The sequence below is a fragment of the Onychostoma macrolepis genome, chromosome 06 (genome assembly GCF_012432095.1).
Source record: "Onychostoma macrolepis isolate SWU-2019 chromosome 06, ASM1243209v1, whole genome shotgun sequence".
Classification (NCBI taxonomy): domain Eukaryota; kingdom Metazoa; phylum Chordata; class Actinopteri; order Cypriniformes; family Cyprinidae; genus Onychostoma; species Onychostoma macrolepis.
In genome coordinates, this window is record NC_081160.1 from 29,576,574 (window position 1) to 29,648,662 (window position 72,089).

A 72,089-nucleotide genomic window follows, 5' to 3' on the forward strand; every position below is an offset into this window, starting at 1 on the left:
ATGGGATCAATCAACTGATTCAGGACCCCTGTGTCCGGATGCACTTCAAACACTTAATGTTTGTGCGATGACGAACCTGGCCTTGGTTGAGCAGTTAAACGCATTTGGTGTGTATATTGGTGAGTCATCTATGGTCTGGGAAACATTAAGCTGATTTCATGTTCCAAAACATTCGGAGTGAAAACTAATCAAGCCCATCTTCTCTTCCTGATTTGTTTTTGGGCCCTTAAAGGTCATTGGGAGCTACAAAGCTGTCCATCATCAGCAGATCTGTCAGTCCTATGATGCTGATTGTTCCAGATAAATCAAAGGTTGCTTGCAATCCACCCTTAAATGAAGAAAATCTCCAATACACTAGCTTGGCAATGTTTAATGCTGTAGTTTAACTGGGCCTCTAAATTGGTGTGCACATATGCTACAATCCTACCTAATCCTGCTTCACAACTGTGCCTTTCTGCAGGAAACTAAGCCATCAACAGCTTCAGAGGAGCTCTGGGAAAACTAACCTTATCCACTGATCCCGTATATGTTCCCATAAGAGTGTACATATTTCTGGGAAATACGCAGGTGAATGAGTCTTAAATTTCAGATCCTCTTGGCTTTTTAATCAACATTCTTGAAATGCTGGTTTAACTCGTTTACATTAATTAATGCATTGGGCATTATTAACTAACAATGAACAACTTTTTCCCCCTGCAGCATAGGTTAATGGAAACTTATAAATATGCTATTGTTTGTTATTGAATGCTAAAAATGGTTTAGCACACTATGTTCAAAAGTCTCTTTTGCTTACTAAAGCTGCATTTATTTCAGACAGTAAACAGTAAAAACATTAGTATTGGGAAATATTTGAAATATCATAATTTAAAACAAATGTTTTCTTTTAATATATTATAAAAATGTAATTTATTCCTCTGATGCAAAGCTGAATTTTCAGCATCATTACTCCAGTCTTCAGTGTCACATGATCCTTTAGAAATCATTCTAATATGCAGATTTGCTGATCCATTTCTTGTTATTATCAATGCAAACAGTTGTGCTGCTGACAATTTTAATGGAAAAATAATTTTCTTTAAAATTCAAATTAGGCTGTTGATTCCTTAAAGGGATAGTTCATCCAAAAATGAAAATTCTGTCATGATTTACTCACCCTTGTAAAAACCCTTGTTTCTGGTCCCTATGGAAAGTCAATAGAAGTCAATGGCTACCAGCGACTCTTTGGTTATCATTCTTCAGAATATCTTATTTTGTTGTCAACAGAAGAAAGGCAATTATACAGGTTTAGAACAACTTGAGGGTGAGTAAATGATGACAGTTTGTGTGTGTGTGTGTACTTTCTCTCAGTTTCACGGATGCAATTCTATGTTTCACCAGCAGGGGTCCCTGTAACCCGCTTAACTGCTGTTGTGAGTGAAGGATGCATGCAGAGCAATCGCAGCGAAATCAAATATGGGCTGAATACATTCAAATAAAGCTTTTGTAAAGACCAATTCTAAGCATTAAATTAAACATACATTGCCAAATTTTTCTGAACTACCTCAAGACATTTTTCTTTGAAGAAAGAGCAGTTTTCACTTACAACGAGACATATGATGATAATGATATAAAGATAATGCAAACAGGACGATTCAGTATAAATATTTTTGACGCAAATGCGAGATAAAACAAGCCAAGACAGGATGTCGAGGACAAATTCACTTTCCATAAGGAAACAGTGCCACCTCTGTTCAAGCGGGTATAAATGTCATAGCATAGCCTACATAAGAGACTCTTAAACCATTTAGATTTTTATGGCATCGCGAGCACCAAGTTAATCTATAACGTGTTTCTCATTCTGGCTGTCATGAATTCAGCTCAACAAACTGACTGTGACATATAGGTTTAAGACTTAAACAAGCCAGAGCAGCACAGTCAGTTTGAGCCCCACCTCGACAGAGTTTGCAGCTTTCAGCACAGATTAAACAGTGCCTGTGGCATATTATCTAAAGTAAACTACCAACTGCTATATATCTCTCTGGATGAATCACACAAAAACACATCCGGCTCATATTTAGAAAAGACACATGAAATGGAACAATTTTAACATATAAAATGGAAGTATTTTTTTGTTTATATATATATATTAACAACGTTGTCACAATACAACAAGAAGAAAAAAATAAATATTATATAAAAATAATTAAAAAATATTTTATTTTGATTTTAAGATCATAAAGATTTTTTATTTCATTTTATTATTATATATAATATTGTATTGTATTTTTAATCAACAAATTGAAGGCAGCACAATAATGTTTCCATTATAAATATATTATGATTAGTAATTGTTTATAGTATTTTTATATAATAGATAACCATTTAAATTATGTCACATTACAACAAAATAAAGAAATAAAAAAGGATTATTTCAATATAATTTAATTATTTAAATATGATAGCATTAGGTAAACAGAATATCTCTCCCTCTCTATTATTAATTGACTTTTCTTCTGATTTTGGGTTGAAATATGAGGATATTGCACTTTATTAGACTAAGGACAGTTAAGTAACCACCCAAATATCACTGTGTATTATTCAAATGATACAAAAGCGTTGGAACATGACAGAACATTTATTCTCAGAACAAATGAATCATCTTGGCACATATGAAGCATAAATGAATGAACACTCTCATGTACTGTGAGACTGTACCAGTTCTCGCTCTACAGTTTGCTGACAAGAGTGCATTAGCACCAGAGGCTGATTAGCTCTCTCTCTTTCTCTCTCTCAGACAGCGGCCCACTGTTCAAACACTCAGATATCTGGCACGCTTTCAGCCAACAGGCTCAGCCACATACTTCAGCCAAAAACACCTTAAAATGTCATCAACTCGGTCTATATCCCATCACATTTTTGAATAAGACTGCAAAAAAAAAAAAAAAAAAATTCTTTATCCCAGTAACACTTCAGAGACACTCGGACATCTTTTGGAGTGCACAGACTGTAACCAGACATGTTAGGGAATTGGAAAAACACTGGCAGGCTTTGACTCACCCTGTCTCCTGTGGCTTTGATGTTTGTCAAAGAGGAGCCTTGGGGAAAAGGCCTTTGTTATTGATGCTAGTCAATACTGGGAGGGAGCATCAAAAAAAAAAAAAGAAGTTTATATGCACTACCAGTCAAGAGTTATGAAGCACCTACTTAATCATTACTATTAATATTATATTTATAAATTAATGTAAGCATTGAGACCAAAAGGGTTTAAAGACCATACAAAACATGCATTTTGATTTTAATTTAAGCCACTGTTAGAGTCAAATGTGTCCAAACCTTGACTGGGATAACTAAACTAAACTAAACTAAACTAAAATAAGATAAAGCTAAATGCAGTATAAAATATTATAATGTGATGTAAAAATGAAACCAATCCTTCCTTTTACCTTTAAACTACTGGCAGCAACATTCAGTCAACTTATTGAAAATACCAGTGTCAGTCATTTATTGAGCATGTCAAACTTTGCATTTGAAACCTTTGTGTGGTTAAAGGTAGTAAGGAAATCATTCACCCTAAAATAGAGTAAAACTATTTGTTGTGACCCATTGAAAAACAATGTTCTGAGTAAGAAAGGGAGGAGATCTGGCAAAGAAAGCAAATAACAAAACACCTCTCAACACTCTATCGACATGGCTTGGTATGATGCAGTGATGGATTTACACAACAAAAACATAAACCAGTCAGAAGACTGAAACCAGTCCATCTTCACTCATAAAGTGTCTTTGCTGTATTCATACAGGATGTGTACGAATCAAAGCCGAAACTGCCTGGAACACAGTCCTCAAGTCATAGAAAAGGATGTTAAAAAGATATTAAAATGGACACCATTTACTTTAATTAATGTTACAGGTATTGTTGCAGATTTTAAATAAGTTACATGATCTTTTATCAAAGTTCTCTGCTTCTAAAATGATTCTTCTGACACAGGCTCTGCTAAAAGAGAAGACAATGTTAACCAATAAACAGCTATTTAGACATTATTTCAAACTTATGTTAATGGTAATATGGACTTTCTGAAAGCTTTCCAATAGTTTACAGTAATTATAATAAAAAAATAAAGGTTAATTAGCAGAGACTACTAGAATTGAAACAGAATTGGCTCAACCAATGGCGCAAGTTTGGGGGCGAAACTGTCAGTTTGTCTAACCAATGAAACAGATAGTTTTGAGCAAAGTTTTAATTAGTGTTATTTTTTTATAATTTTTTTAAAATTCCAAACTGACCCTTCGCAAAGACCCGACAAGTCATGGCACTCTCACGCCACACGTCATGTTCTCACACAGTGAAAAATACAGAGGAAACTAACAACTCACCGACAGACAAGACAGAGCAGGTTACTTTAGGTATGAAAGTCTCAGCTTTAACATTTTGTCATTTAGTAAGAAATTAAAAAAAAAAAAAGTTTTGTGACTCTTTAATCAATGTGATGTGACAGATCGCTGTAGTGCCTCAGTTAAAGCAACACGTGAACCGATCATCTCTTCCTCTTTACTAGTTATAGTGCTAAATAAACATGAATGAACATAAGAAGACGTGCAAAGACGTCAATACACACCATTTTTCAAGTTCAAGTCCACTGATGTTAATCTACTCTCCTGTCTGGTTTGTTTGTCGGACAAAAATGGCAGATTCTGTGTTATGATTTGTCAGATCGCCTGTCAATCAAACTCCCGGCGAAGGGTCGCTCTTAAAAATTAAAGTTCCAAAGAGGATTTTCAAAATTAAACCATAGAAGAACCATTTTGAGTTCCCTGAGGAAACTTTCGATGAGCAGTTCTAAAAACAATCAGTGTAAAGAACATTTTAATAATCTGAAGAAGCTTTTTCCATTATAAAGAACCATTTGTGGAGTGGAAAGATTCCATGAATGTTAAAAGTTCTTCATGGAGCCTTAAATGCCAATAAAGAACCCGTATTTGTAAGAGTGAACGGGTCAGGAAATGACACACTACAGCTTTAATGCTGCTTAACACTAATACAGGTCATGGCAATAATAGCAAGTAACAAAAGTGTTTAAAAAAGCATCACCACTGGGATGCGTCGAGTTGCTCTCAAGGGTGAACTTGATCTTCGGCCTCCACGTTCTGATGACCATTTCAGTTCCCAACAGGCAGAGACTTATGTAAACATGGCCTGATTCCTAGGAAAAAATATTCATCCTCATGCAGACTCACTATGATCCAATCCATTACTGCAATGGATAAAAATCGGTTTACGTAAATTACTTTATGCAACATGTTTTGCTTCCATAACCTACTGTTTTTCAGAAATAGGCTATTTAACAGTGGGGAAAAAAATATTGTTGGGGTGAGACCTGAGGGAAAACGCAAATAAACCCATCCAATAAATACATTTTAAAACATTAACCATTTTATGTGTGGTTAGCAAAAAATGTTTGAAATGGTTTTTGATTTTGATTAAAGATTATGAAGATCATGTTTTTCTTTGGAATAACACGCACCAATGATTTGCACTCAATAAAAGCAGGAACATAGATTTGAAAGTGAATAGGGCCGGGTTCCTGGGAAACTACAAGTTCTCTCACATAAAAAGCTGTGAAAAGCTTTTCATAACAGGAACATTTTCACAAGGAAATATTCCAAATGCAAACCAACTCAACAGAGAATAACACAATGAAGAGCATTTAGCGATCATTTTATGTGGTTCAATCCTATTTCATTTCACCCCATGATTGACAACACGCAGCTCAGGAGTCCTCTCAGGTAAGTTAGCGGTTAGAGGTTTGCTGTAACGCTACATGAGCACTCTCATCTCCGTCTCTTTGACTTTGAGAATGGTTAATGATGTGGGCCCAAGCTGAAACAAGACCATGAGGGTAAAGTTACTCTCTCCGGCACAGTAACAGACAACAAAGCAGGTCAGCAGTTTGAAGCATGCAAATCTAGTCCATCCTGCAAACTTCTGTACGAAACAAAGACACTTTTAGACACTGCTTCCTACTGCAAAAACACATAAACAGCAGCCTAAAAAAGTATTTACACTTAAACCTAATAATACAATTATGTTTTGTGTCCAAATGCTTTCTACTAAAAACAAAAACCCTTGCATTTGGAGCCAACAAGCTAAATGAGTCCACAAACCCTTCATAGTTTCACCAAAAGAAGCACTTTGAAAACACACTTCTCAAGAAACACATAACTTCCTGATAAACTTGACAGCTTTCAGTTTCTGTAGCAATGAGAACCTATAATTGTCTAAATCCCTCATTCCAGCATGAAATGACTTGTAATTTGGCCTAATGGTTTACAGTGACAGAGGAAGATGATCTGCAGCAGCTGCATTCATATAGCCTGATGGCAGGTGAAGATTACATTCACGCCGGTCACGATGAGAACGTGGATTGTAAACGTGAAGCGTTTCTGTAGACGATCATGCAGAAAACTGCACTACTGTATTCAGTACGTGTTAACTGAGAATGTGGACGTTCTGGTCAGGCAAGGTTTTTCACGTACGTGGCGTTGACAGGCGACTGTCCTCAGATACTTTGAAACTTCTGCTTGTCAAACTACACTGTAAAAAATGATTTACTGGCCACTTTAGTTTGGGGAACAATTTTCACTATGACTTTTCCCTCAATAAACTCTTAATTTGCTGCTTATTAACAGTTACTTAAGTTTAGGTATAAGGTCTAAAATATTGTCATGCAGAATAAGGCATTAATATGTGCTTAATAATCACTAATAAACAGCCAATAAGCTAGTATATGCGTGCTAATAAGCAACATGTTCATAGTGAGAACTGGTCTCCAACTTAAAGTGTTTCAGATTTTTTAAAAACTGTAAATAAAATAGATTATTAGAATACAATGTAAAAGAAAATATGAGTTTTAAAATAAATAGCTTTATTATTTAAAAAAAAAAAAAAAAAAACAGTTTTCTATCTTAAAATTTCACATTTAATTCAATGTGTTTGTGAAATTTACTAAAAAAATTTAAGTGAATTTTTTTTTCAGTTTACAAGAAAACATTAAGTACACTGTAAAATAGTAAATTAGTTACATATACTGTTGTTTAATTTTAGATTTAAATATATTTAAAATGAAACTAAATAAAAAAAATTATAGTAAAGCAACTCTTGAAAAACGAGTTACCTAAGATATTCAAATACTAACATAAAGAGTAAACTACATTAAATCTATATTTAGGGGCCGTTTTCTTTTAGAAAAACACCAGGTTTCATCAGTTTTCTGCCATAAAATGAATAAGGGTGTCAGGTAGGGTGATAGCATCACACTTAAACATATATTTACATTAAATGCAACTAATAAAACATTTACGTACACTACTTGATTTTGCAACAAATCGCACCAGTAAAATGAAGTTTGGAAACACTACTGAGTAATGGCATTGAAATAATAATTCACTAAAGAAAACCAAACAATTTACTGAAATGAATCAGGCCTCCATGTTATGTCACGTTATTTGCCATGACTGAATAGTTAGTAATGTTACTACTTTTAGTCAGTAACACCCCCAAATCTGATTTGGCCTATATGAATCTCAAAACATTTTACATTTTAAAATATGTTTGTTACTACGCTTACAAAATCTGGCTTGAAAAACAGAAACATAAACTTTATTGATTTATGGTAGTCTTTGGTAACACTGTTGGAAAAGTTCAAAAACATGTTGTAAAAGTTGTAAAACATGACATGTAAAGATCTGCAATTGTAAAAGTATGTTACACATCTAAAACTCCCAAAACAGTAATGCTAATAGATCACATTTTATAATGTTTGATTTTCATATGTACATACAAAAGCAAACAACAAATAAAAAAAAGCAAGTCACCGGAAGGCAAAAGCGCACTACCAAGAAGGCGAGCAAAAATAATAAATGTTTAGAATGAATAACTATTGTAGGCACTAACTGGGTTACTAGTGAAGCACCTAGTATGCTCAAGGCCTTTCAAGAGGTGTTCAGCAGGTGGATCGGCAGTTATTGGCTTGTGTAACAGAGGTTAGCAATTTACCTGTAATCTGTAATCGTGATCAAACATTTTAAAAAACTGAACTGTAAAAGGATCTGCTCCTACATAGCAGATATTTATGTTGACGTGGATATGAAAGGTAAAACCTGATCTCGGATCAGCACTTTTACTTTATAGCTGCTGTACCTTTACTCTAGTCTACATCTCTGGCTTCTCAGCCACTTTATGAAGGTATTTGGTGAACGAAGTTGATTCTGAATCAGTCCTACAAGAAAACTTCAACATCCGAAGAGTGCATCTTCTTTTCAAGCTCACACATATTCACAGTATCTCCTAAAAGCTTCTAGATTAAGAATGCAGTAGAGACTATCTATAGATCTGTAGTCAAGTCAAGTCAAACATGCATGCATAAAAAGACAACAAATCCATCAAATGCTAATTAGCATTCAATGTAGGCTGTCGCAAACACTTCTACACACAAATTCGCTTCATTAGCACTGGCAAATAACAAAAGGTGGAAAAGCTTACCTGTTTAATAAAAATAATAAAGATAAATCCTTGCAATTATCTACTATTGCATCAGTCCACTGTGAGATCTAGGCCTCACTGAATTAATACAGTACTTTATAGTTAAGCAGCTAATTGCAATGTCACCCAAAGTGCATTTTAGAGTCTCTAAATGCATGTCTTCAGTGACACGAGAATCACATTTTAGTACAAACACATGAGAACGTTTGGAAGACTATACGCGTAACCTCCTCAATCATGCTATCCAAGGGTAATACTCAGTGGCAGACAGAGCGGCTACATTTAAATCAACACCATCTGCTTTGCCAGCTAAAGTGGCGGATAGAAAAAAACAAACATCAAAAGTACAAAAATGCCCCATGAAGGAATGGTTTGTATTTACACACTACTGAAAGTATTATGTACTGGTACGAAGTACTAACACTGCCTTCAAACCATGTAAGAATGATCATATTTACAACAGCCACAACAATGTCGTAATCACCAGTGGAGGAACTTGGGATTTCTTTAAGCACAGACTTTCTGAATTTAGAGCCATGCAAATTTTAAAAAATATAATTATATGTCTTGGTTTTGGAAAATGTTGTTTTGAAAAATTTAAGTAAAAGCTGATTTTGAAAATATTTTATGTACTGTATGTTATGTTAGGTGACTTGTCCAAACAAATATAATATTTAATAAAATAAAATAAAAAAATATATATATTTTTAAATCCAATAAATGTATTTGTTTTATACCCCAACAGATCTGCGAAACCAAACTACCTTTCTAATTTTCTTTGGAAAAAGAAAATACTGATAATTAACATTAACACAATATTATATATAAAAATGCTTTATATAGGTGGGTATATTATGAAAAACATAAATGTATAATTAATACATGTTTTAAATGTAAATAAATAATTAATTTACTCTTTATGCTGTTGCACTAGCACTATTGCTTCTCGTTTTAAAAAAAACGTATCTCAAAACAAAATCACTTGACCACATCATATCGTAAATATGATCTTCCCAGAAGAACTTGCAGGCAGCATTAGTACTAAGCATTTCGTTTTTATTACAAAGACAAAAGCACAAAAAACACACCTCGCCTCTCAACCTTGGTTGATTTTTTTGTCTTGTGTAGAAAAAAAGAGCAACAATCGCACTCCGAGAAAACTGTCATCCCTTTGCACAGTCACAATAACAGCTATGTACAAGAGTCGAATGCTCAGTCCGGTCCAGCATTACCGAGGTATGTTGTTCTTTAGCTCAAAGCGACTGTATACCTGTTTGGATTGGTTTAACTTGTTGTACTGGTTGACAAGGTCCAATTTGCTGTGACCCAACGTCATGCGTTTCTCGTCCCGCCGATGTATCCCTTTCCCCGGGCCCATCCTGTCCGCTGACATGGGTTCTGGTGGAGGAGGACCTTGCTTACTCTCTGGTTCGTTCTGAGAGAGATCTGGCCCGCCAAACGGAGAGGAATGAGTAGGAACCTTCTGGAACAAATGGGAGTCCTTCTCTTTTGAGCTGAACAAATCAGTGAACTTACTAATGAACGGGGCGGGAAGTCGATATTTGGAGGTGATCTTGTTGTCGGCTGGAGACTGTTGAGTTGGTGATGGAGGTTTTGGAGAACTGTAGAGACCTAAAGGCTGGAGTTTGGAAGCCTGTCCAGGAATGTTTGAGCGTAGGTAATCCGTCGCTCCTATTTTGGACCATTCCACACCAGCGGTTTGACCTAAGGAAGTGCGCTCGACCGCCTGACTCCCACTTGGAGAACCTCTTCCGATGTGGGGTCCTGAGGGCTTCTGAAGCACTGGACTCGTGACGCCCTTCCTGTCAGGAGGCTTTTGAGAGTTTTCGGGGTTCTTCTTGTCAACCGTGACTTTAACTTTAATAGGTTTCATGCCTGGAGGAGCTGCTTTGATGCTGGAAACGCTGTCACTGGATTGGCTACTGGAGTGCTCCGAATACACTCGCTCACTGCTGCCATAGTCTGGAAGAAAGTTCAAGCCCAAGTTTGGTACCGGCATGTGGTAAGAGTAACCGGCCAGCCCTTCTTCATCTGGATTGAAGAAACGGTCTATTATTTGGGAATCTGCGTACATGCAACGGAATTCACGATCAAAGCAGTCCGTAACGCGGCCGGAGAAGTGCATTAGCATGTTGCTGTGAACCATGCCTGAAAGCCATGTAAAACTAGAGGGAAGAAGAGAGAGAAAATGTCATTTTTGAAGCATAACCTAAAATACTTCATGGAAAATTGCATAATTTACAAAAAGAAAAGATTCTGAAAAATATCCCATCTATAAAAAAAAAAAAAAGGAATCATTCATGAAATATGAGCAGAACAAGTTTTTGTATAATCGATCATAAAACATTGCATTGTTGCACAGAAATTTATTCTGTTTTATTTCATTTTGAAGCATAACCTAAAGTTTTTCTTGGATTTGACATGAAACAGACTATAAAATTTCACATCGATACAAATGGATTCTTTCGTGAAACATGAGCAGAACAAGTTTCTGAAAACCATCTTGCATAAACCGTTGCATAGAAATTCATTCTGCTCAGGTTTCATAAATGAGGTTTAAAGATTCTGTCCTGCCAGTTTTATGGATGGTTCAGGTGACTTATGCTAACAAGTGTTTGACTAAGTTCAAGCTAACCATCTGTTTATGGCATTACTCAAATGTCTTGCATAACATTGAAGTAAAAGAGCATGTGATAAGCTTTACATTAGATCATCACGGTCTTTTCCGGTTTTAACCCTATATAGTCTACAGTGATATATTTGATATATAAATTTCTAGGGCTTGTAAATGAACATCATGATCAAAACATACACCATCTACTACATGCCTTCTGTTGCCTGATTGATACGGAGTTCATACTTTTTTAGCAAGTAAAAAGCTTTTTAGTACCATTACAAAAATTTCTGCCTTTAGGTTGTGGTCTTTTCCCTGTGAAATCTAATGATTTTTTTTTTTTCTCTCTCAAAGTAATACATTTTATATTGTTTGATTTACTTGATTATCCATACATAATTTTTAGAAAACCATGCTAAAACATGAGTATCATCAGGCTGTTGAGGAAAGTTTATTTGTTCATCTCTCAATCATCATTGTATTGCATTGCATTAAATGTTTTGAAAGTACAGAGCATTAAATATCATCTTACCAAGACATATTATTGAGAGATATATTTGTATGGATTTTATGCAAGTAGTCTGCTACACTGTTATAAAGATCTCACTGATTTGCATTACAAGCTGAATTTTATCTTATTTTTTGGTCATATGAATATCAGCAACAGCAAGAAATTGTATAGTTTGGGCCTCTAAATAAAACTGTGTTTTTTCCTCTTCAAATATGAAATACATGTTCTTCTAATATCATAAATGAGCCATAAAAGCCTGATGTATCAAATATGATACTCAACAATAAAACACATATGCAAACTTCACCCCCCCGTTTCGTTTAAAAAAAATAGAACTATTATTTCATATGTCAGGTTTAGCAGGGTTAAAAGAGCACAAAACACAGAATACTGTATCCCAGCATGCATCAATATCAGTTAATCATTTCCTTCCTGGTGAAAAATTCTAATCTTAAATTGTTAGTAATACGCTTGAAATCAATTTCCCTTTGAACTGTATGGACTTCTAGTCAAACAAAACTCCCTGTTGTCTATTATGTGGGCAAAGCCTTTAACACATGAGTGTGGCCTCACCCACTATCCACACTACTGCGTGATAACACCCATGAATTTATTCACGGGCCGCTATCAGTCGCACTAACCCTGAATTAACAAGACAACTCCTTCACAAACTCATTCCTCCTAATCACTCCTAATAATCATTAACTGAGGAGCAGCTTAGCCCGCAAGACTGAGATCGTTTGTTGGGTCTTCAGTAGCATAATTGTTAAAAATCAACACAGTGCCTGCATAATTCATCAGTTTAACTAAAAAACTCCATCAAATTAGCCACTGAGGCTTGAAAGCTGCCAGCCACGACGGCGCTGAGGCTAATGCTAATGCTCAGGCAACACTGTCTCTGAGAAATGCGGAATCATCATGTTTTCATTGCTAAGCTGCTCAAGTCTACAGATGTCTGCTGGAGCGCATGAGGTTCATGTCCCGTCATCTTCCTGCCAAAACGCTGCCATGCGCTAAAATGATTTACATAATACAGAGTGATATGAGTGGCATGAGATAAGCCTGGACTGATGGGTATTTCAACATGAATAATTTAAAGCAACTGAATTCCTCCTGTCAAAAAATGTGTGTTGCTTCTAGCGTAGTTGGCTTTGAAAAACCTGCTGTGACATGCTACACAAACATACTGGTTAGCAGGTACAGCATGTCTGGGTTAATATTGTTAACTAAAACTTCTAAAAACTGTTTAATTGAAATAAAGCTGAAATGAAATAAAAATATTAGATAAAAAAACTTGTTAAAATGAGTTCTTAGCAAATAGCTGAAATGTGTTTAAGGTTGAAGCACTCAATTTTTTTACAGGTGTTTTTCCTGCATTTTGTTTTAGGGTTAACGGAAATGTCAGTGAAAGTACTGGATAATGTCCAGGCAGGAAATTACCAGTATTTTATAACAGTGTAGAATTACTTAAACTGGAAAATGGAAATAAATAAACCATTAAAACTGAACTTAATCTAAAACTGAAATTGAAGTAAATTAAACCTAAATATATTAAAAAACCTAACTAATAAAAAGCACAAATATATAAAAAAACGAAAAGTATATAAATAAAATAAAAATAAATAAAACACTGGTCTGGCACTTTCATGTACTAACCTATCGGTTTATAAAGTTTTTTGCTGTTGAATTGTATACCTTTTATCAAATCAATGGTGCAGCCCTTTAGAGATTTAACTTTGTAACCAGTCAACAATTTCAACACTGTGGTAAAACTTGGTCATCTTAAGCAAAATGATTCTTAAAGCACCATCATTTACAAGATCTCATTAAATTACTAAGATTCACAGTAGTAAACATACCTCCAGTAATTATGCTATTCTGGTAAAAAAAAAAATTATGATTATATAACAGGATTTTTCAAACTAAATTACACAATGCATAATCAACATGATTAACATACCTATATGATCCAGCTACGACTTCCTCACAGTCAATGATCATGAATTTTTCTTGAACCTGACCTGTGAATTTTTTCCCACTTTTGGTGCAATACGTGTCTCCACACACACTTCTTATCCGCATATTCTGAAACAAAGCAGCATTAAATAAATGGTAATTAATCATTTGGTTAAAAACACAAAGAGTACATTTTGAATGCAATTAGAATCAGAGTTCTGGACTGGTACACAAATATTAATATTAGCAACAGAATAAAAAGCTATTTTGTTTTGACAAAAATGCTTTTGAAATGTGTGCTCATTCATCTTGACATTTGATGTAAATGACCTAACAGACTTATTTAAGGAAACTTACGTAAGACTTATGTTTTGCTGTTGACTGACAGATGTATTCATATACAAATCTGAGAACACCCATCTTATTGAACACTTTCTTAAGACTCATTATGTGCAAGGATAAGAACTCGTGAGCTGGACCACACCATTTTTATGAAAGCGTCAGCGTCTGACTTACACTCAAGTGTGAATTCTGGACGTCCAGTTCTGAGCACATGTTCAAAAAATAGCTGATATTCTTCTCGTCCAGCAGAATATACACTGGAACCCGGCGCTTGCTGGAGGCCTCCATTAGGTCACAGAACAAGTCGACGTCTGTAAAAACATCCATGACTACAGCGATAACCTGTGGTGTAAAAAAAAAAAAAAAAGGTGTTAGGGCATGCATTCAAATAAACCACAAACTGTAAACATTCTTCAATAATTACTTTATTGCTTTCAGGCGATCATTGCATGATAATTATCAAGCAATTTAGATGCTTGTAATGTGTAATGTATTTTTTATGCAATTTCAAATTCTCCAAGAGTGATCTCACCTAAAATTTGTGACAGCAAAACATTTGGACATTTAAGTCACACTTATAAAATGTCTGAATGCAACTGTAATAAAAAAACGGTTCACTTTTATATTTTTGCAATGGCTTTCCATTACCCACTTAACTTCTGATTTTAAGTGAATTTATGATGTGCATTTGAACAGCACTGTTTTAAAACAAGCTTTATTTTGTTAAAAGTTTCATTTTTGTTTTGATATTTGTATTTCAAAAACGTTTACACAGATTTGTGTGTGGCAGAATTCATTTTTAGGAGTCTGATTATTTCCTAAGCACAATTTGTGGTGCATAAAGGTTATAGTTTAACAAAAGCACTTAAAAAGAACCTGTCTGAAAGATGTTGAAAATGTATCTTGTTTACGTGTGACGTCACATACATAGCAGCCGCAGAAAGTTTCATGGAAAACATATTTGTAAACCACAAGGAAACAGCATTAGCCAAATGTTTTGCACATTTTTCTACAGTACGAGTGTTGTTCTTACCTTCTTGGCTTTACCAATAAGAGATCGAATGAGATCTTTGACATTTTGCGACTTGTCCCTCTGGAAGTGGATCTGCGCTTCTGTGGGTCCAAATCGGTTGGAAACCTCTGGCCAGCCCAGCTCCAACAGTGGCGGCTCGTCGTCGGACATCATGGGGAAATAAGTCCCTGAAGTGAGCTCGGACACCGTGTCCCCCTCCTCTATGTCCACTCCATTAGTACTGCTATCCTCAACGCCACTTTTGGCCACATTCTCGGTGATATAGCGTATTTCCAGCGAGGAAAGAAAGTTCACTTCTCTTTCGTCCTGCAAGACCTTTTTGTACTCCTTCTCTCCGTGCTCCAGGAGCGCGTCGGTGGCGAGCCGAGCGGTTTCGTTGTGGCTGAACTCGAGCGTTGTTGCTCCTTGTCTCCAGGGGTTCTTCACCTCCTCCAGCCTGCTGGCGAGCTTTCCGAGCGCTTTACGCGCGGGGTTCGGCGTCGGACGCAAAGCCTCCGAACTGATCATTTTCACGACTGACGTTTGTCCAAGTAATCGGAGTTTTACAAAAGCTCAAACAAGCATTCGGTTATTAAAGCAGGTGTATTCCAAAGCTGACCTTGTTTTGTGTCATGGTAGTTGGAGTGCGTTATTCCCAGAGGCCTCTTCGAGTATTGTTGTGAGCTGCTGAGAAACTCGACGCTGCGCTCCACCTGCGCGCTCACCTGCCCTGTTCATCCAGCTGCTCCGCCTCCTCTCTGGCGTCATGTGGAAAGAAACCTATGGCAGGCCAGGTTTACATATACTTCGCAAACCAAAAATATAATTCATTATCAACGGGCATCTATTTATGAAATACATATGAACACTAATATTTTTTATATTATTATATTTAAAAGTACCAATTATTATACATATTAGTATAAATAAAATAAAAGCTAAAACAAATAAACACAGCACAAAACAAGGATTAAATAAATATTATTAATAATGTTTATTTATGAAATATATAAGATATGAACACTAATGTTATTAACATTATTATAAATAAAATAAGATAAAACAAATGAACAGCACAAAACAAAACAAGAAAATAATTGATTATTATTATTATTATTAACAACAACAATAATGATCATTATGAATATTATTCTAAATAAAAATAAATAAATCAAAGGAAAATAGCTAGAATAGAATTAAATAATATTATTAATGTGCTTGTATAATTAGTAACAAACAAAACAAAACAAAACAAAAACATTACAATTAAAAAATATATATATAATTAAATAAATATTAGTATTGTTGTTTATTTAATTGTCAAATACACAACAATATCATTATTATTATTATTAATAACAAAAACAATCATTATTATTATGCATATTATTATAACTAAAAATAAGATAAAACAAATGAAAACAGCACAAAACAGAATAGAATTAAATAAATATTAGTAATGCTTATTTTTGAATAGTGAACAGATACACATTAATAATAATATTGACACATATTGTTAGTCTTATATAAAATAATGATCAATCAAAAATAAAATACACACATTCGAAGATAAACATACAAATATCAGAAGCCCATTTTAGGGATTAAACAAGATAAATTGGATACTTTTTAATAAATGTTAACTTGGCTTGCCACACAAAACCAAGCAGAGGAAGCTGTGCTTCAAACAATTGTGTCAACAGACAAACAATCTAGTGTACTGAATTTGGCGCCCATCACACTGTGGAATGCATATTGATATTAAGACACAAAGATAAATTCAAATTACAGTAGATCTTATTACTGCACAACCTTTATCAATAACTTGGCCAAAGTCAAGAAAAAGTACCTTGGAAAATGTAGATAATAAGTAATAATACTTTTGATTGCTTGATGAGTATCTGACGTTTGAGTCATTTTGTTGTAGTTCTTTAATCTGGACAACAGTAACTGGAGTTTAGGGCAAAAACGACATCATGTGATCTCTCGATATGGCGGTTCTGCTTTTGTGAAGCATGTCTGCCTTATTTGAATGGTAAATATAGAGGATGTCACTTGTTCGATTCATTTACATGAATGATGCGTGGAGATGATCACGGAGCGAAAAACGACACAGTAAGCAGACGTACTGGAAGGGCTGGTCTACTTGCTGTGCAACAGTTTTAGAGCAAACACTTCACAGAACTGTGTTGTTTTATACTTCTCAACTCTCTTCTAAATGACACCATTGTTGTTGTTTTTTATTTCAGTCTCTATTGTCCAGCAGTGAGATATTTTTGGGTCTTCCTGTCTTTCTAAGGTAGCAACCACCCTGAGGCTCGGCCGGCTGTGTGAATCATAATTTTTCCATGACATACAGTAAAAGGGAAACAGACGCAAGCCAGCAGTCAAACAGCATTTTCTTTGTTCAAAGTACTGAATGGATATTTTAAACTCTCAGCTGAAGCTGTTATAGTTGCAGAGAACATGCACACAAATTTACAGCTTTTCCACAGCTTTATAGCCTATATCTCAGATGTCTGATGCAATCAGCAAATTTAATTGGGGACTAAAGGTGTATAACACAAAAAGCAACTCCTGATTAATCTGCGGTTGACCTGAAGACATCACTTTTGATTGCTACTGTCATCATCCAGACGTGAATTGTACCTTTTTGGGTACAATTCACTTGTACAATTCAATTGTCCATGGAGCAGTACCCTTAAAAGCATATATTTGTTACCTCTTACATTTTTTTTACCCCTAATAGGTACATATTAGTACCTTAAGGGTACGTATTACTACTCTAAGGTACTAATATGTGCCTATTAGGGGTAAAAAGGTACAAATATGTCCTTTTAAGGGTACTGCTCCAGGGACAAGATGTTGTACCCAAAAAGGTACAATTTTGAACCCTTATTTTTCTGTGTGTGTGTAAGGCACAATCTTATGCTTGGCGTGAGTCACAGGGAGCTCTGAATAATGGCTTTACTGTTTGGTGACAGTACACTGGATTATCTGTCCATGCTTTGATGATGAAGGGCAAAATTTGAATTTTGTTCATGAATAAAACAAGAGAAGAGTTCAGGCAGAGAAATATTGCCCTTTTGTGAGTTGAACAATTGGATTCAAAAGCATGGGACCACTAGTGAGCTTTTCTAATGTAATACAAAATGTTTCATTAAATTATATTTGAGTGACACTTTAATTCAGCAGGGAAACATTAAACTGACCCAAAGCGACAGATCTTTAAAATATTACAAAATAGTTATATTTCAAATAAATGCTGTTCTTTTGAACTTTATATTAATCAAAGAATTCTGAAAATAATATATATCAGTGTCCTCATAAATACGAAACAGCACAACCATTTAAAACACTGATAATAATATGAAATGTTTCTTCAAATCAGCAAATTAGAATGATTTCTGGAGGATCTTGTGACACTGAAGACTGGAGTAATGATGCTGAAAATGCAGCTTTGCACCACAGGAATAAATTACATTTTATAATATATTTAAACAGCTAACAGGTATTTTAAATTGTTATAAAGTTTTACAATATTTCAGTTTTTAATGTATTTTTGATCAAATAAATGCAGCGTTGGTGAGCATAAGCTACAGAAACATTCAAAATCTTACCAACCCCATATATATTTTGTTTATAATGTTGTTTTTAATCACATAATTATAAATGGTTGAAATCCACTGATTGCACTTATACAAACCTTTCTTGGTTTGGCCTGCAGGTCCAGGAACCAGATCCTGTTTAGTTTGTGGTCTTCAATGGAATGTATCTGTAAAACTCAATATGCCAACAAGGCAAGTTACTCAGAAAGTCAACAGCATACCAACATATGACAGCAAATCACACTGGTTATATATTGACATCATTATTGGCATGACTACGTCCTGCTAGCACTAATCAGTATCAATTTATTTATAGCTGTACCAGTTAACAACCATCATTTACAACACTTGTAACACTTCTTCAAGAAATGAACGCGTTATATGTTAATATGAGCAGCAATAACTGCATCATCTCTTGAGAACTGACAAAGCCGGTTTGTCCAGATACTCATGCCTATTTCACATGATAAAGCCTCCAACTGTGTCAACAGGGAAATTGATCCATCTCCAGAGAGTTTTCATTACATTCCACAGAAGTCTGCAGTCAACTATATCAGCTTAAACCTACAATTTGATCATCAAGCATTACTAATACTGCTCATATTTAGGGTTAGGTTTGTTTTAAACCCTAGAAACCACCCAGAACCCCTTAGCAACCACATAGCAACACCCTAACAACCGCCCAGAACATTGCATTGTGGTGTAATGTTTCACAGGCAAACATCAATTTTTCTTCACATAACATGTACAAAACTTTGACATTTAAAGCAACTGTATGCAGTGTTGTGTATTTTTGCGACTTTGGAGCCCTCTACATTATGTGAGTACAATTCACCATCTTAAAAATATAACTCGAAATACACATCTATGTGTCCGAAATCTTACAGTCTGAATAGGCACTATTTGAACTTACTTTGCGACCTTTAAAAAGCTATGCTGTAGGCTATATAGTATGAATATGGATTATATGAATGAAATTCGGACGTAGGCTACTACATCCGGCATGTTGTTACCGTCACGTGACCTACCAGCATCAGTTGTCTCCTTCAGTGCTTTCCTCCTAGCATTTCGGCATACTGTTGTGTTTTTCGCATACTTACATGAAGGAATTTTATTTTTGGATGCTGCCATAAAGCAATCCGCCTTTTTCGCAGAATTTCACCATATTTTTTTGCCATATTAGAAGTCAGTTCGTTTCAAAATGGTTTCAAAATTAGATACAGTCGTTTCAATTAGCATAGTGAAGACAGTGGAACAAAAATAAAATGAATTAATTAATCTGATATTAAAAAAGTTTTTTTTTTTCATTTTACTTGGTTCACCTTCTATCCACCTTTTTCTTCAACGTGGAAGTAAGCCTATGGGCGAGACTTCCGGTTCATTAGCCGCTATACGAAAATAACGAGAAGAATAACAACGAGCAGTAAACGGTAAAACTGTTTGCACTACAAACCAGTGTGTTCATAATTAAGATAATACATTCAAATAATATGGTAAGATACACCAATTTTCAATATCAAGCAGCTAAAAAAATACTGCTAAAAATAGCTGGATGCAAATGAGACCAGAAGCCAGACCCATAAAATTTACAAATGGCCACACCATTTTTACAGCAAGAAAAAGGTGGATGTATATTTACATTATAAACATATTTTAACAAATATTGTTTATATTGGTTATATAACACAATTACATTCAATCTGCTGGTGATATTCTTTTTGTTACAGGTCTGCTAAATTTGATTTAATCCATTATGAAAGGTAAAATTAGTGATTACGCTTGTCATGTTGATGTTGAAATCTCAACTGTAAGGCTGTAATGTCATAAGGCAGTAAACTGCCCTGAGCAAGAGCAAGTACAAGCCTCACTTGTTTCAGCAGGATCACGGCCTCAGGTCTGAGAGGAGACGCACCTTGCTAAAAAAAAAAAAAAAATAAATTCTCAATATTTACCCAATATTTTAAAGTAAACTAAGCTAGAAATTCCTCATGACAATTTATAATTCTGCTGCTAGATTGTAACTCATGTTAACTATTAGTAAGCTGCTCATGTCTGCCACTTACCATGTGAGACCTTTGTTTCAGAGAAGTAACCATTCATTACTTCAAGAGCTGTGAGTGATCCACCATTAAGCAGATTCAAAGGTCCTTCATGAGGTCAGCTGGGAAAGGTCATCACAGGAAGAGTGTCACTGAAGCGCGTCGTCCTGCGACTGTTGACTGTGAGTGCTTTATCTCGGCAGATAACCTTCAAAGACACCCCGGCCAAAAACAGAAGTCTTGCTCAACCACAGAAAGAACCTTCATTATCAGGTGAACAAATGAAAGCAAAAATACAGGCAGACTGTTGAAAGAGGGACACAACTGTAAGATACTGTGGTATATCTTTCTCTTCCACACTTTGAAAATCATCACACATGCAGAGGCCACAAAAGCATTTGGAAATGACTTAAAAAGCCACGCTTAAAAAAAGTGTAAATCTCATTGCATTTCAAATCAAGTGGCATTTGAAAGAAAAAACACAAATATAAAACATTTTGTTGGGTTTTTTGAGTTATAAAATAATACTGTTCAAAATTCAAATGAAAAGCAATTATATTCAAAATATTTCTTTAAAAATATTTTAACAATATTTTGCTACAAAAAGATGTAGGGGCTTGACAAATCTGTGATTAAATTAATCTTCAAATTGTTTCTTTAATCAGCCAATCATTTATTAACATCTGGCACGCTCAGCTATCAAGCTACAGGCTCAATAAAAGGTGACAATAATGTAGCAATGAAAGTTTCGTAACCCTAAACTGCTACTTGTCAGGAAAGGACCTTGTTACAGGAAAAGCTAAATGCTATAATGAAAATAACTCATGTTATCTAACACCGTAATATTCGTCATTTTTAAATGACGCTTAAGCGGCTAAATACTTAGAGCCACAGTATTAGCATCACTATTCAATACATTTTCTGATTTGTGATTCTCATTAAATACATCACTAATATACAAGAAAACTTTAATGCAATCACACTTGAGCAAAAAAACACTTACAAACACCTAAATATAGTAAAAATATGGTCTCAAATGCCAGATTTTGCTCTAACTTGACTCAAGCTAACAGTCTTGTAAGCAGTGTTGGGTAAGTTACTCAAAGAATGTAATATATTACTCATTACTAGTTACTCCTTTCAAAAGTAATATTGTTACTTTACTTATTACTTTCTGGCAACAGTAATTAGTTACACTACTAGTTACATTACTTTTTCTTCACGCCCCGCAGAAGTTGTAACTGTGTATCTTCCAGATAAAATTTTTCTAGAATGTTACAAACAACATATTTCTGCCTCATCATTTGACCAAAATACACATTGTATCGCAGTCAGAAGTGATTTCAAACACTCAATAGCGATTGATAGTGACATTCAAGTAGAAGTGTTGTATTCATCTCATTAATTGTCATGTGTAGATTGAAGTAATTTTTCCGTTACCCATATGTGATTAAATTTCGTTATGTATTTTATCAAATCGCATGAGTTTGTAAGAAACTGTTTAATTTTCCAAAAAATTATTTTGAATTATATTAATATAATGTACCACATGCTGATCAGAGGGATGTCATGCCAGAGTAAAGTAAAGCCACAACTTACACAACAGATCTTTTTTCCTGACAAAATCAATATAATGCAATATTTATATCTGCTGAATGTAAGCTTTTCCATATTCCAAACTTGCCTGCTGCACCGGGGACATCACATGCATGTGCGAGTCGTGAAAATTATGAAAATAAATCTAGGAATTATTTGATTGTTAGATTTTAAATCAGCGGGGTTGAGGCATCAAAAGTAACTAAGTAACTAAAGCCTGGAATACACTACGCGATTTTTGCCCTGATTTCCCCCCGATTTTACAGTCTGAACAAGTTGACTCTAGTTGAGGAAAGTCGGAGCCAGTCTGCAGATTACAGCTGACAGATTCCACAGAAAATCGCGTGGTGTATGATGGTCACAGACTCCATCCAGTCGGAGGATATCAAACATGTTTGATATTTTCAGCCGATTTTAGAACACCTGTGTTTTCATTTGTCATGCGTCTCCTAGCAACAAGGCCCACGTTTCTGCTTGAGTTCGTTGTGATCGGAACAACTTTAAAGTCTGGTAGTGTATGATCTTCAGTCGCGTAGTGTATGATGCCCAGTTTCCCTTTGTCACTATTTACAAAGTCGGTATGTGTATGATGCCTAGTGTTTTAAAAATCTGTTCAGATTTTAAAAGTCGTGTAGTGTATTCCAGGCTTAAGCTGTTTTATGGTAACTGTAATATTATTACTGAAATCTTATTAGTAATTAGTTACACTACTAGTTACTGCAAAAAGTAATATTACTACAGTAACTAAATTACTAGTAACTAGTTACTGCCCAACACTGCTTATAAGACAGCGTTCACTTTGAAGATGGATGTAGGAGAGGGAGGCGTTAATCATAAAACAGGATTTGAAACAACACAACATTTAGTTTGAATTCAAATCAGCAGCAGCCAATCAGATTGCCTCTCTAATGTAGGCCACAAAATTCAGTTATATCCAGAGACTGATTTTAGATGGGTGTAACCTCTCGTTTTCAGAGTTCAAAGCTTCTCTTCATGCAGTGAGATGGCATTTGGTGAATACACCTATAGCAGATCATTCATGTAAAAACAGGAACGTTTGCATGCAGCGTCTTGCTGATCTACCTTTGTGCAGTTTCTTACCCTAAGCCTTTCTGACCCGGAGTCTCAGCTCTGTTAAATACATGAGGGAAGCTGGAACATGCCTAGCCACTGCTGAGTGGATGAACAGGAAATGTTAATGACACCATTGTTCATGTTGACACGACAGTGAAGCAAAGTGTGGCTTTCTGTTCTGGCTCTTCAACAAATGACCAACATTTAAAACAGCAAGAAAATAGTTCAGTTTTACTCTATTGTTTAAAATTAAACAATTGTTTTTTTGTTTTTTTTAATGCAGTAAACCCACTAAAACATTATTACAATTTTAAATAGCTGTTCTATTTGAATATATTTGGAAATGTAATTTATTCCTGTGATGATGTGAATTTTAAGCATCATTACTCCAGTCTTCAGTGTCACATGATTCTTCAGAAATCATTTTAATATGCTGATTTGCTATTTAAGAAATATTTAATATTATAATCAATGTTGGTTTCCAACACTGATTATAATAAACATTTCTTCATATTTTGTGGAAACTGTGATGCCTGTTTTCAGGATTTTTGATGAATAGAAAGTTCAAAAGAATTGAAAATCTGTCTTTACTGTCACTTTTGATCAGTTTAATTTGTCCTTGCCAAATTTAAGTATCCATTTCTTTCTTTTTTTTTAATCTTATTTTGAACAGTATTAGATGAAATGATGAACAACTAAGATGTAATAAAAATATTAAAAACAAATTCTGCAAAAAATATTGCTACATTTTTTTTTTTTTTTTTTTTGTGAAGCATTTTAAAAACATCCATTTGAAAACTGTCCGAATAAAATCTTGGTCTGGTGATATTAAAGGCAGAGCAATCCAGTAAAATATACTTCATATACAATGGAGTCTTATAAATGTTAATAATGATACCAAGAAAACCCCATGCTATCTTAAGGCCTTCCAGGCAACAAGTAGGGCAATTTTGTTTTGTGCTAAGAAGAAATAGAAACACCTACGGGAGTGTCTGAAATAATTTTAAACCACTTCCTTACATGAATCAAAAGGCTATGCGTGAAGTTAATTGGGGAATTCTGCAAGTTCAGGGACGTTACGAAATGATTCAGTACACAGCAACTGGATGTCAAGTGATTAAAAAGGCTTGCCAGGGAATGACAGCACCGAGAACAATCCTGTTAAACTACGTGTGTTCTATCTCACCTGTCATAACTCTAGATCACACAACAGGTTTGTGTTTATCCAGGTCAGTTATGAGAAAACAAAGACTCCACGAAGAAGTCAGCAAGGCTGCGGATATAAGAACAGATCCCAACTAACAAATTAGTTAATCACCTGTTAGCAAACACTAAAGCTGGTCTCAGCTCAGCACACAAAAGACTGTGAGCAACCCTCAGGGCGGCAGAAGAGTGACAGCAGTATCATGTGAGCAGGAAGACGAGGTTAGAGAGGTTGAACAACATCCTTATGTGTGTTTATCACCCTCCACTGACTCATCTGTTTAACCAGTGTCCCTACAAAAGCCCCGATGACAGCGTCTGAACGCCATCTACCACTCAAACAAAACAAACAAACAAAAGCCCCCCAGACAAAACTATAAAACTGAAACTAGAACAGTTTCTCCAGACAAACTGAGCTTAAAACACCTGGAACTGAGAACATTGTACAGGTTTCATTCATTCATGGATGGATGGATGGATGGATAGATACCGGTAGATGAGTCAATATCACTGTAGGGTGCCTTTTGGTATCCTGTACATAAATAACTCATTTGCAATGATTGCTTAACATGAAAATGACTGTGAAAGGGTGTGTTATATTAGGCTTAAGTTTTTATATTCATGACAAAAGCATTACTTGGCTCTTTAGATACATTTTCTACACTTTTTTTTCAGTTTTGTGTAAGAGGATGCGTATTATTTTGCTATGTCCCATGCACTGCTCATTAAATTTGAATGATAGTAGAATACTGTCAAATCATAAAATGTAAAAATTTTGTTCTCTATTAATATTTTTGTAAATAAGAGATTGCTCAGTTTGAGTTTTTCCATGTCCCTTGAATGGTTGTCCACCCTGTCGTATTGGGAAATCCACCTCTTTAAGAAAAGGCCATCCCCTTTAGTGACATCAGGACAACAGATGTTTTGTTTCTTCAGCGGCGGGAATTTCAAGCTCTTAGGTGAATAAGTTGGTGACTTTTCAATTGACAGATTTTCTTCGTATGAGTTTGCTTACTTGCTTTGCCAAAGCTTAACATGTTCACCCTGTCGGCATAAAATATGCCAGAAGTGATTAGAATACAGTATTTTCAAAATATGTAAATTTAAATAAAACAAATTCTCTTCAACAACCAGACTAAATATTTAGCTAGTCACAGTTTTTTGTAAGATAATATGATAATTGAAGCTCAAAATGTCCACCCTGTCGGCCACTTAAGACTCGATAGAGTGGACATAAGCATGACAGGGTGGACTGAATGAAAAGGAATGGGGGATATATCAATGTGATTGAGAATGTTATTATATTATTTATTATTATTTTTTTCGAAGTTGAATAAATGTTTCATTGTCATATTTTGTCATGCTTTGTGTGTTCTGCTTTATGTGTCCACCCTGTCATCTTAATAAATAGATCAATGTGATTGAGAATGTTATTATATTATTTATTATTATTTTTTTCGAAGTTGAATAAATGTTTCATTGTCATATTTTGTCATGCTTTGTGTGTTCTGCTTTATGTGTCCACCCTGTCATCTTAATAATTTACAATAATATTTTAAATAATAATTCAATCATATCTATATAATTCAGTGTTCAATAGCTAGGTGTGGGGGCAATTACATACAAACAAAAAACTGCATCCAAATATCACAGTTTTCTCAAAATAAGAAAAAATACATGTGCGAATTGTATGAGTTTCTTTAAAAACACATGGTTTACATAAAATCTTTTATGTATTTATAATTTGAAAGCAAACAAATAACCCTGTTTAGGAAAGGGACATCATACCTTTCAGAAAATATAATTTGCATCTTGATTTTTCAATGAAAACGTATTTAACAGTAATATATATGTCCATGACAGGGTGGACATATCTTATGGTTTCTGCTTTGAATAATGGCCCATAATTATCTAAAAAAATGTGTGGGAGCTCAGCTAATTTGTTACTATAGAACTTGAGTGTCTACTGTTTATGATATGACATAAAGCGAATGGGAAATTAAAACCAAAATTTTTGAGTATTGTGAGGGTTGAAAGGCACTCTATGGTGATATTGACCCAGATAGATAGATAGATAGATAGATAGACAGACAGACAGACAGACAGACAGACAGACAGACAGACAGACAGACAGACAGATAGACAGATAGATAGATAGATAGATAGATAGATAGATAAATAGATAGACAGACAGACAGACAGACAGACAGACAGACAGACAGGCAGACAGACAGACAGACAGACAGACAGACAGACAGACAGACAGACAGATAGATAGATAGATAGATAAATAGATAGACAGACACATACACAGATAGATAGATAGATAGATAGACAGACAGACAGACAGACAGACAGACAGACAGACAGACAGACAGACAGACAGACAGACAGACAGATAGATAGATAGATAGATAGATAGATAAATAGATAGACAGACACATACACAGATAGATAGATAGATAGATAGATAGATAGATAGATAGATAGATAGATAGATAGATAGATAGATAGATAGATAGATAGATAGATAGATAGATAGATAGATAGATAGATAGATAGATAGATAGATAGATAGATAGATTGGTTAGAAAACACAGAATACCGGCTGAACGTCTGTGCTTAGTTTGGTGGATGTTGCAATCACAAGTATGTACAATAAAAATATGATGGATTTGTGAAGCACATGACACTTGATGACATTCACCTGTCAATACTCCTGACCTACTGAAGATCTGCAAACACTGATCAGGACAGCAGCAGTACAGCTGATACATTTCTGTAGAAATGGCATAATGGTTCACGTTTGGGAAGACAAGGATTTTCCACACTGGCATGAAGAATTATAAACCCTTCAAAACTACACTGCACTGGTGAAGAGCGCTTTGTACAGGGATCACTAAAGCACAGCAACTTTTTTGGTAAATTTGAGCGCCCCCTGTTGTCTCAAAAAGATGAATCTCCAATTACATGACTAGCACCTTCTTAAGGAATATCCTGAGTTCTAAATAAGTTACGCTCCTTTAACATCATCTATGACAGTATCAATTGGAAACCTATGAGACAGTATGTTCCTAAGAAGAAATTTCTATTTCTTTTTCACTTGTATCCTTGCACATATCATGACTGTAAATGCAGTGACAAGCTGGTGTGTCATCAGTTTCAGTACTGTCACCTAGTCTTTTTAAAGAAACTTCAAAGAATTTTCTGTGGTAATTAACAGCATTCCATTGTAATGAACCCGGAACATTCATTAAAGCACGCAATGTCTTTGTGCTGACTTTTTCCTTTATAGTAACATAATGAAGTTGATGCAAATCCAGTTTCAAGATTGAAACACTCAGCAGTGTTTATACACACATTCACATCAGTCTTATAACATACGAACATAACCATAATGATATGAACTCGAATTTTGGACGGACACCCTGTAGTCGCTGTAAAGCAGATGGGAAGCCAACAGGTCGTAACAGAACACCTGCCATTGCTACAGCAACCACTGGCCATCTGCGGCCCTACAGCTGACCTACAACTATTAGCTAGCACACTTCTGTTACTCACTGAGAGAGGGGCTGAGTTCAGAATAGCATTCTACCGTATACTGCATAGCATGCTGTGCTCCATTTGACTTTCCATTTATGGTGCGATGAACTTCCTTAAAGCAATCTCCTCATTATTCATCATCCTGCCAAAGACATTTTTACACAAAAGTGAATTAAAAGTGAAAAACAATATTATTTCCAATATAATAACTGGATTTCACCCCAAAATCAATGAAAAAAAGGAAGAAACTCTAATTTGTACAAAAAAGAAGCCTATTTTTGGAATCATTATTATAATTGCATTGTGACATTAAGCATATATCCTAACAAATTCTTATTACCATGATGCAAAAAAAAATATGTATATATGTATACAGGATGCATGTATGTATATATTATTTCTGAGATGATAAATTAATTTTGAGGAAATTCTATTTGTATAAACAGAGGAATTATTGTTATTATTATTATTGCATTGTGAAGGTATTTTCATGGTAATAAAACATTTTACTAAGAAATTCTCATTTTCATGATGATGCAAAAATGTCATTACTATAATGTAAAACATTACATTTAAATATTATATGGTAGATATCGTATATATTAAATAGTATTTTTTTTATTATTTACAATAGTTTATACTGATAGATCATTTATTTTTTAAATTTGCATTTTTAAAAAACAATTTTTTTTTTACTACAGCACAAAATAACTATTACAGTAAAGAGAATCCTCAAAAATAATAGGAATTAAGAACTAAAATGTTATGTAAACAAACATTACAGAAATGTCACAATATAAAAAATATGGTTCTAAAATAGACTTAATTTTCACTTTGCAAATTATTATTACGATTATTACTACTACTACTACTACTAGTATTATTAGCAGAATACCTCAGTTAGCAATACACTTTATAGATAGACAAAGAAATTCCTGAGGTTTAATCAAAGCAATAAATGGTTGAGATGAAACCGATATAGACACAAAAAAAGTGAGATTCCTGTGAAGTCAGAAGAGGTCATTACTGGAGACATGCTTTTATTGGTGGACGACCCTGACAAGTAAAAAATACACTCACATTCACACACACTCGAAACATCTTCCTCCAACACATTGAGAGTGAAATAAAAAACAACAACCGTTTGCACTGTAAATGCTGAGGAGAGGTACAGTGAAAGAGCCAGGAAATATTCCTATAAATATTGCAACATTGCAGCCATATGGAAAGACATATAAATACAAGAATTCTCTATAGCTTTAGAAAAGGAGAGTGCAAAACCATTCTGGTGAGTCCTTAATACTCTCAATACATGTGAGAATAAATGTGTATGTGTGTGTGTGTTTGTGTACGTGTTTGTTGTATTCACATCGCTGTGTTGACGAGGGGAGCTGACAAACCAGAAGGGAGAGTCAGGAAAGACAGGGAAAGACAGATCAAGGAAGAGGGTGTGACTAATCAGGTGAGTGCTGCTTCCTGATTGGCTACTCGTGTGCTGATTGGCAACTCTAGGCGAGATGGCTCTCAGAGACCAGCATCATTGTAGGTGGGGCTGGGAACTTTCAGGATGCTCTGGGCGTTGTCCTCCACCAGGGGGCGCCATTTCACCTCTCCTGTTAAAAGCAGGTCCTCCCCATCCAGAGCATCAATGAACTGCATCTGTGTGGAGAAAAGAACATCTGTATTATCCGTGGCAGCCAAGAAAAAAAACCAAAAAAAAAAAAAAAACCCACGGCAGTATATTCTGACCAAAAATTTCAACTATGTTATCAGGACAAAAGTTATTTCTTTTTTTTTTCAGAAATGTCAGGTAGAAGCAGTTGACAAAATTATAAAAATTTTCAAATTGAAAATATATAAAAATAAATTATTAAAATTATATTTGCTTTTTCTTGACCAATTTTGTGTTTCATAATTGTTTTATGGTTTATATTCCACTGTAAAAGCCATTCAAATGCATTCCAATACATTAATATGCATTCCAAATATGCTTTGGAAGAGGGCTTTTTATACTACGTAGTGCTTTAAAAAAATAAAAATAAATAAATAAATAATTCTAAAATCTGTGGCAATAAACAGCAGCTTCCCATTGTGAAAACTTGCCACACACAAGTGTGCATGTGTATCTGCTCACCTGGGAAATAAAAATGTTCAAAAGTGTTTTTTTGTTTAATATTTTTTATTTGCCAAGACTTTAAGATATGACTATAGTTTACTATAGTGAAAATTGTGACAACTAGCCCCGGTTAACTCTACAATGAATTCACAAAATACAAACGTGGTCCAAACGCAGAGGCTGAACCTCACAGCGAGCCTGAACAAATCCAGGTTCAATTTACCTCATTTCAATAACAGCGCTGTAAAAAGACAGACTCAATGAATTCACCTCCTAGTGTTTAAAACAGGCGCACTAATTTAAACTGCTGGCTACAGTGAAGACAGCTGTGCTAATGAACACAGGACCAGAGCAGCGTCCTGGGAACTAATTACAAACCGATGAAAACTCAACAGACAGTTTCAGCTATAAAATCTGACTGGATGAGCCATCTGCAAAATGCACAGATATACACTGCTGTTCAAAAATGTGCTCAGTATGATTTTTTTAAAAGATATTATATGTTCAATACACAAGAATGAGAAAGTTGAGACATTTAAGACAAATAAATGCTGTTTTTTTAACTCGATTATTCAAAAAATCCTAGACAAATCATGGTTTCCACAAAAATATGAAGCAGCACTACCGTTTCCAACATTGATAACGATCAGAAATGTTTCTTGAGCAGCAAATCAGCATATTAGAATGATTTCTGAAGGATCATGTGACACTGAAGACTGGAGTAATGATGCTGAAAATTCAGCTTTGCATCACAGGAATAAATTACATGCTAAAATAAATTCAAATAAAAAAACAGTTATTTTAAATAGCACTAATATTTCACAATATTACTGTTTTTACTGTATTTTTCCAGCCTTGGTGAGCAGAAGAGAACTCTTTCAAAAACATTTTTAAAAAATCCTACCAACTCCAAACTATTCAATGGTACTGTATGACCCCAATGAATATTTTATGATGCTTTTAAGTCAATTTTGGAGGTCGACAGACCTGGTCACTGTATATTTTCATGATATATGTATATGAAAAGACAGGGAGATTTTTCAAACCATCTCCTTTTGTATTTCACAGAATAAAGGAAGTCATAGGAGTTTGGAATGACATGAGGTGGAGTAAATTTGCTTATTTGGGGTGAAATAAAGTCGTCCTTTTCATTTCCAAACTCAAACTCACATCTCAGCTCGGAAAAAAGCTGCCACACTTTAAATGAGCCAGTGGAGCATTCTTACTGCTGCAGGAGTTTAAAAACAGAAAGTCAAACACACACACACACGATGATGTCAGAGCTAGCGGGTGTTTGTCGAGAGCAATTAGCGTTGAATAACGATGCAGTCAAGCACCGGCGCACATATGCGAGCGCACCGTGTGACTTCATCAGGAGAGGCCGCTGTAGCCATGGCGACGGTGTCCCTCTCTGCACTGTGTCATCAGTCGCTGCCATGCTTCATGTGCTGCACCTGTGACTGTTTTCTTTTCTTTTCACCTTCTCACTCGCTCCAGCTCTCCTTCTGCTCCTCGCTCCATCCCGAGCTAAGCAGGCCCCTGACGCTCGGGGGGCCGACGGATGACGCTTATTTGTTGTTTTTCTTTCTTTTCTCAGAATGCCCGCAAGCACCGGCGCAGCCGCGGCGTATAACACACTCCTCTCGCAAACACTCTCGTTCATAATAAATTCCTGCCTGCACCTGTAATGAGCTCATGGCTCGGCAGTGATGGAGAACCATCGTTGTGTGCTTTGTTGAATGATGAGAGCACTTGATGGGGTCTTTAGATGGACTTTGTTCCTCATACACAGACACTGGGAAAAGGTCACAAAGTAATCCCTTAAAGGCTGACATTGTAACATACAGTAGAAAACATGAAACTGTTTAATACTTTTGAAATCTAAGAAAGAAGTCTGAGATATAGCAGAAAAAAAAAGTAAGAGACAACATAAGGTCAGCAAGTCATAACAGAATAAACCCAGACCAGGGTCAGGTCTTATTTTGGGATAATGGCCATCAGACTATACAACATCCTGTTTATTACAGGCCAATACAGCAAATAAATAAATAACTAAAAACAAAGTACTTACCACCTACTATGACAGTAATAGGTTGTTGTATTCATGCACTGTAAATTGCTACCCCTGAAACATTTGAATCTGAAACACTGCTTCCTAAAACAACCCGAACAGTTCAAACTGCTCTATTTCAGGTCAAGAACTCAAGTCTGGGTGGAAAAGCCTATTGTTAGCAAAATTACTGACACACATTGGCGTGACAACACTGGCAGATCAACAGTTCCTGTTTGTGTTTACATCCGTCTCACGCCACTCTGACCAGAGGGTAAGGTGTGTGCTGGAGGAATCTCTCAGAGATTCACGCCAATGAGTGAGCTTGTCAACAAATTTGACACAGAATCAGAAAAACTGAATTCATTTCACAAACGACTGAAGTATAAAAGGATTTGGAACTAGTAATTTCTAGGATGTGTGGGTGACAGAAGTTGGAATAAAAAAAAAAATCATATGGCAATTTTTTTTGGGACAAATGCTGTGCAATTTGACATATATTCATTTCATGCACTATGTAATGTTTTTGAAAGTGTTTTTCACGTTCACTAAAACTGCATTTATCTAATCAAAATTGCAGCATTCATTAATCCAGTCTTCACTGTCAAAAGAAACTGTTACTGCTCAAGAAACATGTATTGTTATTATCAATGGTGAAAACAGTTGTGTTGCTTCATTTGTTGTGAAAACCATGATACATTTCTTTCAGGACTCTTTGATGAAGAGAAAAGAACAGCATTTATTTGAAATTGAAATCTTTTGTACCATTATAAATGTCTTTGCTGTCACTTTGGATCAACTTAATGTGTCCTTACTCAAAATAAATCACTCTCACGTAAACCAAAAGTGAAAGGAGTATTTAAAAAAATTAAATAAAATGTTAACTTTATGCATTCACATTGCATCTGGAGTTGACAGCAAACACATTTTTGTCCACTTTTGTAGTGATGGGATCTTAGCACCTTTCCTTCACATTCATATTTTTTGGAATCCAGTTAACCTAAACATATTATTTTATTATAATACGATATTCATTATCACTCAAGCATAAACTCCCATCCCTTCCTCTGACTTTATAACTGAAATATACCCAAATGAATTTGAAACTAATCAATTCAGAATACATGAATCTGAATCAGGAAATGTGTACCAACCCTCAGGCATAATTTTAACTGTACACCAAAAAACATGTTGTGAACGGTAGACCACAATGGAATTCTCCAACTGACACTTTTCACAATTAAATCGCAGTAGTGATAATCATAATCTTGATTACGTTTTTCATTAACTGTGCAGCTCTAGCATGGATGTTGTTGAGGCTGAAGAGGGGCTCATGAAGGGGTGAAAGGGAAGGGAAAGCTCTCCACAAACACACAGTAAATGCTGAACCCAATGAACGTCACATTATGGGGTGGAGATGGGGGGCGTTTGCTTGTTAAACACAGTGCCAGTTGATTTGAGTGACGGAGTGGGTGATGTGCAGCAACTCCAATGTGTTTATGTGTGCGAGGAAGTCAGAGCTGTATATACACACGTCTCTGTTTGCACAGGAGTAGAGAACTGGCCTCTGACCATCCACACACACACACACACACACACACACACACACACACACACTGACCTGTTTGCGGACATATTCGACCATCAGCTCGAGCTGTCTGGGGTCTTCACAGTGTCTGTTGAACATATTTCTCCAGAGCGCCGCCGCAAGAACGCAATCGTCTGACAGAATTCCCTAAAACATACAGTAGAGAAACATGAGATGTGAATCTTACTGTTAACTCTTGACAGTTCTTAAATTGACTGTTATGATATGCAGAACTAGTACTGATAATAGTTAACAACTTTGGGCTTAACCGCTTACCTCGTCATAACCAAAAAGCGCAGCGTAGAACGTCTCCGTCATCACCTTCATGCTCTCCTTTCTTTGAATGGCATCAATCTATGAAAAAGGTAATGTGAAACAATGAATTAAAAAACAATATTCAGACCACTTCACCATAACTAGTGACAGACTGAAACAGTGGTCAGGCCAATTAATCATAATTCACAATTTTCTGCTGTGATATTATCGTTATTGGACAATAGCCTTGACGGAAACAAATGTAAATCTGTCAAAAATAATAAAATACAACTAAACTAAAATAAAGTCGTGATAACGAGAAAACAACTTTTATGTCGTGATAAGGAGAAAATTAAGTTGAATGCATGGCCGCTTAGAACTTCCGTAAAATACAATTGAACTACACCAAAAATGAAAATTTAATTTTCATTAAATTATATTAGTCATTAATTAAGCTACTAACAGATAATTTTGTACCCTGAAACCAGCTAATGAAAAGTACATTCACATCATGTAACCTAAAATAAGAAATATAAGTAGAGATTCTTCACTGTGACTTTCATTACCTTTTTAAAGCATCAAGGACAAGTAAACAAATTAGGTAAAACAATATTTACACCAATTTGGACAATTAGTATCCAACTGAAATATTGGTCAGGATGATTAATCACAATTCACAACTTCCTTATGTTGATATTATGGGCACTGGTCAATAATTCTGTTGATGAAGTTAATTAATTCTAATATAAAAAAGGAATAAAACAAGATAAATAAAACTAAAATAACAATAAATTACAAAAATAATAAATTAGCCATTAACAGATCATTTTGGACCCTAAAATCAGCCATTGTAAAATACAATCATATCATACCTTGAATTAAAAAATAAAATAAAATAAATAAATGTGAATGGAGATTCTTCACTGTGACTTTTGTCATCATTTAGAATTAAAACACAACAAAACATAATATTCACACCAATATGCCTAGTGACAGATCAAAAATTAAAAAAACAAAAAATAAAATGCCATTAACAGCTATTTTTGGATCATGAAATGTACAATAATGTCATACTATGAGCGCAAAAAAACAAAAAAAAAAACAAAGAGAGAGAAGGATCTCAGATTCTCACACCATGACTTTTGTTTAATTGGTAAAGCATCATTTAGACGCTAACAGGTGATGGAGCGATTGAGTCTCTGCCTAACACTGAGGTCACAGTTACGCATTTAGTCGGAGCTGCAATAGTCCTTGACATTAAATATCAAACATATGGATGACAATGCAACAATCTTTACCCCGAAAACAAAAGCAGGACTGGATCTGACGCGAGAGGCCTGCCCAGGTGCTTCGCTCCAGATGAATCTAAACACACATACGCACAACGGCCACAGACACCAACCCTTGGGAGGTTTTGGGTGGGGAGATTTTCAAAACAAGTGTGTTTATTCTTAAGTCTTGTATGTCGGGTTTTCTGCATGCTTGGAGTGCGTCGGGTCACAGCGTGTGTGTGTGTTCGTGTGCGCACAGGGCAGAAAAGCACCTGTGCATAATTACGCAGACCTGCAAATAATCAAACTCATCTGGCTGTGCTTTAACTCTTCTACCCGGCCCGTCTTCTCTGCACGCTCGCTCTCCTTTGTGTTCCTGCCCACAGCTCGAAACATTCGACGCAAGTATGTGAACATTCATTCTGAGCAATTCTCTTTTGCTTTCACAGAACGCTACAAATCATTTTGTTCAACTGAACAAATATGAGTGAATGATTACAACTACTGGTCACCCAATGAATTAACGAATAAGTCAATTGATTCAAATGAGTCTTTTGGAACAAATTTGAGTGAATGATTCAAATATTTACTGAAATACTCAAAAACCAGTTGCCAACTGCTTGTCACATAATGAATAAATGAACAAGTTGATTGATTCAATTGATTCTTTAGAACAGGGATACTCAAATCTGGCTCGCGAGATCCACTTTCCTGCAGAGTTTAGCTCTAACCCTAACCAAACACACCTGGGCATGCTAATCAATGTCTTCAGGATCATTAGACAATCACAGGTAGGGGAGTTTGATCAGGGTTGGAGCTAAACTCTGCAGGAAAGTGGATCTCGTGAGCCAGATTTGAGGATCACTGCTTTAGAACAAATCTGAGTGAATGATTGAAATATTCACTGAAATACTCAAAAGGACAATCACCAGTTGCCAACTGCTGGTCACCAAATGAATTAATGAGAAAGTTGATTGATTCAGTTGATTCTTTAGAACAAATCTGAGTGAACTGTTCTAATATTTACAGTCAACACCTGACTGGTGATTGGTCAATAAATGAATCAATGAACAAGTTGATTGATTCAAACAAGTCTTTTTGAATGAATCTGAGTGAATGACTCAAATATTCACCGAAATATGACACTCACCAGTTGCCAGCTAGTTTCAAAGCTGCTTCACAGTAATAAACTGAAAAATAATGCTGCAAAATTCAATTATGAAACAACTTCAATTTTAACTGTTAAGCAGCTCTGCAGAAGTGTCTTTGTTTAGCTCAATTTTGTTCAGTGCTGATTCAATTCAGTGAAAATTAGTCAGTTATGAAATGACTTCGATTTTAACTGTTAAAAATCTCTACAGAAGTCAGTGTTCAGCTCAATTGAGTTCAATGCTGATTCAGTTCAATTACAGTGTCGCTGATGCAAAGTTCATCAATTACGAAACAAATTAAATTCATCTATAAGCAGCTCTATAGAAGACACGATTCAGCTCAATTTAGTTCACTGTTGATTCAGTTCAGTTCAACAAGTGTTAATGTCGCAAAATTCAATTATGAAAAGATTTTAATTTCATATGTTAAACAGCTTTCCAGAGAAAAAAAATTGTCATTTTAGCTCCATTTAGTTTGATGCTGAGTCAGGTCAGTTTGATATCTGTCAATGTTGCAAAATTACTCAATTATGAAACAAATCCAGCTCAGTTATAAAGCAGCTCTACAGAAAGCAATAGTGTCGCTCTTCAGTTCCCATCTGATAGTGGCAAATGGATATTTCTGAATATTAATAAGTCTTATAAACCCCAAATTAGCAAGTTAAAGCAGTCTTTTTGCTGAAGAGAATCAAAAGATTCAAATCATGTAAATGAATCCAAACGACAGACTCCAGTTTCCCAATGTCCCAGAATCAGAGAATAGATTATTTTTAGAATCAACTTCCAGCCCTGTTTTATGTTAACCACTGCCATAACGCTTGAGTCAAGATGTTTATAACCACTACAGTAATGCACAGTAACGTTTACATACTTCAATATGTTTTTTCTCTCCTTTCACTTGCTTCCCGTCTTGAATTTTTCCCTCCCAGTGTCCACCCTGATCTCCCCTCCTGTACATCCATCTTCATCCCTTCATCCTCCTTTCCCCGTGTTGTGACGCAGGTCGGTAAAACCAAGCCGGGATATTTAATACCTCACACTAATTAGGCCAAGAGACCAAAAACTTGCTTGAGAAGCAGAATCTCGCCTCATACCACCAAATTAGTGTCATATCTCACTTCACTGTTATTACTATGGCTTAGAAAAACTCCTAAATCACACACACCCTGGCACACTTGTGAGTGCGTAGAGGTAAAGTTCAAGGGGGGCTGGTCTAACATGGCACAAATGACAAGTATTTTAGCACAATTAGGTGAAGTAACCTAACCGTAGTGAGGATTGAGTGAGTGGGGGTCCTTCCATTTCCAGCGCTGTAACTGTATCCCGATCCAACAGGACGGACCTGTTACAAACCTGCCAGACGCGCTGATTACACTCCGTTTACACACGATTTTTCACAGCTTAAAAATAACGCATTCGGGTCGGGCACAAAGGGAAATACCTCCTCACTTCTGACCTGTGAAAACAGACTTCCACATCAGGTCAAAGTGTGCGCACATGTTCCCATCTTCACAGAGCCGGCGTTCCCAGCGAATAAAAGCTGTTTATTTTTGGGGTTATTCCATTATCACTTCATTTAAAGGAATACTTCAACCAAAATGACAATTCTGTTATAGTTTATTCACCCTCATGTCATTCCAAACCTGTTTGACTTTCTGTGGAACATAAAAGATGGTATTTTGAGGAACGTTGGGGTCTGAATAACATTGGATCCCATTTCCTTTTATTGCATGGACAAAACAAACTCTGAGACATTTTTCAAAACATTTTCATGGAAGAAAGTAAGTCATACAGTTTTTAAACAACATTAGGGTGAGTAAATAATAGAATTTTTATTTTTAGCAAACTGTACCTTTAAGTTACTACATGAAGTGATAATGGAATAACCCTAAACATTAAGTGCAATAGGTCATATTTAGTGCTGTCAAACAATTAATCGCGATTAATTGCATACAAAATAAAAGTTTTTGTTTGCACAATATATGTGTGTGTTTATTTATTATGTATATATAAATACACACACATATAGTATATATTTTGGAAATATTTACATGTCTATATTTATATTCTATATAATTTATATTATAAATAAATATATTTAATATATAAAATATTTTTTCTGAAATATATACATTCATGTGTGTGTATTTATATATACATAAATATACACAGAACACATACATTATGTAAACAAAAACTTATTTTGGATGCGATTAATCGTTTGACAGCACTAATTAATTGAACTTTTCTTGAATTTTTGAAAAAACAAACAAAAATAAATAAAAATAATTAATATTGCATTTAATTGTGTATTGCAATAATTTTTATTTTTCAAAAGTGAAAACCTTTTTCAGGCTAAATAAAGAAGACCATTTTGCCAAATCACTGCAAGGCATTAAGTATGAATTAGAATAAATAGTAATTCTAACAGTAAATCTAAATAGTAAAAAATAAATAGCATCTATCTATAAATATTAATATTTTATTTGTTTAGGCACAATATCTGTAAATAAGGCACAAATAAAAGGATCAAAATAACCGAATAAATAAAGAGTCAAGTTATTAGTCTGGCCAAACTGAACATGAAATGACTGCACAACGTAACACAAAAAACAGTCAGTCAGATGTTTAATATGCAGTTATGTGGAGAAGGATAATGGACCAATTAGATTTCAAGTGGGTGGAGCTAAACCGGCAAGTCATTGCTGAAAAACAATCAACAAGTAATCAATAAAATGATGCTTAGTTAACACGTCAACATTTTTAATTTAATTTAACTGTATAACTAAAACTACAAACAAAAAACGTTGCCATGTTGCTAATGAATGTGTAATGTTAGCAAATGTTCTCTGCCTAAAAGACCTAACCTAAAAGAACACAAGAGAAAGAAAGACTGGGATGGAAAATGAGGTCACTTTTCTACGGTGCCACTCGATGGCCGCTGCCAGGACTGAGGGGTCAAATGTCTTCGGTCCCGAACGTACCTGCAGCCAAACCGTGCACCACGCCACGACCCCACTCACATCTCATTGAAAATCACGTCGAACCAACATACACGCTCCGAAAAACTTCATACACGTGATGGAAGCAAGCCGCTGGGCAAAGTGACAAGTCAAAAGTCAAACGCCTTTTCCATTTCACACACATTTCATTTCATATAATATGCGAATGAGTTCTGATCAGGAGAGCTGGACATAACTGATGACTGAACACGTTTATTTAAGCGTGTGTTTATGAGCCAATTGCAACTATAGGAATATATACATAAACGGGCCAATATGAGGAAATTATGTCATGCGTGTCAAAAACTGTCAGTACATTTCAATTAAAAAAATAATTAAAAAGAAAATAAATACCCATGCACTCCCAGAGCTCATATAAGTCCAATATTTAAAATATTTAAATATTTATTCCAATATTTAAATATTGAAAACATTTAATAAAATATTTCAGGAATGTCTCGGTCAGGTTTTGTTAGACATTTTTTAAAGATTTTTTTTTATTACAGCAACATATTTTACAGTTATTAGGGAGGAAAAAAAGAGTGTGGTTCTCTCTTTTTCCTGTCAATATAATTATTAATATATTCCTAATAATCCCTAATTTTGTATGTATATGAAATCTAAAGGATGCTGATGAACAATTAAAACATTCCATATGCTCCTTTTCATTTGATCTATAAATCATTTATGGCATGAACCAGAACAACACGTTTATGGTCTCTACACGGGTACACAGAGTTTTACCAAATTAAAAAAAGAACAACCTGCATAAGGTGCCATTTTGGTCCATGACATAAAATGAGTTTGACATTCCTTGCAAGGGGGCAACTCTAGGAGCCCAAATTTCATCTGGCCTTAAATTTTAGCCTTATTATTAATATACTCACTGCAATTCCAACGTTAAATTGATAATAAGCTTGTAAAATCTTACTGGCTGAACAGAGCACCTGAAAAATGAGAGGATTATATTAAGAGTCCTCGTGAGAAAATGGAGATTTTTGATTTATGGGCTCTGGGAGAGGGGGAAAAGTGACATTATGGAAAAAGTCATTGCACAGCATGGCATAAGAGAGGTGCTGAGTTCATTAAATATACACACACACACACAAATGCGGACATTTAAAGTGTTTTTAAGTGCACTTATTTTACTCCAGTGCTCACCATCTTTCTCTCACACAAGTCTCATTAAGGTTTCTTGCTCAGTGAGATGGGAAGAGAGGTCAATCACATTAAAATGTCTTTTCACACTATACTTAACCAAGGCTGAGGTCAGTTATTAAACCTAGCTCAAGGTAGTATGACACAAAAAGGGACAGTCCACTCAAAATGATAATTCTGTCATCGTTTACTCACTCATTTCTACTTTATGGTTCTTTCATTGAGCTTTCACATCTTTCTTGATACTTAAACTTAAGACTCCAGTGGAAATTAAATGTAATTGTAGGGAGAATCCAACCGGCACATCAATAAAAAAAATCTTTTACTTTTGTTTTCCACGGAAGAATTATAGTCAAACTGGTTTGGAATGATATAAATGATGAAAATGTTCATATTTTAGTGAACTATTGCTTTAAAACAGTGCGTCTTAAGCCCCTCTCGACACGCATTTTGGATGTCTTCCTAATCTGACACATCCATTTCAGGTCTTGGAGTTGCTACTAAGAAGCTGATGAGTTGAATCAGGTGTGTTTGATTAGAGAGGCATACAAAATATGCAGTGTACTTCTGGCACACAAGGACCAGGGTTGGGAAACACTGCTTTAAGACAAACAGACTGTACATGCTGACAGTTTCACAGATGGACGAGAAGTAGTTATAAATACAGACGCATGTACATATGTAAATGTTTATCATCTTGTATCGACTGCATATTTACAAAATCCACTTGTTAATTAGTTGCCTGAGCATGTTGTCCATTAAGTAGAATTTTAATTTTTTCAATATGATTTCACAATTTTAATTTTTCCAATGTGGTCAGAGAAGCTACAATAGATCAGATAGAGCAGAATGCGGGTTTTTAAAGACAAGTTTAATACAACTTACACTATTTATAAGTTTAAACAGTATCTTAAAAATGCTACACTGTTAAAAAAAAAAAAAGTTGAGCCAACTTAAAATTTTAAGGCAACCAGCTTCAGCAGATTTTTGAGTTTGCTCAACTTATTTTTGTGGGAGATTCTCAAATTTTTGTTGTATAAACTTAAAATGACAAGTTGAGAAAACTCAAAAATCTGCTGAAGCTGGTTGCCTTAAAATTTTAAGTTGGCTCAACTTTTTTTTTACAATGTATGCTCATGACAGGACACTACAAAAATATAAAAATAAATGAATAACGGAAAAAAACAATGCACAACACAACAAAGATTTCCACATGAACATGTTTGGTTTTAGAAACAGTGCTTAATAGGATACGATAAATAAAAAATAAATAAAAAACTGTAAAAGTTAAGTAGTTAACTTTAAATTAAATTAAAGCATCAGCGCTAAATATATAAGTCTAAATAAAGTAGCTGACTGGTCACCAAGCTGACTACCCAAGCTTAATCACTAACCTCTAAAAATGACTTAAATAAAATAAAATATAGTAAAGAAAAGTAAAAGTAAAGTAAAATAGCAAATTAGTAAATAATAATTTTCACAAGGATTTTTTTTCAAACTATCTAATAGCTAATGAGATCATGAAGTCCTGATAACCCCACAAATCTGACTACTCAGGATTAACTACCAACCCTGGATTAGCATTAAATGTGAAAAGCTCAAAAAATCAACCATGCATTTTGCCACACCAACACAACATTTTGTTTACCAGGAGCTTTAAGGTTTTCGTTTATCTCTCTCTCTCTCAGAGAACAAAGCTTTCTCTATCCCAAGACAAAGAAAACCAAAGAGCTGTTCCCTCGGATAAATAAACTACTCGACGACTCAAAACCGCTAATACTCTAACTGACAGTCAAAAGAAATCTGTCGACGGCTGGCTCGCGTCCAGCCTTCACATGCTCTGGCATATCCATAAGGTTGCGGTGACTGATTAGCCGCCGCTGGTTTGATCTGGTTCATGTTAACTAGTTCACGGTGTTATGCAATACACTGCTATATGTTATGTGCTATATATTTGACATGCACAGATCTGGAACGAGTTGTGCTTGTTCTTTAAAGCAATACTAATTCAGTCCTATTATTAAGATGAAGACGGAAGGTAGAAGAGATGGGGAGACGTCAACAAAGAGAAGTGTGGGGAAAGAGAGAGAGATTTTTGTTTTCACAGCTGGGCTGAAGTCTTGTTCCCACCCTTTCTGACAGCAGTTCCCCTAAGGCGCCTTGCGTTGGCTTCCTCTCAAACACACACACATATATATCTGCGCACTCTCTGCGCAGCAGAAGCATGTCATCTTTACTGACCTCGCGGAGATTTAAACACCTTTTGCTACTCCGCTGGACAGCGATCGGCTCCAAATGCCTCCACAGTCTGTAGAGCATAGTAATTACATCCTAAAACCTGAGTGTGTGTGTGTGTGTGTGAGGCAGTATTTTACTGTATTTCACCATTTTTCAACATATCCAAACAAAAGACCTGATCATCAGTCATTTCACATGCTACAACATTTGGCTGACAAACTATCTGTTGTATAAAAAGCAGAAAGTACTTAGTACTTGATTCATGAGACTGATAGGCTGTGATCTAAAACATTACTTGAACACGTAAAAATGTTTGAATGTCAGATATATCAAATCAACTGGCATCTAGAAATGAATGACGCAGGATCTTTTCTCCTCACAAACATTCTTTTCTTTGTCATTTTGTGATGGGTTTTTTTTTTAATTAAGTGGTGTTTTGGTGATTTTTAGTGGATGTATGAAGTCAGTTCTCCTCGTGTTCACACAAGTGTACTTCATCACGTTGTACAAAGTCCTCATCATTATTTAGTTGGGGCATTAATAGAAAGAATCATCTTTTTAACAGACCATGCAGTAGAGGTTTTCAAGGGTCCACTTGGATCCGAAAACCTTGGGTCTCTGATAGTTCAAAATAGATTTTTCCAAATAGGCCGATAAGACCCAAATTCTTTTCAACTGTCCTGGATGCGTACTTGCGAGTTTGTGCTCTTTTGGGAAATGTGCACAGAAAAGGAATAAACGTTGGTAACCTCGCACACAGAAATCCATCTTATAAATATGAGATCCATCAGGAAAAGCCACAGAAGCCCTTCGCCAGAGATGAGGTAAATAGTGTTGTAGACAACACTAGCGTTTCTATGATTTCTCAGGCTATCGATTTCATTTTTATCGAGCTGTCATGTGTATTTTTCCAATCCACTGGTCACAACTGAAAGCTGAACTTGTATCCATCAGAAAGGTAACGGTAATACTAAAGAAGTAAATAATGAAATGAAAGTAATAGAGCAGCGGCCAAATCAGTCAGCAGGACACCAGGATTTACACTGTTTACATTCAGGTCCAATCGGGTTCGAAAATAAATGGCGTCAGTTCCAGTCGGACTCAGGTCTAATTTTATCGGGTCTGGTCTTTTTTTTTTTTAAATTAATTTATGCATGCTGGGTTCGGGTTAGATTTGATTTGGGTCGATTTGGGTCAGGTACAGATTTTAGGACCCGAGAAGACCTCTACCCTGCAGGTTCTCTCCTGGAATTGTCCTCTACCAAATGGTCGAGAAGTCAGTTTATGGTAAACACAGGAATGCATTTATAAATACCAAACAAGTTCCACAACCACAAAAGTACATCATGCTAATTTTATTGTCTATTGTTTTATCATGTAAAATGTATTTTTTGTAACACATTTAGCTCAGAAAGTGTGCTAAATATGTGCTAATGCACATATCTAATGCATTCACATTCGGAAAGTCTGTGTTTGATACACAGTGGTGGCCAAAATGATTGGAACACTAGTATTTTCTTATGTTATCAGTCAGCGATGATCTCAAAATGGCCAAATATCAAGCTGACAGATGAATGAATGAATGATGCATTTATAGACTAGAACTAGATGATAGACTATCACTATCGTGGATGGCAAAACACAAAAAGCACAAAATACTAATGGCAAGGTGTTTCAAAAGAGGCAGTTGAATCAAAAACACATCTACTCACTCCCATAATCTTGCTCCTCTGCTCCACATCCTCCCACATGGAGTGGACGATGTAACGGCACATGTACTTCCCAGCTCTGCCTTCCTGCCGCATCCGGACCAGACACATCCTGTCAGAGCAGAGCAGAGCAGAGCACTGACTCAAGACAGCCTGACAAGCCGAGTGCTCTGTCAGGATCTGTGTAACTAGGAAACTTAAGAGACCAGCCAGAAAATGCACTCACGTAAAGGAAAAGTCTGGGTTAAATAGACAGCATCTGTGGCCTGCTGCTAATTACCATAGACACAATTTTTTTACAAATACTGTCACATGGCATTGTTTTCCCTCCATTTTTACATTTGCGAACTACTCCTTTATGAATACCATAGGAGATAAGAAGGTGTGAGGTTGTGTGTATGCATGAATGAATGATGGTGAGTTTTCCCAGACCTTGTTTCTCTGCGCAAACACAGTTAGTCATCATGCAGATGCACGGCTGCACGCACAAACACTATGTGCCTTTAGCTGGAAGTGTACAGAGTGTTGGCACCAAACCGCCACCATTAATCATAAGTCTCATTCTGACAATATCACATATTCACTCATTTTTTCATAAGATCAGCCAATCCAGAACACCTGTGCTTCGGCATAGGTGACTCTGGTGAGGACTCGGAGGATGACTAAATTTAAAGATTAATTAAATACTTCAATGGCATTAGTAGCAACATCCATATTGGATTCAAAATTTTATTTTAATTTTAAATTTGATTTCAAGAAGTATTAATCAAATACTTAATTAAATAATGACATTTGTAGTACTGTCCACACTGAATTCGAAATTTAAATTGATTAGAAATTTACATTTTTTAAATAAAGTTTTTGGAAAAATTTTAAACAAATGTAGAATGACACAGAATTATTAAGAACTATTTTTAAAAATCGACAGTTCTACATCACTAATTAAATAAGCCAAAACAATAGAGAACGTCCAAAAAATCTGGATATGGACACATTTTTAGACAAATGAAGAAAGCTATAAAAAATTAAGAAATATTTTAAAAATCTAAATTACTTTTACGTAACTAATCAACTAAGCAAAGACAAGAGAGAAAGTAAAACAATTAGGATATAATTATTCATTCTGGCAATCCTGAAAATTAGGAAAAAATGGCAGAATAAAAAATAAAAAAAGTCAGAATTTCATTTTAAAAATTCCAAAATTACAGAAAAAAAGTTCAAAAACAATGTTTTAAAACCAGAATGAGTGTTTAAAAGCACAATCACACACACAAAAAATATTGAAATCTCTGTTAAAAAAAAGTCCAAGAGTTGATTTGTTCACTTTGACGTTACTAAATTTCAAAGAATATAATTGCACTCTTTAGAATGAACAGATCACCATTAAAACACCATTTGCAATCCACTTAGTAGATAAATATTTATCAACTCAATCAATGCTTGTTGCAGAACTGCATCCAAAAACTCACCAAACATGGAGCTGTGCCACCAAGAACCAGGAGTTGAGCGTGTCGGGGAGAGAGCACTCTGGGAGAACGAGAGGGAGTGCAGGACATCATAAGGGAGAACGAGAAAACACAACATGTAGCCAAACCAATGCAAACTTGGGCTCCGATTCCAAAACCGCTATTGGGTTTACACCTGTTTTTTCCTCAGCTAAAGAAAACAACATAACACAGCTGTAAAGTGCCATATAAATCTTTCAGGTGCTGCTGAAAAGGTCCCTTTACGCTCATTTCAACGTTTCGGATAAAGTGAGGGGTGTTTAGGAGTTCTTCAGAAAATTTAAATGAGCATGACATAAGACTCATAAGGCCATAATACGGTCTGAGTGTAAAAAACAAAAAGGACCAAAAATACTTACTTTCAAAAAACTCGTCATAGTTGATTCTTTCTACACAGCATGTGTACATGCGCAAGGCAGCTATCTTAATTTTCTGCAAAACAAGAGAGACATTTGTGACACACATGATCAAAAAGCCACTCAATCCGGTGTGATCAAAAGCAGAAAGTGATGAAATTGGCCACGACAAGGCAATGTTCATATTTTCAGTCCGGTCTACCGAGCCAAACATGTGCCCCAAAATGAAGCAGACATGCTGAAGTTTTAGACAGCCGTGTGATGCTGATGACTCTAGCACGGAAGGTCATCTCGGATTTCACAAAGTGTGGCCCCTGCTTTTGAAAACACAAAACAGGTAGCGGTATGAGATGAAGTCATCATCCCAGCACCAAAACGTGACAGTAGCTGGGTTTCCATCACCCTGTTTTAATGCGCATTTTGAAGTGTTGCTTGAGAAACGCCAAATTTCAAATAAAAATCCCTTAATTCGCAAAAAAAGTTTTTATGCTCGCTTGAGGTGGTTTTTGACTTGTGCGAAAAAGGGTTAATGCGAATAATGGGAGATGGAAATGCATTTTGCGAATAAATTCCTCCAAGCGCATCAAAAAAGTCATGTGACTTTGCGCTATGAGACGGAATAACTTGACTAGCAGTGGACTGATCTCTTTCATAGCATATGAAATGTAGTTCTGAAATGCCTGAGCAAAGTCTGTCATCAAAGTATTTCTGTATAATTGTCTTACACGTTTGTTCCCAAACAGCAGCATTCACCTCCGAAAGCAATGACAGCATTTATTGTGTTTTATGCGATATTCCAATTTTGCGCATAAGTTAAATTCGCAACTTTGGATGCAAACCCGCTACTGTCTACTTCAAAGTCGAGCTGTTTGAGGGGTGTGGAGGCTGGAAATTCAACCTAAGACGTTGAATAATGTCTAAATAAATGAATACATAAATACAAATAAAAATAAATTTAATATCCTATATAGCATAAAAATAAGCATATTTTTAGATCCATTAATAATTTTTTTTTTTTAATCCTATTTTTAAGGACTATTCCAGTTTTTTCCATAGTGACATTTTTATGATAATTAAGCAAAACGTCCAACCAAATTCTCTATAATGCAATGTGTCTGGACATGTTTTGAGTATTTTTATACAAATCATTATTCTCAAAGGTGACTCTCACTATATTCTCATTACTGCATTTTGTTTTATTATATTAGCGTATAAATACTTTAAAATTGAAATAACCTCAGTATTTCAATTAAATATCATAATTTTTTTCCACATTACAGTAATGCAAACCATTTTTTGCATTGCAGTAATGAGAATAATAAGATTTAATAATGAACGCAATTATAAAAATAAAGGGGGCTATATGCAAAAAAAATATTCAAAAGTATTTCACTTGGTTTTGGCATGAAATATAACCCACACGTTGTGTCAGTTTTTATGAAAAATTGTGACAAATGGGTGACATCAATATAAAAAGGGCTCTATTTAAAATAAAATTGTCTCGTAACACTAGATTTAGAAGTTGTTTCTTTACCCATTTGTTGTATTTGAGGGGTCCGGTGAAGCCTATGGCCTCAATCAGTTTGGTGAAGGCCCCCACCTCTTCATCTGTAGTCTGTGGGGTCTCTTTAACAGTATGCAGCTTGTAACAGAATATGGAAACATATATGGCATTAGAGCTATATAAAACACTGGCATAAACACATGGGTGTACAAAGACAGTGCATATAAACAATATGTTGACAATAGCAGGTTACAAACTCACTGGAATTCTAATACAAAACAAACGCGTTCAGGAAAAACTAACTCTCTCAGTTGCAAGATGCATTTTGAAGGATCTCTAAGGCTTTTGGTTTTTTTATATTGACAAACAGCCATTAAAATGTCAAATCTATCAGCTATTCCTGTTTAAGATCAGCATTTTACAATAATTTCCAGCTCAACCTGGGTACACTTTATGGAGTCACTGCAGTGAAAATGTTCCCTCAAGCCACCACTATGGATGCAATAAAACCTTTCCCAATGGATTTCTCACCGGGATTTTATGTCTTACTGCAATGATTAGGAATACTTACTAGTAGAAATTTAGTAGACTATAATCAGCACTTGCCCTTTGGGGTCGTATAGGGAGGAAATGAGAATATGCTTCTCAAGGTCTTTAGACTTTTGGAATTTCAGAACCAGAAATGAAATTAGTTTTGTAGAAAATCATCAAATGTGTTGCTACATATATTTATTTAAAACTAAAATTAGGCAACACTTCAGAGTAAGTTTCCATTCCATAATATTAGTTAACTACATTCGTTAACATGAACTAACAATAAAAATACTTCTAAAGCATTTATTATTATCTTAGTTAATGTTAATTGCAACATTTAAAAATACATTTTTAAATTCAAAAGCTGTATCCGTTAATATAACATAATGAAGCTGAACTAAAATGAACCAACAATGAACAGTTGTATTTTTATTAACTAAAGTTATACTGTAGCAAATGTAAAACATATACAATACATCAAACATAATAAATGCAAAGAATAACTTGTGCACAGGGACATAACAATTGCTCATTGTTAATTTTTAGCATTAACTAATAGGACCTTATTGTAAAGTGTTACCCAATAGTTTTGACCGTCTAAATTTGTTTGACAACATAATTTCCACATTACCGTACTTCCATTTGTGTTTTTGAATCACTTAACCATTATGAAAACACATTCATGTTTCACCCTAAAATCAATACAAAAGCATATTTTTGCATTTTTCTGAAAATAATGAACTGTTTTTAAAAATGATTCAGGTTTTTTGCATTATGTCAATTACCATCAATTTAATGTATCTAGACATTTTTTTTTTTTTTTTACTATTGTGGTAAAAGTAATGTTTATCCATGGTGACTTTATTTGGTGATTATATTTTTATTACCATAATAAATTGATTGATTTATTTTTATTATTCCACCTAGATTAAACAGATTGAAATTCTATGGCCTAAAAAAGTTTTCAGAAAACAAAAATGTTCACTTAAGCTAATTTAAGACAGGATTCCTTAGAGACAAATGGAAACCGAGATCAGAAAAAGCATCACACACCTCTCTTGTGCTGTGAAGAGCTCGGTATTGTGAGTGATTGGGGACGCCCGCATCCGCTGTTATCTGGCAAGCCACCAAAGCCCTGGACTGACACACATCTTGTTCAATGGCCTGGGAAGAAAATATAAAATCTGACAACTGCTTTCCAATCTAGTTTGAAAGAAATAGGGGGTTTTGACTTCTTATTATCCCTTAATTGGTATAAATATGACTAATGCATTAATGTTGTAAAACACAATATTACACACAACTTTATGAATCAAGTTTGATAGAATGAAGGCACAATGCACTGCTAATAACAATAATAATAATAAGGAGATGCACTTAAATGCACTTGCACGTCCATAATAAATAAGCAATATTAAATGCATAAATAGATATACACATATAAATATTTGTCACTCTATATTTTCTGTATTTATGCATAATGTCACCTGGTGTAGTACAAGTACAGGTTAGATAAGACTGTTGTCCATCATTAGGTTTCAAAATGTAAATAATAACTCCAAATAACATTACAACGTCAGTCTTAGAACGTGAATAGAAAAAAGTTTTAAAGGACCCAAATATAAAGTACTTAAGTGATGTTACTGCCTTTTTAATTCTTAAATATCTATAAATTACCTTTCCGAGGATAGCTCTCGATGCTGAAGCGTTTAATAACTGTCTAACGGCGGACTGCAGCGGTCGCCGATACATGATTCCGCTAAAGTTACAATAATGGAGTATTACTGTAACTATAAAGCAGGAATCAGTGGTTGTTAATTTCTAGCACGTTTTGTAACTGTTTGTTTTTGTCCCTCCCCCTTTACAGCAATGTCAAAGAAACTGTCCCGCCCTTAAAGTGGTCCGTGTGGAAATCAGAGCTGTGGAATATAGTTCCGCTGATGGACGAACCATGTTTGGCAGTAAAAGCCTCACAAAGTAAGAATATATTATTGCTTTGAGTTTATGAGAAATAAACTCATATTTCTCTCTTCTAGTCTTGCCCCTGAGAATTCAATATATTAATTTAGTTTTTGCGTTTGCACTACTTTGCTACTGGACCGCCCTATACCATGGTAAAAAGTCACAACATGTAACAAATACTTTAATCATGTTTTAGAGTAGACCAGCTAACTACACTTACAAAAGTACTGTGCCAGTACCACATACTCAAACATACTTAAAGGGGTAGTTCACCCAAAAAAAAAAAATTAAAATTCTGTCATCATTTACTCAAAATGCATCTTGCAACTGAGAGAATATCTTCTTTTGTGTTCAGCAGAAGAAAGAAATTCATACAGGTTTGTAATAGCTTGAGAGTGAGTAAATGATGACAGAATTTTCTTTATGGGGTGGACTATATCTTTAAAAGAATACTATAGTATTACCATGGTACATGTCCAAAATACCTTGTAGTACCATGGTACTTGTAGGTATTTTTGTGCCGTATGACATCTACTATTGTAGCTATACTTATTATATATACTAAGTACATAAATTATGTAATGAAAAAATGTATTTGACATTTAACAAAACGCAGTTCCCATTTTATTTTGAAAATGTATTTAAACACACATATATGTATCAAAGATTAAAGTGTGTTTCAAAGATCAAAACAATACAAATTTAATGCAGCTTTAATTTTTTTAATATACATTAGCATATGTTCTTTTTAATTTATTTTTTTCCTGAGTAAAAAATAATGACTATCATACATTTTTACCATGATTTACAAGACCTCCGCTAAAATTCAATTCCGTGTATCTATAGTTTGTGTACCAAAAAATCTTGTCAGTATATTTAGAACTAGAATCATTAGATGACATTATAAAACTCGTCTTACAGATCACAGTTCAGCCCCCAAATCTAATTAACTGTAATATTAATTCTTTACCACTATCCTTCAAACCACTAGGTTTTACCCATTTGTCAGCTATGGGTAGTTTTAAATCATTAAAAAATAATACAATTTAGTATGATCATTTTTTTCTTTTATACATTTTTAGAAGTACATAAGCATGCTGTTCCATTTTTACATTAATATTATATATTATATATGTTAAATGTTGTTTTTGTTTACATAACATATATGAGTGTACTGTTTATATTTATTATGTATATATAAATACACACACACATGCATGTATATATTTAAGAAAAAAGTGTTATGTTTATATATTAAAAATATTTATATATAATTTAAATTATATGAATATAAATATATACATGTAAATATTTTCAAAAGATATATTGTATGTGTGTGTATTTATATATACATAATAAATATACACTGTACATACACACATACTGTATATTATGTGAACAAAAACTTTTTTGTCCTTGTGACTAAACTGCATTGCAGAGGGATGTTAGCATTTTGGCAGCGACAGGTGAACTGCTTGATGTCGTCAGACAGTGGCGTGCTGCTGGCAGGCAGCTAAACAGAGAAATCACATCAGTCGAGATGACGAATGGCTGGCTCTAGTCCGTTCTAAAGATTAATGTTGAATAAGTATCTGGCTTCACAGCTCCTGAGCCACAAAGTACGCAAGACTAAGCATTGCTGCGTCCACTAATTGTTCAAAGTCATCCGGGCATCGAGGCAACTTCCTGCCTGGCTACATCCAAAAATCACAAAAATATGTAATGCACCTTCTGCATGAACGATTAAGAAAAATAATACACAGAGCCACCCCCCACCCCCCCTCCTCCTCTGTATGGCACACACGTAAAAGGACCAAAAACACTCAGGCGCTTTGAAGTAGGGATGTTTTCACAGCAGGGAGTGGATGAGGTAATGTTTGAGTTGTCTTTGCGTCGCTTTCCGAGTGACTGTTTATGCTAGGTGAGAGGTTCTTCCTCATAGCTGTGGAGTTTTAACTTAAATGTCACAAGTCCCTCTGTTTCTTCACTCTGAACTCAGGAAAGAGAATGTCACCGTTATTACCAGTGAAATATTTGTCTAGCTTTCACTGCTGCACCTTTATGTCTTTAGGAAACAGGAGGAGGTGAGGGGGGCCGTAACATGGTAGTATTATAGCTGGCCTCTTGAGGAACTGCCTGAATGTTGTTCATCCCTATGTCACCCATCCCTGAAAAAACAAGCAAGCAGTTGGGTGAAGTCATGCGGCACAGTGATGTGAGTACAGCAGTTTTGGTTCTGCACAGATTAAATGTAATTTGTGTAAGACCTATGACCAATATACAGCTCATTATTAAAGAATTAGTGCTTCACTCAAGGTCAAAAAACTTCTGAAGCCCGTTTATGCCTCAGAGTAAAAAAAGAGTTATTGTTACTTTATTTCTCGAATTTTATATCATGACAATCATCTATTTGCAACTTAATTTCTTACATTTGAAACTTTATTTCTCATAAATGCAACTTTATATTTCAGTTATGACTTGCTATATTTCACTGACTTTATTTCTTAAAATGTGACTCAGCTGCAACTTATGTTTATGACTGTATTTCTCATATGTGCATCTTTATTTCTTGTAATTGTGACTATTTCTCTCAGTTTTCACTTTAATTATTGCATCTGTAACTTTATTTCACATATGATATCTCACAAATTAGACATATCTCACAATGTAACAATTTCTCAAAATTTGACACCACTGCAACTTAATCATACATTTGCATCTTTCAGAATTGCATCTATTTCTCACATTTTTTACTTTAATTATTGCATTTTGACTTTTTTCATAATTATATCTCACAATGTCACAATTTCTCAAAATGTGACTGTTTCGTACAACTGGAACTTAAACTTACATTTACATCTTTATTGCTCATAATTTTGACTATTTATCATGTTTTTAACTTAAATTATTACATTTGTGACTTTATGTCTTATAATTATGACTATATCGTGTATGAGTATTTCTTGCATTTGCAACTTTATATCTCACAGATGTGACTTTATATTTCTATATAACTGCAACTTAATCATAAGTTTTTGACTTTATTACTCATAATTGCATATTTCTGACATTTGCAACTTCATTTCTTATATTTGCGACTTTGTTTCCCGTAAATGTGACTATTTCTAATGTTGACTTACAGATCTTACAGTTTGTATCACACACTTGCAACTTAATCTTACATTTGCTTCTGCATCTTTATTTCTCTTGGAATTGTGACTTTATATCTCAGAATGTGAATTTGTATCTAACTGTTTATTTCTTGCATTTATGATTTTTTTTTCCCTCATACATGTGACTTTTTCATTCATCTCATAGTTACTTCCATGATGCATTTCAAAACATATTTCATACACTGTTCACAATTGAAAAGACACCTAAAGATAATGATCCAAAAGTATAGTTTTTACAGTGGCATTTACCTTCGTAAAAGTTTGCACAAAAACCACAGCACTAAGGTGTTGTGGGTGGTTGCCAGAGGATTTTTTTCACCCATTTTATTGTAAATTTGATTGCAAACCGTAAGTCTGATTCATTCATTTTAGTAGCACGAGGAGTTGTGGGATGATTCACACACAAAGTTTAACAAATTTATCCATGAATCTCTCACCTGGATTCACATTTCTCTCACAGTTGCACTGTTGTACCTTAACCTCTCTTAACCCATTGATTCCTTGAGAGGGTTCATTCTAAACTCAGCTCGACTCAATGAGGACATTTTTTCTTTCAGAAAACAAAATGGGCCTTTTTCCTCAAGTGAAGCGAGGGCTGCTTTCTCCAGCATGTTTGGATTAATAAGGAGTGATTGATGAAGACAGGAGAGGAAACATTCGATTCCTGCTCTGCTCCCGTTCCTGTGAGAAAAACCATGGGAAAGAGAGCTATAAATAAGAAGTGTTGGTCCATGTGCAACGACCATCTCGCTTAGTCAAGCCATGGATGTCTGTGTGTGTGTGTGTGTGTGTGTGTGTGTGTGTGTGTGAGAGTCGAAGTGTGTCAAGTGTGTGTGCACGTTGTTGGTATGTCAATTTGGCATGAAGGACAGACTGGCGACAAGGTTTGGAAACAAGGCAAGGAAAATATTGACCAATCATGCACAGCAAATGTCAATACATAAGCTTCAAATGTGCTCTTTTCTGCAGGATTAGTCCATTACTCAAACATTCACAATGAGTTGAAGCATGTTAATATTTTCTACATAAGTTTTTACCTATACAAGTATATATTTCTTTCTCCAGTATTTAGCTCCTGAATCACCCAGAAATGCGTCATTTGGGCTATAAGGTTTGCAGACCACACAGGAACTAGGAAATATGTAAATATATGGTGTCTACAGTCGGTTACAAGTCATAAAAGCATGAAAAGCCTGTTGCTACAGCTTGGTCCGCTTTAAGGGAACATCACAGTTTCACAAATGTTGACTTGTCCTAAGTGTACATCGATTTTTTTTTTAACTTGACTGAAGTACTTTTCTAAAAATGTGGCTTTTATTGTAGTTATCTAAAAACCCTGAAGCCAAAATCAACAACAAAGATACCAAACCAATCATGTTTTGTCATCTGAGATAATGAAATTTGCAGATAAAACCGTGACCTTCTCCATAAAGTCCAGTTGCACATATCATAAAAAGGCAGAACTCAACACATGCGAAGTTGAAGGGTCAGCACATATCATTATATTTCACTCATGTGACACAGACGTAGGTGAAACAACAAACCCGGGCCTAATTAGCTGCCCTGTGTGTAAAGTTTAGCCTTAGAAAAATAAACCCCCACCATAAAGTGGCGTAGTGAGGTAGGGTGGAGGTGCCCACAAGGAAAGATTTCCTGAGTTCAGAGGTTGGCGATTTCATTCTAGAAGTGCTTTCAAATGGATTCTTTTTGTCACTGCTGATGTAAACAATCAAACAAGTGTTACCACTGAACATCTTGTTCTTGACAGCTGTGTTAACAAATTAGCATAACAAACTACAGCTGGATAAACTTGTACCGAAGCTGCTTTAACACTGATTTAAATGTGCTGTCGTATATGTGATACTCGCAAATTATAAAATTGATTGCACATGTCGGCGCAGCTTAATGAAGTTGTTAGCATGAACAAAAAAGGCCTTTTATTTTTATTCACTGCTTACAGTTGCATTGGTAAAAAGGCCTGTTTGATCAAGATATATTTGATCATTTACAGTTATGCATTTGGCAGGCACATTGCATTCAACTATGCATTTTTCAGTTCATACATTCGCTGGGAATCGAACCCATGACCTTGGCATTGCTAAAGTGGTGTCCTTTACTGTCTACAAAATAAACCTTATTTACCCTACATTATTCATTTTAATACTATTCATCGGTGCACATAATTGCGAATTAAAAAAGTTTCTTTTTAAATGAGATCAAAATGCAATAAGATAATGTTATGAATTCCTTCTAATCTTTAAGAGCCAGTTTCACAATCCAATCAATTCCCAAATGATAACGTTAGATCAGCCAAAAATATTCTTGCTGAAAATCCTACTTCACTTGGAAATACACTACTGTTCAGAAGTTTGAGGTTGGTAAGAATATTTAATGTTGTTGTTTTTGTTTGTTTGTTTGTTTTTTTGAAAGAATGTAATGTTTATGCTCACAAAGCCTGTATTTATTTGATGAAAAAAACATGTTAAAACATATGAATTTTAATATGAATTTTCAGCATCATTACTCCAGTCTTCAGTGTCACATGATCCTCCAGAAATCATTGTATTTGCTGCTCAAGAAATATTTTTATATGATTTTTATCAGTGTTGAAAACAGTTGGCCGTTTAATATTTTTGTGGAACCCATGATACATTTTCAGGATTCTTTCATTTAGAATTTAAAAAAGGACATCTACTATGAAATAGAAGTATTCTGTAACATTCTAAATGACTTTATTGTTGCTTTTGATCAATCTTATGTATCTTTGTTCTTTGATCTTTACACACTGTGTTCAACTTGAATGTATTACTATGACTTTTAATAACATACAGTTTTCCCAGGACCAGGATCTAGACAGATTAATAGCCATGGATTGCAAGCCCATAAACATGTATACATTATATTAATTTTCGTTTTCAGACACTAAAGCAACATTGAACATATACATTTTATCAGTAAGTGATTTCGGTATCTCCACCAGCTGAGCAAGAGGAAAATTAGTCGTGAGCAATGGCATAGCTTTGTTCTTAGTCATGCAGGGTTGAGGCGAGCAACATCACGGCTATCTCGAATATTTCACACTAAAAAGGAAACTTGGAAAGGTTGAGAAACGCCAAGAATCTACATTCCCTCTCGAACCGTTGGTGCGAGGTGAAGAAAGGTTAGCACGGGCCCTAATACTTCTTTAATTGGTTGATTTCAAATTAAATTTGCATTAGTTTATAGCTCTCAAAACAATCGCCCCAGGGCATCATAAACAGCAAAACACTGGCAAACAATTCCAACGTTCTCTTGCAAGTCAAATCTCGGAACTCGGCATGCTGTGTAAGGTTGGCCAAAGTTATGGTGAGGATGTTTGGCAGGGCCAGTATTGACACTAGAGCTACTCACAACATGCCTTGTTGAATCTTGGAGTGCTATGGGTTTCAGTTGACTGCAAAGGTCATTTAGGTCCACCCAGTTTCCCAAGTGAGTATATAAGGGTACTGCTCAGCTATGTGGCACTGGGGCTTTATTATTATTTTTAGAGGTGGTATAAATGCGACGTTTCACCTCTTATCTACCCACACTAGATCGAGACTACGGCTGTGTTCATATCACAGTTAAATGTGGCATCTATGTCACATTTTTAATTCTGGTCTTGGCCACTTTCAAAAGTGGAGATAAATCAGATATCTATCAAATTTTTTTGCCATGCAACTTCAGTGTAATTTTCTATAAAGCAATGAAAACTGATTGTAGAGATAATTGATGCCAGTGGTTTCTACAATCTACTTGAGACTCACAATGCTTTTGGGAAACACAGGGCAGATTGGTACTTGCTAAATCGAATCAGTGACGCGTTTCAGTATTTTGATTTTATTTTATATTACTTTTTTTTTTTTTTTTTTTTTAGCTAGGATACATTAAATTGACCAAACGTGACAGTAAAGACATTAATATGTACTCTATATTTACAAAATTATCATGGTTCAGACAACTTATATTTCAACAATGAAAATAAAAAATGTTTCTTGAGCAGCAAATCAGCATATTAGAATGATTTCTGAAGGATCATGTGACACCGAAGACTGCACTAATGATGCTGAAAATTCTGCTTTGCATCAAATGAATAAATTATATTTTACAATATATTCAAATAAAAAAACAGTATTTTAAATTATAATAATATTTCACAATATTACTGTTCTTTCTTTATTTTTGATTAAAAGCATAAAAGTCAATTTATGTTTCAACTTCTAAAAGTCAAGTTATGTTTCAAAAACATAAAAAAGTGGTAGTTTGTTTACAAAAAAATAAAAAATAAAATTCCAGAATGTATGTAAATAAACATTTTTCATATAGTAAACTTGCCTCAAGTGAACTACAGAATAGCAGCATGGGTGAAGACACTAAGGCCTCACACATGTTGCTATTCAGTTGTACACTGAATGAGAAAGAAACAAAGCAAAGGATGCATTTGTTCAGAGTTTCCTGGCGTGCGGCCTGTCATGCTTAGGTGGAAAGACATGTCATAAACACCCTTCATAATAAAAACCACATCTGAGAGACACTGACCTGCCATCGGTGCTCACACACCGCTGAAAACCAGGCTGATCAAGAATAAATCCTGAATAGCCAACCAACAGTGATTTTAATGTTTTCCAGTTGCACCATCCTCTGCATTTTAAGGCTAATTTTCGACACAATGATTAGGGCATTTCAGCGCATAAAATACTTTTCTCTCACTCTCACACACTAATTTTCCCTGAAAGCGCGACGGCCTGCCAACAGCCGCTCCAACACGACCAATTACTCCAACATCTCGCCGCGAAATTGTATATCACACAATTACTCTACAGAGAATCAATTAACAGAGTTTGGTGCTGAAAACCTCAGCAATGCGAGTCGACAGCGCTGGCGGGAACATGTATGCGTCGCTTAGCTTGGACTAAACGGTGGCACGGCCACGCGTGTTTTGCTTGGCAGCCGCTGCGGGCCTGTACACAACACACAGCGCTGACCTCATATCTTTCATGTATTTGGTAACACAATAACAACTGCGCAGGGTTTAAGGGCCTCAGAGAGACCGCCAGATCTGACGCGTTGCCCGAAGCTGTGCAACACTCACTCAGTGCTAATTGCGAAGCATAACAGGCCTATTTGTGAAAGCGCATGTAATGCACGAGGTGTAAGTTAAGTGCTGTTGAGAGGCGTGTGACTAATGAAACGCTCAACAATTTATCAGCGTCTATAAATCATTGACGTACTACCACAATATAGCATAGCCTAATAAAGTCTTGATATGATTAACTTATCAAATGGACATATGATTTACTAGAGACACCAACATATTTAGGAAAAAACTGTGCTAAAATACAATATTAGAGTTAATATATGAAAAAGAAAACAGTGGTAACTTGGTATTACTCACCTCTTTCATGAAAAAATAAACTCTGTTTGAAGAACATCTCATATTAAACTACTATGGTTTTACAGTATTACAATAACCGTATGGTGGCGTTTTTGGCATAAACTGTGGTTTGGAGAGATTTTTCAGCTCCTTGAAAAATTGACTTTGGCAACCATACTTTCCGCCCAAATACCACAGTTTCAGGTCTAGTTACTACAATAAAACTGTGGTAACTCAGTATTAGTCACCACTGTCATAAAAATAAATTAAACAATGACAGAAAGATTCTGAAAGCGTCAAACTCTGTTTAAAGAATATCTAATGTTAATTTATTTAGGTTTTGGTAGCAATAACAATTGCTTGGTATTTTAGAAAAACAGTAGTTACCATGGTGAGTTTTGTAGTAAGGGATGTTTCACTATAGAGCCAAGTGCAAAAGGCATTTATGATTTTTTTTTTCATATGATTGTTCCTACACTGTACTACACAAAATATTTGTAAAAAAGGTAACATTTTACAATAACAGTACACGAAAAATCCTGTACTAATATTTAAATTAAATATTACTTTAACATGAACTAATGATGAGTTAATACATGTATTAATCAAGAACTAACCTTAACTACGACATGAGTCATATGAATTCATGTGTGAATAATGACCACACTGACTACATGCTAGTACATGTTTGTCAGTACACTACGGGGTAAGTTTTCACACATGCAGTCATTTGACTCAAGTTAACCTCTACACTGTAAAAAGTGAAAGTTGACTTAACTTAAAAAAATCGAGGAAACCCGTTACCTTAAAGTTATTAAGTAAATAATAATAATAATAATAAAAAGTTAAGTGAATTGTCAAGTAACTTTTTTTATTTTTTATTATTATTTAATTAATAATTTTAAGGCAACGGGTTTCCTCAATTTTTTTAAGTTAAGTCAACTTATTTACAACTTCGAAAAACATTTTTTACAGTTCACAACCTGACCGTTTTTATTTTTATATATTATCTCCATGTTGTTGCCAGGTTATGAATAAACAATTAAACAATCCACTCTCGACCCTCTTAAACGCAATATACAATGGCACGCATCTGTTTACAGTTTGTAGACATGCTCTGGTTTGGCTGTGGGCATCTGAGTTGCACTCTGCTCCCTGCAGCGCTGCAGGAGGCCAACGCTACTCAGTGGCTCCTTGTTTAGTTGCTATTTTATTACCGCTGCCTGTTTTTCATTGAATGTCCCATCTGACTCTTTACAGTGGCAGCAAACAGCTCCCAAATGCAACACTAACATTATGCCGACGTGGGACAATGCTGTTCCAGAGGAGAAGACATCAAGCAGGCCAGTTTAGGGGCTATAACAGGAGGGCTTGAGCTACTCGATACCCCCCTTTAAGTACCAGATCCCCATTTCATACCCTGAATGGTAATTTAAACTCCAAAACAAGAGCGCAGCCCCTCTAAATAGGCTACTAACAATATGGTGAGTTATTTAATAGCTCAGTTAAACCTTCAGGCGACTTGCTGTTCCTTCTTTTCTCACGTGGTTGCATAACAAATGCCCATATTTTTGTTCTACCAACTTCTAAAACTCTTACCCAAGGCCTATAAACTGCAAGGAGACTTCTTTCTCATCTAATAGCACTTCTGATAATAAAACGCCACACTTGAGTAAATGACGCATTGGTATAGTAAAGTTGAACTAGCGAGTGATGTCAGGCAGGGTTCGGGAGGCGAAGAGCTCGTAAATGAACACAACTGGCTCCTCAGTTGAGAATGACAGAGAGATATCTTACTGTCCTGCCATCCAGAAGTAGAAATTGAGTGTAAACGCTGAGCCGCTGCTGGCCAGAACAGAGAGAGCCTTTTAAAGGGCAGCGGCAGTAAATTGTGGTTTTTGACGTTTTGTTTTCTTTGCTTCGTTTGTTCAAAAATTATGACGGGGAGCCGTCTCCAGAAAACTAAAAAGAGTCTTTCTGAAGACGTTTGCTTACCAGGGAGAATCTTTGCCAACTATTGAGCGCAGCCCAAACCAACCAACTCCTGCTAACTAGATTTTCTAAAGTAAGTGGGAGCAGTTTTTGCCTATGGGTTTAGTGTATTATGTTTGCTAGGTGGTGACTGTGGCTTAAAATTTGAAAAGTAAAAGAATTACAAATTTGACATCCTGTGCAGCGATACTGATCCATGGATTCAATGATTCAGAGTGAATTATTCAATCAAATGACTTGCAAAGTCACTTTTTTTAATGTGCATCATTGAAATTTTTGGTGTTTTCATGCAGCATTTTTCTCAAAATTTGCATAAAAACGTGGATAGAAAATTGTGGATGATTGGGAAAGTAAAAGGACACCTCTGTCCAGGAAATTGGTATCACAATCTTTCGACTTTAGATTCAATACAGTGGTTCTCTAACTTTTTGACTTTAGGGCCCTCTGTTATCTAACAAAATATTCAAAGGCCCTTCATATAAGTTAATATACATAATTTCCACCACTATGTTCTGCTGTAATTATGACAAACATAACAAAGCTGCTTGTTTTTAATATTTTTTATTAACAGAAACTGAGTGTCAATATATTAAATTAATTATTATTGTGATAATAGTTTAATGTTATAATGAAATTGAGGTTACATTTTTTTTTAAATAAAAAATGTAAAAATAAATATTACGTTTCCACATTGATTTTAAAGCATTTTAATTACTCTAAATTAGTTTTTTATACAACTTAATACATATAATTTTAATTAAATCCTGCACCCCCCTTGTTAATATCCGGTTTAATAGTTATAGTTAAGGGTTTGTTTAAAATCCTAACGGAAAGCATAGTGAAAATAATAGTGATGCTTGCCTAATAACATTACACCACTAATAATATTTAATCCTTTATAAAACTTATGTTTGTATGATCTAAGATTGTTAAAATCGCAAAAACGTTACATAATCTCTCTCCGTTTGGTCTCACTAAGGTCTGTTCGTCACTAACATGTGAGGGAACAGGTTTGTAATATTTTATTTTCGTTCATTTTTTCATGATTAGGTTGATTCCAAGGTCACCACAGTTATAAAGTTTCCGGTCAGATGCGTTCAGAGGTGCATGACCCTCCCCGGAGTCTGAAGCGGTTGGTGTTTGCAGCATGGTGCCCTGCAAAGTGAAAAGGAAGGAGCAAAATAATCAAAATAGCTAAACCCTTCTGCATGAATTTATTGGCCCGAGGTAAGCGCTCTCAGCCTCTGCTGAGTCATTAAATGTAGAGCTGATAAGTTAAAATGAGTAGAGGGACGATGACATCATGACAGGGCTAAATGGTGTTTTATAGCGTTTCGTTTTCGCCTTGGCGAGAAGCGGCGGGTTCGGACAGAGGCTGTCTGAAGGTTTGGGTGTGAAGGCCGATTGTGGAGCGAGTCGTTCATGTTGAGTTGTGTGTGTGAATGTGCTTTTGCTTTCACACAAACCTAGTGATATCTGATTGCCTGTCATACACATAAACAAACATAAGCATCATATGTCAGTCTTTCACTGCAGAAAGGAGCCGTCAGAACTCATCAAGTTCAAGGGAAAGTGTGTAACTTTTGCATCACTAATAGAATTGCAGAAATAATGACAGGTTTCCTCAAATATTCCCCTTGTCTTCCATTGTTTGTACAGTCTCGCTTCAAACTCATTGGTTGAACCAGTTTCTTGTCATTATACTCTAAAAGCAACCAGCCTTTTCAAGGTAACCAACCAGGGCTGTGATTACCAAAAGCATCGTAAGCCTAAATTGATCGCAGCTCCATTGGTGACAATGCTTTTGGGAAACACAGCGGCAATCTACACTGTTTTTTTTTTTTTTTTGTATGTTTTATAAGAAAATACTGCTGTAGGCCTATTTCAGTCTTTCTATTTCACTTTTAATTCAATGTGTTACTGTTTCTTTGCCATTTCTGAGTAGAACTCATTTCTACACCCTTTTCTAGTGTAAATAGAACTGTAAATTTAAATTCATAAATTCATATGTTCTTGTAAAACATAATCTTCTTTAGTAACCTTTGTTTTATTTACAGCTTTGGAAGAAACACATTAGAGAGGAAATATTTTAAGATTTTCTGACAAATTTTGCTATTTTTATTTAAGTACTCAATGCTAGTGTTTTAAAGGCATTTGCTATGGTGTCTCTAGATGGTTTCAAGTGTGTTTTGGGTGGATTTTTCACATCTTTTATTGCCTACAAACAAATTGTTAATCTGAGAAAAGAAACAGTACAACTTTCCTCAATAAGTTGCACAATTTGTGCTAATAGCACAAATGGTGCAGGATGAGTTACGCATCGAAGTTAGCGATTTAAACAATCTCTTAACCTTGTCATAAGTATGAGCACTAATGATTATATTGCGTATTGCTTAAGTGCGCTCTATTGCCTTTTAATCGTTTAGAAGGTTACGTAATTAGCCGGCCTTGTTTCTTTGTTTTAATTTCGTCGTTTATTTTCCTTTTCCAAATGCTGAGCGCATTGTGATTTAACAGAAATTCACATCAGCTGCCGTCTTGACAAGTTGTTTATCTCTCGAAAAATGCAACGTCTTGAATTAATTACGTGATCTTTTGCAAGAACCCCGCTTCGTTTACCTTTCATTGTCTGTTGTGTTGTAAATTGTGTTTGACAGCAGAATTAGATTAAAATTCAAAGGCTTCCTCTCAGACCAGCACAAAATCATGTATGACAGCTTGTGTTGGATTTTAGGCCCGTATCGAGAGTGATGGCTTTTTTCTCCATGCTGTTTAAGAGAATTCCGTTACTTCCTTTTCGCTATTGGCATTTACAGTGGTTGAGTTAGAACCAAAGTTTCAGAAGCGGACGCCAAGAGTTGTGCATCAGAGATGTGCAGGTGTGCAAAGGCCGGGCAATTTTCAAAGTCATGCATTTTGGTTTTAGCTTGCATACTGTTTAGCATATTGGCAATTGTTAAGAAAGATGATAATTGGAACATAGCAGGTTGACTAAATCATTTAATCCAAGCTGAATGCCAAGAACTGTAAGTCATTTTGAACTTTACTGGCAGTCCCAATACAGTGCTTCTAAACTGAGCTGTATAAATGACTCGAAAGGACAAGTGAAAACCATCGCAAAGTTTATTTTACTGTTTCAACTCCACATTCCTCTGTATTTTGCAGGATGTCTGTTGCAAGATCTGCAGCAGATTAGAGGAAGACAGAGAACACACGGTGTGTGTTAGCTTATCGTCATCTTTATCATCACCTTCATCCTCACAAACGCCGATAATATTATCAGACCCAGCTCTACGCTAACAAACGAACAAAGAAATCTTCTTGCTTTTCATTTCTGCCATCATTACATCTGCACGAGCACTAGCTGAAACAGTCACTTGATTTTAAAGCGAGCAAGGAAGGAAGGAAACTCAGATTTTATGGTTTGCGTTTGGGTGGGGGGCAGGTGGACGTAGCCGCTCTTTCAACCTATAAGCCACGACGGGACGTTGTAAGTAAGTGATTTGAACGCCGTGTTTGTTTATAGAATTTGATCTAAGTTCATAATTAGCTTAAACCTGATTAGGCAAGAGCTAAAGAGAGTACAGCTGGAACTGCTTTTTGGAAGGAAAAATGAAAAACTCAAGGTTTTTTTCTCTCTCTCTCTCTTTTGCAGACAGAGAAAGCCAATGTTTCTAATTCCACGACTGATGGAACTCGGTTGGAAGGGAACTTTTTTTTTTGGAACTAGGTAAGTTAGAGAAAGAGTTCTTAAGAAAATCCTTTAATTCCTCGTGTCTTCTGTGGTACACAAATGAGACATTTTTAAAGAATGTTCGTGCTGTTCTTTTCAAGAGGATGAAAACATGCAGTGACTATGACATATCAAACTCCAGAAAGGAAATAAAGCACAATAAAAGTAGTCCGTTATGACTCAAGATGAGTTAAAAGTCAGTGTTCGCTCATTGCATTGAACCAAAGATGTTCTGTTTGGTAATGCTTGGTGATATTTTAATTAATTCAAGTAATTTTAAATTAGCATTACATCACTTACTCACCAATGGATCCTCTGGGTGCCGTCAGAATGAGAGTCCAAACAGCTGATAAAAACATCACAATAATCCACAAGTAATCCACACCACTCCAGTCCATTGATTAACATCGTGTGAAGCGAAAAGCTGCATGTTTGTAAGAAACAAATCCATCATTAAGACGTATTTAACTTAAACTGTTGTTTCAGAGTTCTACGAATACGAGTCCTCAATTCATAAAACTGTTTTCTCCAGTCATCTCATCTGAATCAGGTGAAAAATGTGCACAGATCAAGCACGGTTTGCGAGCGAAAACAGTCTAAAACTATATTCTAAACAAATATGTCATGTGTGAGAGGAACAGGAGATTACTAGAAGGTTACTAGAAGCAACGGTTTAAAGTTAAAACATCTTAATGATTTGGCTTCACAAGAAGTTAACTGATGGACTGGAGTGGTGTGGATTATTGTGATGTTTTTATCACTCATGGACTCTCGTTCTGACGGCACCCATTCACTGCAGAGGATCCATTGGTGTGACGTGATGCTAAATATCTCAAGATCTACTCTGATAAATAAAAAACTCATTTACATCTTGCCTGAGGGTTTCAGCAAAATGTTATTTTTGGGTGAACTATTCCTTTAATGCATCATATTGCATTGATACTTTTCAGATTTGAATGAAATGTATTTCTGTTCAACACTTCTCTCAATTCCCTAGGAATTTTTTTTTTTTTTAGACTGTTATAAGCCTGACCCTAGTTCTTCCTCAGAGGCTAACATGTTTCCCAGCAGGCTAATAAAAACCTGTACACCTTGATAGCTGGTAGTCAGAAGCCCAGCTTGATTAGACTGATGAAGTGTTTGAAAAAGAGCTTGTTGAGTTGAGCAAAAATGGACACTTGTCGGCTTGTAAAAGGAGAGAGTGAGACAGAAAGGCTTGCGGGGGTTACGGCGAGTTCATAGCACTGATCTCTGGTCAGTGTTGTGTGTTTCAGGTGTTCTCAGTCAGCACCATGGCTCTGTTCTCCCTTTACTACTTAGCGGTCAGCGGGTATGTGAAAGGGCTCCTTTCTTTCAGCCTGCTACTCCATCAACCCCCTGCTTACTGCCTCTCTCTCTCAGCCCCGTTACACTGCAAGGATTCATATAGTCACTGAAACCAAGCCAGCCAAACAAAGACATCAATTATGCTGCTTTGACACTCCAGCTTTTACTTCAACGCACATACGCACACATTTCTCTCATATCCCTCCATATTTCTCTCCTTCCCTCCTTTACACCTCTTATGCATACAGAACAGGGGCTGTCAAGCTTCAAAAGAAACTGAAAAGCACCATACAAAGACTGTATTCCAAGAGAGAAATTCACTGAATAAACTCTGCACGCTAGTGTTTATTTGCATGCTGTTTGCATTGTTATTCAGAAAATTGCAGCAGCAATGAAAATAGCTCTTATTTTTATGAATAAAAATCTAAAATCAACCCAATTTACTTAAGCGGTATGTTAGAAAATAAAATATTTAAATATTTTTATAAATTTAAATATTTAAATTTAAATATAGATGGTGCCAGGTTATACTGTATGTTTGATTAGTGAATAAAACTTTGCATTAATAGTTTTATGTGAGAAATGGGAAAATTTAATGTGTAAAAACATTACACTTTATCCAGGATTTTTTTGGTGCTGATACTAAGACATTCTACATAAAGCACATAGTATTCCCTCAAGTGTTGTTGCAATAAGCCAAACACAGTTGTCTGAAGAAAAATGTCATATTAATGCTCACCAAGGCTGCATTTATTCAATCAAAACTACAGTAAATACTGTAATATTGTGAAACATTACAATTTTCAATTACTATGTATTTTAAAATGTAATTTATTTCTGTGATCAAAGCTGAATTTTTAGCATCATTACTCCAGTCTCCAGTGTCAGAAATCATTCTAATATGCTGATTTGCTGCTCAAGAAACATTTCTGATTATTATCAATGTTGAAAATAGTTGTGCTGCTCAAAATTACAGCTGTTATTTGAAATAATCTTTTTAACATTAGAAATGTCTTTACTGTTACTTCTGGTCAATTTAATGCTGAATAAAAGTATTCATTTCTTTCATTTTTTTTCTGCTTTGTAATCTCATCAATTTAATGCACCCTTTCTCAATAAAAGGAATTTCGGTAACACTTTAGAATAGGGAACACTTATATTAACTATTAACTACGACTTTTCCCTTTTTTAACTTTTAATAGTTAGTGCGGTAGTTGTTAAGTTTAGGTATTGGGTAGGATTAGGGATGTAGAATAAGGTCATGTAGAATAAGGCATTAATATGTGCTTAATTAGTACTAATAAATGGCTAATATTCTAGTAATATGCATGCTAATTAGCAACTAGTTAAGAGACCTTAAAATAAAGTGTTACCGGAATTTCTTTCCAAATTATTATAATTCTTTTTTACTGACCTCAAACTTTTGAACGGTGTTTTTGTTAAAGATGGCTCATATAGAACTGTAAATAAAAATATAAAAACAGCAGATTAACATTTAATGCGATGTGTTTCTAACTGAAAATGTACTACATCAAAAATCCATAGACAATAATTTACTGTCTGACCAAGACGAAGTTCAAAATCAGGAAAAAAAGCTTGAGGGAACTCAAACATTTTAAGGCATCATTTTGCCTTGATTTGAACTTTTCTCGGTTTCTTTTTTACAGTGCATAAATGTCAAACCTGGCGTAGCATGTCTTGAGGTGTCATGTTTAAGCACGTACAAGCATAAATACGGTTAGAGAGCAACGCCAGAGGGCACGTTTACAGCAAATACCAACTTAAATTTCAGTCTGTTCCTCACACACAGCTATCATATGGCTTCAGAAGACTGCTTTAGGAATTTAGCGCCTTTCTCAACTGATCCTCAACACTTGTCTCACCTCTCCTTTTCTTTCTCACTTTTCTCACTGGCTACAGCGTTGTTGTACGAGTCTCCATCTGGTTTCTATTGGTGAAGCTGAGAAGTCCAGGATGGAGTAATTGGCTATTGGCCAGTGGATCTCTTTGTGGGAGACAGCGGACTGAGAGATCTGGACTCAAGGAGTCTGGGAGAGAAGAAAACGGTGTCGCACCAGGGCCGCTTCCACTGTATTGGATTGACAAGGATTGATACTTGGCCAACAATTCGAACGATATATCAAAATACATAACGCAGTTCACATACACAAGCAAATTAGAGCTGGTGAAAAGTGCAGACTGGTGCGGAGCCAGTGGTGATATACTGTTCTGTGGTTGTGATCGAACCCGCTGTTTGTCTTTCCTGGTGTTTTTTGTGGTTTTAAACCAAAGGATGACTGACCAACACGAGAGCTTAAAGTCAAAATGAAATTGATCAGACAGACGTTCTAGACTTTGAATTTGCATAATGAGGGCAAAACTGTCTTGTAGTAACAATGAAAATAATTTTTCAGAATGTTTATGTCATGTTCCGGAATTCATTTTAATCTCTTTTCCTGTTTTACTCATTTGTGTTAGTCCTAATGTAACTTTATGTAGTTTTTGACGAAACCGTTGTGGGTTCGAAATTTTTCCCATAAAGCAAATGATTACATAAGACAAGGATTTGCAGGAATTGACTTTACGAGCAGATGTCTAGCAACAAATTTTGCTTGTTAAACAGGAAACCTGTTTTCTAAACTATTGCTTCATCTATTTTTCTGCATAAAACTCGATGCAGATTGTAAATAAACCTCAGGTATGTCTGTGGGATGAGCACAACATAGCAAAGCACAGAGTTTAAGATGTTGGTATGATTTTTAAAAAATGTTTTTAAAAGTTTCTTATGCTCACCATAGCTGCATTTATATGAAATATTATTACAATTACTTTTACAATAAATTTGATTTTACTGTCACTGAAATACTATTATACATTTTTGGGTTTTTCATATTTTACATTGGAAAAGGTTTTACTAATTTTGTGTTTTTGTCATTTTTATTACTTCTTGTGTTTTTAAAATATGTCTGTATAGTTTTTATCAATTTTATTTCAGTTTTATATATTTTTTACATCATAAAATAAATGAAAATGAGAAACATAGCTGAAATAAAATAAGAGTAACAAAATTATTATGTTTAATTATATAAAATAATTATTTCAGTTAATGTTAATATTATTTCAAGTAATGAAAATGTTTTTATGGTTTTAGTTTTATATAATAACCCTATAATAACCCTGATTAGAATTTAAAATACTGTTTTCTATTTTAATATTTTTTAAGATGTTATTTTGGTCTATTTAATGCATCTTTGTGGAATAAAAGTATAAATACTTTATTTATTTATTTTAAATTCATTAAAAAAACAACAACCAAAAGCCAGCCTGAACAGGGTGGGAGACCAGCTAAGTTCTAAACTATCGTTATTTGTGTATAGAATTTAAAAAAAATTTTTTTATTGTGCTTAGTGAGGTCGATATATATATATGTAAACATAATGAAATACTCTTTAAACCCTGAGGTTAAAAAAAAAAAAAGATGTAATTTCCTTAAATATGATGTCAGAAAGATCAAACTATTACTCTAAAGCCATTTGTAATCGTATGGCCCAGCTTTAAGCGTGCACACTATCCTCTGATTCATTCTTCTTGCATCTCCTCCAGGAATACACGACTGTTGTTTGTTTGCTCGGATCAGAGCGTCCCGGGAATGGTTACCATGCTGTGTGTTTGCGTGGCTGCGTAGAAAAAGTGTTTATGTATTGCGCATGTGGTGACGGATGACCAACGCAAGAGTCAAGATGTGTTCAGGTATCAGGTTTGAGTCATTTCGCTTGTGTGATCAATGCTGAGGATGCTCACGCTCGCCTTTGATAGTGCGTGAGACAGTTCAGGATCCCTAAATAACCTTATCTTAAAACGAAACCAGTCGCCGTTGAGGTGCAGCAGTCCGTCAAGTCAAGTCAAGTCACCTTTATTTATATAGCGCTTTTAATAATGCAGATTGTTTCAAAGCACTTTACAGTATCAAAAAGGGGAAATAATGTCAATAATGTAAAATGACAAGATTAAACACAAAATTTTCAGTTAAAGGCATTTCGTTGTTGAATTCAGTGATGACATCTTCCAGCTCAGTTCAGTTTAAATAGTATCTGTGCAATCAAGCTGACGATATCGCTGGAAATTAAGTGTCCCCAACTAAGCACGCCAGAGGCGACAGCGGCAAGGAACCAAAACTCCATCGGTGACAGAACGGAGAAAAAAACCTTGGGAGAAACCAGGCTCAGTCGGGGGGCCAGTTCTCCTCTGACCAGACGAACCAGCAGTTCAATTCCAACTGCAGCAAAGTCAGATTGTGTAAAGGACTCATCTGGTTCCCGAGGTCTTGTCCCGATGGCCGTCTAGGTGACGAGGTCCTCACTGGAGATCTGTCTCTGGGGTTCATATAGGTGTCCTGGTCTCCGCTGACGTTCAGGGCTGCAGAGGTCATCTCTAGGTGCTAATCCACCATCTGATCTGGATACAGACAGGATCCGGGTGACTGCAGCATCCATATGGGAATGAAAAATCTCAAAATCGCTATATCATCTCAGGTTTGTCTCCTAGGGGGCAATAAGGGAAAGAAAAGGAAAGGACGTGATGTGTGGCCAAGTATGGTGTCCCATACTCAGAATTTGTGCTCTGCATTTAACCCATCCAAGTGCACACACACAGCAAAGAGTAGTGAACACACACACACACACTTTGAACACACACCCGGAGCAGTGGGCAGCCATTTTTGCTGCAGTGCCTGGAGAGCATTTGGTTGTATCGGTGCCTTGCTCAAGGGTCTCACCTCAATCAGGGTATTGAAGGTGGAAGAGAGCGCTGGTCCTTCACTCCCCACCTACAATCCCTGCCGGTACCGAGACTCGAACCCGCAACCTTTGGGTTACAAGTCCCAATAAGAGCATATTTAGGCTTTTCTTAAGTCTCCTGATTTTTTTCTTACAGCAGTAATCTTACATGTCTTGAGCAGTGTTGGGGAAAGTTACTTTTAAAAGTAATGCATTACAATATTGTGTTACTCCCTAAAAAAGTAACTAATTACGTCACTTAGTTACTTTTTATGGAAAGTAATGTGTTACGTTACTTTAGCGTTACTTTTTAAATATGAGCAGGGCTTGATTGTTTTTAATATAAGAAGTTCTATTTATAGCAAATGTAAAAGCTCTTTCACACCAAAAAGTGTAATGAATAAACCTCAGGCTGAAGGAAAAGTAAAATCATGTATGTACAGTAGAACGGAGAAGAAGGTTCAACACTCTTCAGCAATAAAAAACAATGAAGCACAATTGTTAGTTTGTCTAAAGTTATTTTTGCTTATTAGTATGGTTGAACTGGATCATCAAAGGTCAGCAGCAACGACATTGGTTAATAAAATGGGATTAGATACATTTGTGTTGTTTAACATATTTAATTATTGAAGGTTTGCTCATATTCTGAGTTTTAATTCATTTTGATTCTGTTTTCTTGCGAGTGGGATGAATTAATACACATTCACATTTAGTCTACAACTACAGTAACATCATGTTCACACAGCGCACACAACTCGACTTGTCAGTCAATAAATGGGAAAACAAAGGAACTGGCTTTACTTTTTTGAAAAAGTAACTCAGATATTTTCTTGTAAAATAAAAAGTAATGCGTTACTTTACTAGTTACTTGAAAAAAAGTAATCTGATTGCATGACTCACGTTACTTGTAATGCGTTACCCCCAACACTGGTCTCGAGTATATGAACAAATTTGCAAACAATGCCGTCCACATTATTGTGTAACTCTATACTCTCTGAATTTTTTGTTCTAAGGAATTTTGAAGAAGAAACATCTGAGACAAAACATACCATTCAAAAGTTTGGGGTCAGTACAATTTTTTACTCACCAAGGCTGCATTTATTTAATCAAAAATATGGTTAAAAACAATACAATTGTGAAATATTATTACAATGTAAAATAACTGTTTTCTATTTGAATATATTTTAAAATGTAATTTATTTCTGTGATGCGAGCAGAATTTTCAGCATCATGACTCCGGTCTTCAGTGATACTTCAGAAATCATTCT

At 35.3% G+C, this 72,089-nt stretch overlaps 2 protein-coding genes and 2 long non-coding RNA genes across 5 annotated transcripts in view; 2 read left to right on the forward strand and 2 right to left on the reverse strand.

Annotated features, from left to right (window-relative positions):
* Positions 1 to 7,604: 7,604 nt before the first annotated feature.
* On the reverse strand, positions 7,605 to 19,930 carry fam83c (family with sequence similarity 83 member C). Of its 2 annotated transcripts, XM_058780170.1 has the most exons (5): positions 18,675 to 19,930; positions 14,990 to 15,748; positions 14,131 to 14,298; positions 13,619 to 13,743; positions 7,605 to 10,698 (listed from the first exon to the last, which is right to left on the reverse strand). In XM_058780170.1, exons 2-5 carry the CDS (start codon positions 15,494 to 15,496, stop codon positions 9,741 to 9,743), a joined length of 1,758 nt encoding a protein of 585 aa, XP_058636153.1. In that variant the 5' UTR covers positions 15,497 to 15,748; positions 18,675 to 19,930; the 3' UTR covers positions 7,605 to 9,740. The 2 variants fall into 2 exon arrangements, with proteins under 2 accessions (XP_058636153.1, XP_058636152.1); XM_058780169.1 differs by lacking the exon at positions 18,675 to 19,930 and having other exon boundaries at positions 14,990 to 15,970.
* A 9,106-nt stretch (positions 19,931 to 29,036) lies between these two features.
* On the reverse strand, positions 29,037 to 50,363 carry LOC131542942 (ubiquinol-cytochrome-c reductase complex assembly factor 1). Its single transcript, XM_058780047.1, has 9 exons — positions 50,146 to 50,363; positions 49,522 to 49,632; positions 47,965 to 48,072; positions 46,434 to 46,506; positions 46,039 to 46,096; positions 44,573 to 44,681; positions 34,062 to 34,139; positions 33,819 to 33,932; positions 29,037 to 29,690 (listed from the first exon to the last, which is right to left on the reverse strand). The coding sequence occupies exons 1-9, from the start codon at positions 50,218 to 50,220 to the stop codon at positions 29,556 to 29,558; spliced, it is 861 nt and encodes a 286-aa protein (XP_058636030.1). The 5' UTR covers positions 50,221 to 50,363; the 3' UTR covers positions 29,037 to 29,555.
* Positions 50,364 to 50,382: 19 nt separating this feature from the next.
* Positions 50,383 to 54,276, forward strand: LOC131542943 (uncharacterized). The gene is made up of 3 exons (XR_009271828.1): positions 50,383 to 50,445; positions 52,502 to 52,645; positions 54,161 to 54,276. It is a non-coding gene; the product is annotated as an uncharacterized LOC131542943 (long non-coding RNA).
* A 15,376-nt stretch (positions 54,277 to 69,652) lies between these two features.
* The window catches only part of LOC131542893 (uncharacterized), a 2,819-nt gene continuing 382 nt past the window's right edge, over positions 69,653 to 72,089 (forward strand). Inside the window, exons 1-2 of the long non-coding RNA XR_009271813.1 lie at positions 69,653 to 69,796; positions 71,835 to 71,886. This is a non-coding gene — a long non-coding RNA (uncharacterized LOC131542893). The remainder of the gene's footprint in view (positions 69,797 to 71,834; positions 71,887 to 72,089) is intronic.

What these genes read in the sequence shown, in the direction of transcription:
- LOC131542942 (XM_058780047.1), bottom strand. Translation starts at nt 50,220, where the DNA reads ATGTATCGGCGACCGCTGCAGTCCGCCGTTAGACAGTTATTAAACGCT. An exon ending in CTCTTCACAGCACAAGAGAG is followed by an intron (nt 48,073 to 49,521) that starts GTGTGTGATGCT and finishes TTCTGTTACAAG; the next exon opens with CTGCATACTGTTAAAGAGAC. An exon ending in CTATGACGAGTTTTTTGAAA is followed by an intron (nt 46,097 to 46,433) that starts GTAAGTATTTTT and finishes TCGTTCTCCCAG; the next exon opens with AGTGCTCTCTCCCCGACACG.
- fam83c (XM_058780170.1), bottom strand. Translation starts at nt 15,496, where the DNA reads ATGATCAGTTCGGAGGCTTTGCGTCCGACGCCGAACCCCGCGCGTAAA. An exon ending in TCCAGAATTCACACTTGAGT is followed by an intron (nt 13,744 to 14,130) that starts GTAAGTCAGACG and finishes GCTTTGTTTCAG; the next exon opens with AATATGCGGATAAGAAGTGT. An exon ending in GTCGTAGCTGGATCATATAG is followed by an intron (nt 10,699 to 13,618) that starts GTATGTTAATCA and finishes TCTTCCCTCTAG; the next exon opens with TTTTACATGGCTTTCAGGCA.